At 44.7% G+C, this 62,122-nt stretch overlaps 1 protein-coding gene across 1 annotated transcript; it reads left to right on the forward strand.

Annotated features, from left to right (window-relative positions):
- Positions 1-27,407: 27,407 nt before the first annotated feature.
- Positions 27,408-53,376, forward strand: LOC138358467 (unconventional myosin-VI-like). The gene is made up of 2 exons (XM_069316461.1): positions 27,408-27,658; positions 52,830-53,376. The coding sequence occupies exons 1-2, from the start codon at positions 27,408-27,410 to the stop codon at positions 53,374-53,376; spliced, it is 798 nt and encodes a 265-aa protein (XP_069172562.1).
- The last annotated feature ends 8,746 nt before the right edge of the window (positions 53,377-62,122 follow it).

Below are 62,122 nucleotides of genomic sequence, written 5' to 3' on the forward strand. Positions count from 1 at the left end.
CTAGTCTCCTCTACACTAACTCCTAGTTTCCTCTCCTCTCACTTATAGTCTCCTCTACACTCACTCCTAGTCTACTCTGCATACACTCCTAATCTCTTCTACACTCACACATAGTCTCCTCCACACTCACCCCTAGTCTCCTTCACACTCACTCCTAGTCTCTTCGACAATTACTATTTATCTCTTCTACACTCACACCTAGTCTCCTCCACACACCCTCCTAGTCTCCTCAACACTCACTCCAAGTCATCTCAACACTCACCCCTAGTCTCCTCTACACTCACTCCTAGTCTCCTCTACACTCACTCCTAGTCTCCTCCACACTCACTCCTAGTCTCCTTCACACTCACTCCTAGTCTCCTCGACAATTACTCTTTATCTCTTCTACATTCACACCTAGTCTCCTCCACACACCCTCCTAGTCTCCTCAACACTCACTCCAAGTCATCTCAACACTCACCCCTAGTCTCCTCTACACTCACTCCTAGTCTCCTCTACACTCACTCCTAGTCTCCTCCACACTCACTCCTTGTCTCCTCCACACACTCACTCCTAGTCACTTCAACACTCACTCCTAGTCTCCTCTACACTCACTCCTAGTCTCCTCTACACTCACTCCTAGTCTCCTCCACACTCACTCCTTGTCTCCTCCATACACCCTCCTAGTCTCCTCAACACTCACTCCAAGTCATCTCAACACTCACCCCTAGTCTCCTCTACACTCACTCCTAGTCTCCTCTACACTCACTCCTAGTCTCCTCCACACTCACTCCTTGTCTCCTCCACACACTCACTCCTAGTCACTTCAACACTCACTCCTAGTCTCCTCTACACTCACTCCTAGTCTCCTCTACACTCACTCCTAGTCTCCTCCACACTCACTCCTTGTCTCCCCACACTCACTCCTAGTCTCCTCCATACACACACTTCTAGTCTCCTCTACACACACGTTTAGTCTCCTCCACACACACACTCCTAGTCTCGACCACACTCACTCCATGTCTCCTCCACACTCACTCCTAGTCTCCTCCACACTCACCCTTTGTCTCCTCCACACTCACTCCTAGTCTCCTGCACACTCACTCCTAGTCTCCACGACAATCACTCCTAATCTCTTCTACACTCTCACCTAGTGTCCTCCACTCTCTCTCCTAGTCTCCTCCACACTCTCTCTTAGTCACCTCAACACTCACTCCTAGTCTCCTCTACACTCACTCCTAGTCTCCTCTACACTCACTCCTAGTCACCTCAGCATTCACTCTTTGTCTCCCCACACTCACTCCTAGTCTCCTCCACACAAACTCGTACTCTAGACGACACTAACTCTTTGTCTCCTCCTCACACACTTCTAGTCTCCTCCACACACACTTTTAGTCTCCTCCACACACACAGTCCCAGTCTCGACCACACTCACTCCATGTCTCCTCCACACTCACTCCTTGTCTCCTCCATACACCCTCCTAGTCTCCTCAACACTCACTCCAAGTCATCTCAACACTCACCCCTAGTCTCCTCTACACTCACTCCTAGTCTCCTCTACACTCACTCCTAGTCTCCTCCACACTCACTCCTTGTCTCCTCCACACACTCACTCCTAGTCACTTCAACACTCACTCCTAGTCTCCTCTACACTCACTCCTAGTCTCCTCTACACTCACTCCTAGTCTCCTCCACACTCACTCCTTGTCTCCCCACACTCACTCCTAGTCTCCTCCACACACACACTTCTAGTCTCCTCTACACACACGTTTAGTCTCCTCCACACACACACTCCTAGTCTCGACCACACTCACTCCATGTCTCCTCCACACTCACTCCTAGTCTCCTGCACACTCACCCTTTGTCTCCTCCACACTCACTCCTAGTCTCCTGCACACTCACTCCTAGTCTCCACTACAATCACTCCTAATCTCTTCTACACTCTCACCTAGTGTCCTCCACTCTCTCTCCTAGTCTCCTCCACACTCTCTCTTAGTCACCTCAACACTTACTCCTAGTCTCCTCTACACTCACTCCTAGTCTCCTCTACACTCACTCCTAGTCACCTCAGCACTCACTCTTTGTCTCCCCACACTCACTCCTAGTCTCCTCCACACAAACTCGTACTCTAGACGACACTAACTCCTTGTCTCCTCCTCACACACTTCTAGTCTCCTCCACACACACTTTTAGTCTCCTCCACACACACAGTCCCAGTCTCGACCACACTCACTCCATGTCTCCTCCACACTCACTCCGTGTCTCCTCCACACTCACTCCTAGTCTCCTCTACACTCACTCCTCGTCTTCTCCAAATTCACTCCTGGTCTCCTCCACACTCACTCCTAATCTCCTATAAACCAACTCCTAGTCTCCTTCACACTCACTCTTTGCCTCCTCTACACTCACTCCTAGTCTCCTAAACACTCACTCCAAGTCACCTCAACACTCACCCCTAGTCTCCTCTACACTCACTCCTAGTCTCCTCCACACTCACTCCTAGTCTCCTCCACACTCACTCCTTATCTCCTCCACACACTCACTCCTAGTCACTTCAACACTCACTCCTAGTCTCCTCTACACTCACTCCTAGTCTCCTCTACACTCACTCCTAGTCTCCTCTACACACACTTTTAGTCTCCTCCACACACACACTCCTAGTCTCGACCACACTCACTCCATGTCTCCTCCACACTCACTCCTACTCTCCTCCACACTCACCCTTTGTCTCCTCCACACTCACTCCTAGTCTCCTGCACACTCACTCCTAGTCTCTGCGACAATCACTCCTAATCTCTTCTACACTCACACCTAGTGTCCTCCACTCTCTCTCCTAGTCTCCTCCACACTCTCTCTTAGTCACCTCAACACTCACTCCTAGTCTCCTCTACACTCACTCCTAGTCTCCTCTACACTCACTGCTACTCTCCTCCACACTCAGTCCTTGTCTCCTCCACACTCACTCCTAGTCACCTCAACCCTCACTCCTAGTCTCCTCTACACTCACTCCTTGTCTCCTCCACACTCATTCCTAGTCTCCTCCACACTCTCTCTTAGTCACCTCAACACTCACTCCTAGTCTCCTCTACACTCACTCCTAGTCTCCTCTACACTCACTGCTACTCTCCTCCACACTCAGTCCTTGTCTCCTCCACACTCACTCCTAGTCACCTCAACCCTCACTCCTAGTCTCCTCTACACTCACTCCTTGTCTCCTCCACACTCACTCCTTGTCTCCCTACACTCACTCCTAGTCTCCTCCACACAAACTCGTACTCTAGACGACACTCACTCTTTGTCTCCTCCACACACACTTTTAGTCTCCTACACACTCACTCCTATTCTCCTCGACAATCACTCCTAATCTCTTCTACACTCACACCTAGTCTCCTTCACTCTCACTCCTAGTCTCCTCCACACTCATTCCTAGTCACCTCAACACTCACTCCTAGTCTCCTCTACACTCACTCCTAGTCTCCTCTACACTCACTCATAGTCTCCTCCACACTCACTCCTAGTCTCCTCTACACTCACTCCTAGTCACCTCAACACTCACTTCTAGTCTCCTCTACACTCACTCCTAGTCTCCTCTACACACACTCCTTGTCTCCTCCACACACACTCCTTGTCGCCCCACATTCACTCCTAGTCTCCTCCACACAAACTCGTACTCTAGATGACACTCACTCTTTGTCTCCTCCACACACACTTCTAGTCTCTTCCACCCCTCACTTTTAGTCTCCTCCACACACGCACTCTTAGTCTCGACCACACTCACTCCATGTCTCCTCCACACTCACTCCTAGTCTCCTCCACACTCACTCTTTGTTTCCTCCACACTCACTCCTAGTCTCTTCCACACTCACTCCTAGTCTAATCTACACTCACTCCAACTCACCTCAACACTCACTCCTAGTCTCCTATACACCTACTCCTAGTCTCCTCCACACTCACTCCCATCCTCGTCTAAACTCACTCCTAGTCTCCTCCATTCTCACTCCTAGTCTCCTTTACATCCACTCCTAATCTTGACCACAGTCACTACTAGACTCCTCTACACTCAGTCCTTGTTTCCTCCGCACTCACACCTAGTCTCCTCCACACCTACTCCTAGTCTCCTCCACACTCACTCCTAGTCTTCTCTACACTCAATCCGAGTCTCCTCTACACTCTCTCCTAGTCTCCTCCACACTCACTCCTAGCCTCCTCTACATTCACTCCTAGTCTCAACCACACTCACTCCTAGTCTCCTCTACAATCACTCCTAATCTCCTCTACTTTCACTCTTAGTCACCTCAGCACTCACTCCTAGTCTCCTCTACACTCACTCCTAGTCTCCTCTACACTCACTCCTTGTCTCTCCACACTCACTCCTAGTCTCCTCCACACAAACTCGTACTCTAGACGACACTCACTCTTTGTCTCCTCCTCACAAACTTCTAGTCTCCTCCACACACACTTTTAGTCTCCTCCACACACACAGTCCTTGTCTCGACCACACTCACTCCATGTCTCCTCCACACTCACTCTTTGCCTCCTCTACACTCACTCCTAGTCTCCTCCACACTCACTCCTAGTCTCCTCTACATCCACTCTTAGTCTCGACCACACTCACTACTAGTCTCCTCTACACTCAGTCCTAGTCTCCTCCGCACTCACACCTAGTCTCCTCCAAACCTACTCCTATTCTCCTCTACACTCACTCCTGGTCATCTATACATTCAATCCTAGTCTCAACCACACTCACTCCTAGTCTCTTCTAGAATCACTCCTAGTCTCCTCTACTTTCACTCCTAGTCTCCTCCACTCCTACTCCTAGTCTTCTCCACACTCACTCCTAGTCTCCTCCACACACACTCCTAGTCTCCTCCACACCTACTCCTAGTCTTCTCCAAACCCACTCCTAATCTCCTCCACACACACTCGTAGTCTCCTCTACACTCACTACTAGTCTCCTCCTCATTTACTTCATTTTCCTCTTCACTCACTCCTGGTCTCCTCTTCAGCAAACTCGTAGTCACCTCCACACTCGCTCCAATATCCTCTACTATCACTCGTAGTCTCCTCTACACACACTCCTTATCTCCTCCACACACCTAGTCTCTTCCACACTCACTCTTAGTCTCCTCCTCTCTCACTCTTTGTCTCCTCCTCACTCACTTCTTGTCTCCTCAACACTCACTCCTAGTATCCTACACACTCACTCCTAGTTTCCTCGACAATCACTCCTACTCTCTTCTACACTCCCACCTAGTCTCCACCACTCTCACTCCTAGTCTCCTCCACACTCACTCCTAGTCACCTCAACACTCACTCGTAGTCTCCTCTGCACTCACTCCTATTCTCCTCTACACTCACTCCTAGTCTCCACCACACTCACTCCAAGTCTCCACCACACTCACTCCTTGTCTCCTCCACACTCACTCCTAGTTATCTCAACACTCACTCCTAATCTCCTCTACACTCACTCCTAGTCTCCTCCACAATCATTCCTTGTCTCCCCACCCTCACTCCTTGTCTCCTCCACACTCACTCTAAGTCTCCTCTTCACTCACTCCGAGTCTTCTCTACACTCACTCCTAGTCTCCTCTACACTCTCTCCTAGTCTCACCCAAACTCACTCCTAGTCTCCTCCACACCCCACTCCTCTTCTCCTCCACACTCACTCCTAGCCTCCTCCTCCCCCACTCCTAGTCTCCTCCACACCCACTCCTCTTCTCCTCTACACTCACTGCTAGTCTCTTCAAAACTCACACCTAGTAGCCTCTACACTCACTCCTAGTCACCTCTGCAATCGGTCCTAGTCTCCTCTTCACTCACTACTAGTGTCCTCTACACTCACTCCTATTCTTCTCTACACCCACATCTAGCCACCTCCAGACTCGCGCTTTGTCTCCTCTACACTCACTCACAATCTTATCCAAACCCACTCCAAGTCTCCTCTACATTCCTATTTTCCCCTTCACTAACTATTAGTCTCCTCTACACTCACACCTAATCTCCTCTACACTCACTCCTAGTCTACTCTACACACACTCCTAGTCTTTTCCACACTAACTCCTAGTCTCCTCCACACTAACTCCTTGTCTCCTCAATACTCACACCTAGTCTCCTCTACACTCACTCTTAGTCTCCTCTACACTCACTCCTATTCTCCTCCACACTCACTCCTTGTCTCCTCAATACTCACTCCTAGTCTCCTCCATAGTCACTCCTAGTCTCCTTTACACTCACTCCTAGTCTCCTTTACACACACTCCTAGTCTCTTCCACACTAACTTCTAGTCTCCTCCACTTATACTCTTTGTCTCCTCCTCACTCACTCCTAGTCTCTTCCACACTCATTTCTTGTCTCCTCTACACTCACTCCTAGTCTCCTCCACACTCACTCCTTGTCTCCTCCACACTCACTCCTAGTCTCTTCCACACTCACTCCTAGTCTCCTCCACACTCACTCCTTGTCTTCTACACACTCACTCCTAGTCTCCTCCACACCCACTTCTAGTCTCCTCCACACTCACTCCTAGTATCCTCTAATATCACTCATAGTCTCCTCTACACTCACTCCTAGTCTTCTCTACACTAACTCCTAGTCTCCTCTACACTCACTCCTAGTCTCCTCTACACTCATTCCTTGTCTACTCAACACACACTCCTAGTCTCTTCCACACTCACTCGTAGTCTCCTCGACACCCACTCCTATTCTCTTCCACACACACTTCTAGTCTCTTACACACTCACTTCTAGTCTCCTCCACACCGACTCCTAGTCTCCTTGAAACTCACTCCTAGTAGCCTCTACACTCACTCCTAGTCTCCTCTACACTCACTCCTTGTCTCCTCTGCACTTACCCCTAGTCTCCCATCCATCCACTCCTATTCTCCTCTACAGCCACTCCATGTCTCCTCCGCACTCTCTCCTAGTCTCCTGCACACTCACTCCTTGTCTCCTCCACACTCACTCCTAGTCTACTCCACACTCACTCCATGTCTCCTCCACACTCACTCCTAGTCTCCTCCACACTCACTCCTCTTCTCCTTTACACCTACTCCTATTCTCCTCCACACCCACTCCTAGTTTCCTCCACACTCACACCTAATCTCTTCTTCAGCCACTCTTAGTCTCCTCCACACTCACTCCTAGTATACTCTACACTCACTCGTAGTCTCCTCTACACACACTCCTAGTCTCTTCCACACACACTCCTAGTCTCCTCCTTACCGACTCCTAGTCTCCTCCAAACTCACTGCTAGTAGCCTCTACACTCACTGCTAGTCTCCTCGACACTCACTCCTTTTCTCCTCTACTGCCACTCCTTGTCTACTCCACACCAACTTCTAGTCACCTCCACACTCACTCCTAGTGTCCTCTACACTCTCTCCTAGTCTCCTCCTTACTCATTGTCTCCTCCACACTCTCTCCTAGTCTCCTTTACACTGACTCCTAGTCTCCTCTACACTCACTCTTAGTCTCCTCTACACTCACTCCTAGTCTCCTCTACACTCACTCCTAGTCTCCTCTACACTCACTCCATGTCTCCTCCACACTCTCTCCTAGTCTCCTCCACACTCACTCCTTGTCTTCTCCACACTCATTCCTAGTCCCCTCCACACTCACTCCATGTCTCCTCCACACTCACTCCTAGTCTCCTCCACACTCACTCCTCTTCTCCTTTACACCTACTCCTATTCTCCTCCACACCCACTCCTAGTCTCCTCCACACTCACACCTAATCTCTTCTTCAGCCACTCTTAGTCTCCTCCACACTCACTCCTAGTATCCTCTACACTCACTCCTGGTCTTCTCTAAACTCACTCCTACTCTCCTCTACACACACTCCTAGTCTCTTCCACACACACTCCTAGTCTCCTCCTTACCGACTCCTAGTCTCATCCAAACTCACTGCTAGTAACCTCTACACTCACTGCTAGTCTCCTCGACACTCACTCCTATTCTCCTCTACAGCCACTCCTTGTCTACTCTACACCAACTTCTAGTCACCTCCACACTCACTCCTAGTCTCCTCTACACTCTCTCCTAGTCTCCTCCTTACTCATTGTCTCCTCTACACTCTCTCCCAGTCTCCTCTACACTCACTTTTAGTCTCCTCTACAATCACTTCTAGTCTCCTCTACACTCACTCCTAGTCTCCTCCATACTCACTCCTTGTCTCCTTAACACTTACTCCATGTGTTATGATCTCAACCTGCAGGAGAAACGAGTCTTCCCCTTGAGAGTTATTCAACAAGCTTGACCTGACTAGAAGGTCAAGGAAATATAGAGGTGAAGATACAGATGTAAAATAGTTGGTTGGATATGATTAACAATTTGAGATTATGGGCAGTGAATAAGAGAATAGATGAATGACTGGTTAGGAGATGTGGATGATTTGCTGGAGGCGTGAGGCTCGCTTCTGGCGGGCTTTGATCTCACTTGAGTGCCAGACATCGCAAGAGGAAGCCGTGCTCCGTTTGAGCTACCGTCAGAATGAAACCCCTTGTGATATATCTCCAAGAGAGGAGAAGTGTGCAGATGTTCCAGCTGTGGAATCGAGCTGGGAACGTTGTGGTCTCAAGTTCTGGACGGCGAGGAGTGTTTATTAAGCCGTCCAGAAACATTATCGTGGGCCATGGGAGAGCCCTGACCAGACTCCGTCAGAGGGAGGAGCGCCCTTGACCAGACAATCTGTGGGAAGCACGATCTTAAGCCAGTCTATCGCGATTACTTGTAGTTGGTCGTGTGCCCAGCGACAGTAGCAATATTTATAGATAAGTTAGACATGTTTTGATAAGGCAGAAGGCCTAAAATAAGAGAGAGGAGAGGGAGGAATGTCCTGGAGGACGGAGCGACATCCGTCCCCTCTGAGAGCTGGCAGGTGACTGAGGGAACCCAGCTCCTGGCAGCGGAGGACCCTCTCAGAGTGAGGACCGCCGGGCAAGGCAGAACATGGACCAGCCCAAAACGAGGGAGTCCACTCTCACTGTATGTAGAGAGCAGATAGATGTTGGAGGCAAACATGTTGTGTGGTTATTTTTGTTTGTGTTTAAGGGGGAAACATTTTTATTGGAGTGTCAATGGGTTGCAGGTATGTCTTTGGGGAAGAAGTTGCTGAGAACTTCGAAGCCAGCACAGAGGGAGTAGTGGATGAGACTCCAAGGTAGTGGAAAGTACTGAGCTCTGTGGGAGAGCAGCCATACAGTGAGGAGTAGAACCTCGAGCTGTGAGGAGAAGCAGTGAAGAGGAGTGTCACATGCTTCTGTAGAGGTGGTGAAGCACCATAGTTGTTCGAGGGAACTTCATGATGTAGCAGCCAGGAGAGCTGTGGAGGACCCTAGTAGAGGTAGTGAAGCACCATAGTTGCTCAAGGAAAACTTCATGGTGTAGCAGCCTGGAGGAGCTGAGAGGATCCTGGTAGTTAAGCCCAGAAGAACCTGAAGAGATCAGGGTAGTGAACTTCCAGATGTGGAAAGGAAGTCTAAATGATTACTTGTAGGTAGGTGATAGAGTGTTTGGTTGTCATTAGCGTTGCAAGACACAGTGAAAGGTGAGTGATTGTTTGCCATTCTTGTGCTGAGGAGTGTTTATACTGAAGTATAGAGTTATGGTCGTAGGCTGGATTACCTACAGATGTATGTGTTCTAGGACTGATAGGATGATCGATTGATCATTGTTGTGTATCAAGGAACATTTATAGTGATATATGCTATTGCAATCATACGCTGATTTTCCTTGTACATGTTTATAGATATTTATATTCTCTTGCTGATAGTGCAACATTGTATTATAAGACTTGACCTACTTGAGGAGGTTGGTAATATTAGGTGGTGAATCAGGAGATAGAACACCACTTGATAAGCTGATGATAGAGTTCTGATGGTGTTGGAGTGCAACCTGACTGAAATAGTATAGTGTAGGATTCATTATTATTATATGTGTGTATGTATTGTGTTTGTGCTTTGTCCAGTAAATGTATTCAAATTTGCTGGTGTTTGACCTTGTCCTAGTGAGGCTTCCCAGGAAGTAGTAAAGAAGGAGAGAGAGAGAGAAAGAACCAAGAACCAACACTGCGGACAGGGTAGGACGAAAAACTAATAAGTAAAAAGGGGATTGAGGAGATCATATCGCCTAAGGAGAGAGTGGGGAGTCACAGCGGCCCGAGTGGGTGTGTGCACGTGACAACGAGGCTAAGAATTGGAGCCGCATCCCCTAAACATGTGATGTTGAGCCCCTCTCCAAGAGCCAGAAGTACCCAGTGTGATCTCCTGGTGAAGTACAAGCACTCTACCGAGTTTTGGGTTGGGTAGTCCAGAAAGAAGGATCAGGAACGACAACAACTCCAAACCACAATATAATACTTGTCTCCTCTAAACCCACTCCTAGTCTCCTCCACACTCACTCCTAGTCTCCTCTACACTCACTCCTAGTCTCCTCCACACTCACTCCTAGTCTCCTCCACACTCCTTTTCTCCTTCTCACTCACTCTTAGTCTCCTCTTCACCCACTCCTAGTCTCCTCCAAACTCACTCCTAGTAGCCTCTACACTCACTGCTAGTCTCCTCTACACTCACTCCTAGTCTCCTCTACACTCACTCCTAGTCTTCTCCACACTAACTCCTCCACAATCACTCCTAGTCTCCTCCACACTCACTCCTAGTTTTCACTAAACCCACTTCTAGTCTCCTCTCTTTGCACTCCTATTCTCCTCTATAGCCACTCCTTGTCTCCTCTACACACTCTCCTTGTTTACTCTACACCCACATCCATTCACCTCCTCACTCGCGCCTAGTCTCCTCTACACTCACTCCTAGTCTCCTCCATACTCCCTCCTAGTCTCCTCTACACTCACTCCTAGTCACCTCCACACTCACTCATAGTCCCCTCCACACTCTCTCCTAGTCTCCTCTACACTCACTCTTAGTCTCCTCAACACTCACTCCTAGTCTCCTCCACACTCACTCATAGTCTCCTCTACTCTCACTCCTAGTCTCCTCTACACTCACTCCTAATCTCCTCTACACTCACTCCTAGTCTCCTCCACACTCACTCATAGTCCCCTCCACACTCTCTCCTGCGTCTCCTTTACACTCACTCCTAGTCTCCTCCACACTCACTCCTAGTATCTTCCACACTCACTCCTAGTCTCCTCAACACTTATCCTTGTCTCCTCTAAACCCATTCCTAGTCTTCTCCTCACACACACTCCTAGTCTCCTCCACACTCACTCCTAGTCTCCTCCACACTCCTAGTCTCCTCCACACTCCTAGTCTCCTCCACACTCCTAGTCTCCTCCACACTCCTAGTCTCCTCCACATTCACTCCTAGTCTCCTCCACACTCACTCCTAGTCTCGAACACACTCACTACATGTCTGCTCTACACTCACTCCTAGTCTCCTCCACACACACTCGTAGTCTCTTTCACACTGTCTCTGAAAGCACAAGGTATATAAGGAGTCAGCAAGCCGTTGAGTCGCTTCGCCAGTCTTTACGTGGGTGTGGGTATTTGGCTGATGATTGGCCGAAGTGGGTTTTCCATGCTTGTGGGTCTTGACATTTCCATATGCATACCCAGGTTTGTATTCCCTAATAATCTTTGGCAGGTGGAGTCCGGATTTCTTGGCGTTCACAGTTTCGATCATTTTGTTGACCTTTGTTTTCAATTCGGCTGTAGTGTCCTTCGTTATCCTTTGGAATTTAGTTTGGTCAGAGAGAATGAGGTTCATTTTCGCCAGATATTCGTCTTTTTTAAGAATGACGTATGTTGGCGACTTGTCACCTCTCCTGACGACTATCTCCTTGTTCTCACGAAGGCTCTTAGCGGCCGCTTTGAGCTCGGAGGACAGTATGGTGCTTTTGTAGTTGCCTCGAATCTTTCCTCCTTATGCAATAAGTTCTGCTTGCAAGGTGTCTTGGCGGTGACATTCTTTTGTGTCTCGAGGTCGAATATGTCGTCCAACAGGATCTCCAACTCCATTTTCCGGGACATCTCACTCGGTCTGAACATAACGTGACAGTTTATACCCAGATTTAGGAGAGTGACTTGGTCCTCAGTGAGGTTGATTCCACCAAGGTTCAGGAAGTCATCTCTTGGTCGTGGAGTCGACATAGGTCCTCCATATAATGTTGTTAGTTTCTTGATTATCCTGACCTCCAGAAGGATAGTTCGACACAAGTTACCGCATATAGAAAAGAAGTTACCGCTGTTACTTCTAGAATTTGCTTAAGTGTTAAGATAAAGAAGTGTAAAATGGGGAAGTGGTCTAAATACCAGGAAGCATTTTAGATGTCCTGGTTAAGGATCCTGTGTTTGGAAAGTGGTTGGCTGAAGTGAAAGAAGATGGAAATAAAGCATATTGTAAAGTTTGTAGAACTAAGATAAGAGCTCATAGAAGTGGTTTAAAGAAACACAGTAAAACATTAAAACACAGACAAAATATATCAGAGGTTAGTCATCAGCAGATGAACATCAAGTCTGTTCTATCAAAGAAGGAAGATAAACTTACTAAATTTGAATGTCGTCTGTCTGTATGTACTGTCGCTATCTAGAAATCTAACATTATGTTTGTAACTCATCTTGTATGTATGTACTTTTACCTGAATAAACATTTGATTTGATTCGATTTGACTAAACAAAAAATTGGGCTACTCCACTTGCAAATTCTCTATTTTTTGACCGTCAGCTCGCTACTTTTAGCAATTTGGATCTGGCAACCCTGCTAGAACCCAGAAGGGAGAAGATGCATCCTGATCCATGAGTGTGTGGTCTCGGTGAAGGAGTGCTTGAGGGAACGACGTGTGCAGTGACGACTGGACGAGTCGACGCACAGGAACTTCACTCAGGGAATGAGCACGGAGATGACGAGAATCCTCACGACGCATATGGAATGGTAACGTTTCTGGAACATTGAGGACCGATGCAAGGAACGGAGGACCCAGCGAACGGCGACTGGAGCCCACGCGTCTGAGGACAGGATATGTTAAGGTAGATCATTTTTCCCTCCCATATTTTCCTTGATTGTTAGGCGAGATAGGTCTATTGTTACGCTTAGGCATTTATTAGAGTGTATTTAAGTCATAGGAGTAGATTAGGCTGTGGGACAGCAAGTGTATGTCATTCTACTGCCTGGTGAAGACAGCGAGTGTCCTGCCTGTGGAGGATCGAGGAGCTACGCTGATGGAGACGCCCCAGTGAGGGGGCCAGGGATCCCTTTAACTTGATCAGCTGATGCGAGTTGCCATCGGCCACCAGAGTAACGCTGCTATTACCATTACTATTTCTTCCATAAATCCATATTTATGTCTTATGTGTTTGTAGTTTACTTTTGAGTAAACTTTTATTTTATCACTGTTTTTGGTGTAGCCTCCATCTCATTGAGCTTTGTGGATAAATAATATATGATTATATTGTACTGTTACTGGCATTACATAGAGAGAGACCCTGTGTTGGCAACACATTAGATTTGAACACTGGTACTGGCATTTCCTAAAGAGTGACCCTGAGTTGGCAACATGACTGTACATTTGAATTCTAGTACTGGCAGCATATAGAAAGGTCCTGGGCTGCTGTAAATATATCATATTCGAGCTAACGGCGTTGCTGGGACGCAGAGAGAATTACCCAGCTGGCGACCAGAAACAAGAGGTGGAATTGAGGCTACGACTGGGAGTCCCGCAAATTCTCTGCATGCATAGGTGGGCAGGCCCGGTGGGGGAGTCATACTGCAAGAACTGAGCTTAGCAGTGTGGGCTGGGCCTTCTCCTCTTCCCCTTGGGTCCAAGGTCAAATAGTGATGGCCGGTCTTGAGGCATGACTAGGAGAGCTCCCTGGGGGTGATATGTGATACCCTAGTGGAGGGAGCGAAGACCCACGGCGTGAGGTTATAAGATAGTAGCACGATCCCCCGCTGTTTATCTGTAACCTCACGTAACACAAGGCCAAGGTGAGCGGCACCTGACACTGGTTCCAAACCCAGTTGCTGCCTCCATACCCATTTGCTGACTCCACACCCAGTTGCTGGCAATTGCTTGGCCATGACCCAATGTGTTTGCCCACCTCTATAGAATAATGCACAGCTTAACTCTCCCGAGTTGAAATGGAAGGAGTCTGAGAGGTCGGGCAGGACTCCACAAGCCTTGAGGTGCCAACAACTGCTCCTAAAAGAGGTTTTTGCCGAGTATGCAACAAAAACACCGCCATAAACTCCAACGGTGGTGTTATCCGCTTTCACACCTTCAATGAAGCAAGATTCAGTGGTTCCCACCAGCCTCCAAAGGGAACCAATGACCAGCTGCAATTAATTGTTAGGGAAGACATTCCCATTAACCTAATCTCATCTGAAAACCTGACCCAAGCGATCATAGATACGTCTACTAGAACATTACCGCACATCCCAAAAGCAGCCCACCCAAATGCAGCAGCCAAACTCTGCAATCATCTGAAAAAGGTCAATTATGCTCTGGAAAGCATTCAAGCGTGACATAATGTCCTTTTGTTTGGCAATGTATGCCTCACCGTCCCTCCAAGGAGGGACAAATCACTTGCATCCTCGGTCCTGAGGGCGATAAATGAATACCTAAGGGGGGATAACCTAGCCCACCTGCCTCTTTGAGCAAAACACACCCACCGCAGAAATGGTAACAACAACATACCGGAAACGTACAAAATCAGAGCACAAATCACCAAGAAAATTGAAGAGGGAAATACCGCAAGTGCTATTAGAGTCCTCACCAGTGACGAGAAATTGCTCCTCGAAGCTCAGCCACAGTACGGGCCCTGCAAATCAAGCACCCACCCAGAGCCCCTCAAGGCGACAACATCCTTCCGCCACCAGCCGACACCATTTCAGACCTATTAACTTTTGGTGAATCTGAGGTCTACAAAGCAGCCCTTTCTTTTCCACCTGCATCAGCAGGCGGGTTTACAGGATTAAAACCTCAACACATCAAGCAAATGTTAAATCCTGTGGTTGGTGATGCTGCACAAGATCTTCTTATGGAACTCACAAGGTTCGTCAACGCATGCCTGGCTGGTGATATATCTGAGGTCATCAGGCCCCTCTTTTTTGGTGCCTCCCTCTGGGACGTCCAAAAAGAAGGACGAGGGAATCAGGCCAATCGCTGTTGGCAACACTCTCCGACGCCTGGTTGCCAAGGCTGCTACAAGGGCTGTCAGCCAGCAAGCGGCTGAATTGTTGAAACCAATTCAGCTTGGATTTGGAATCCCCCAAGGTTCTGAAGTCGCTGCCCATGCAGCACCAGCATACATCACCAACATTTCTGATGAAAAAGCCCTGCTCAAACTGGACTGTCTTCAACATGGTCAGAAGAGATGCAGTACTTTGTGCCGTACATCGCCATTTCCGGCCCCTCTACCCGTTCATACTATCGTGCTACAGTGGTGAGTCAAAACTGCTCTTTGGTGAGCACGAAATCAGATCATGTGAAGGTGTTCAGCAAGGTAACCAATGTAACGGTTCTATTGTTGCGTAAAATATGGTGACAATAAACACAAACACTAAGATAATATATATATTTGGTCGAATATACAGAAGTACACAGGTGATACTTTGGTGTGAGTTGAGCGCACTGAGCGTCGGTACAGTATCTCGCAAGTGTCTGTTCTAGACCACACTTGAAAGTAGACTCTTGTTGCCCTTCTTTTCTGCTTAGTCTTAAAAGAAATCACCGAAAGCTTGTCCAGCGAGTTCAACATCTGGTTTTTGAATGGTGGCACTATAGCTGGCACCATATACCACCTCTTGGAAGATATCAGGAAAATATGGGAGCAAGAAGTAAGCCTGGGTCTCTTTCTGAACCCTTCCAAGTGTGAAGTAGTCTCCTCCAACCCAGACATCGTAGCTAGAATAAAGTCTGCCTTGCCTGGAGCCCATGTCATTAGGACCGAGAACAGCACCCTCCTTGGAGGCCCCCTCGGATCTAACGCCATTAAAGGAGATCCTTGATAAGAAAATCACAGACCTCAGGAGGATGGAATACAGGATAGGTGACATCGACGCCCATGATGCTTTATATCTCCTAACTAAATGCCTATCCCTTCCGTGGCTAACCTACTTTCTAAGGTGCACACCATCTTACGACAGCAGAAAGCTTGAAGAGTATGACCTCTTACTGAAGACCATGCTAGAAAAAGTTGTTAACCTCTCCCTCATTGAATGCCAGTGGAAACAAGCCACTCCTCCTGTCAGGCTCGGTGGCTTGGGTGTCAGCACAGCCACCCAAATTGCTGTCCCAGCCATCCTGTCTTCCTCCTCAGCATCAGATGACCTGGTTAAGGAAATTCTACCTGACACCCGGAGTGATGTAGCAGGGATACAGGACCCACACTACACGGAATGCGACATAAAATGGGGTGCCATGGCAGACCCAGCACTCAGACCTGCCATGCCGAAGGCCTAGAAACAATCAAGCTTGGACAGCCCAATTGTAGAGAAAGAAAGAAGCCACAGCTTTGCTGGAGGCAGCAACAACCCCCAATGATCGTGCACGCCTCACAGCTGTGCAGGCTCCTCATGCAGGGGACTTCCTTTTGGCAGTCTCTATGTCTGCGACAAGCACACATCTTGATCCGCAGGAGCTCGGTACTGCAGTCGCTCTCTGCCTTGCTGCCCCTATCCACACTGTTCATAAGTATATTTGCGTTGAGGCAGATGCTGACGAATATGGATTGCATGGCCTGCCCTGTGGAAAATCTGGTGGTTGGCACACCAGACACGACGAAGTCAATGACATTATTAAAAGAAGCCTTGCCCCTGCCCAATGTCCAGCGGAGAGAGAGCCCCGCAACCTACTGAATCGTGACTCTGTTAGCTTTGCCGGCCGACCACACCAAATCACACTGCGCCCTTGGAAGGATGGCAGGCAGTTCACGTGGGACTATACTTGCGTATCCACACTGTCACCCATATACATCAATCTCTCTGCCGGCCAAGCAGGAGCCTCGATGACACACAGAGAAAGATACAAGTCAGCCAAGTACAGGGAATTAGATCATCGGTACAACTTCGTTCCAATAGGTCTTAGACCCTAAGCCCATGGGGAGAGAGTGCAAGAAGGTTTAATTTAAGGATTTTGGTTCCAAGCTCATTGATACTACAAGAGCCCATAGAGCGGCAAGTTTTCTCTTTCAGCGCCTCAGTGTCGCAATCGAGAGGGGGAACGACCGCTGTGTCCTCGGTTCCTGCCCGGCGTCGGAGTAGTTCGAGAAAATCTACAGCCTCTAGGAAGCGAACTTTTTCTTGTGTCCTTTCAATGTTCATTTTTGGTGTAAAATCAGATATGTAACTGAACATCCTTACATAATAAAGTGTACACCATAAAGAAAAGAGGGTGGTAGGAGAAGCGAACACTCATACGCATTCAGAGTTATATGGCAAGTTTTTCTCTGAATGCTCTGTGTTCCCTTCTTAGAGGCTGTGGGTCCCCATAAGTGTTCCAGACGTGGTACCCCGCTATATACATATATATATATATATATATATATATATATATATATATATATATATATATATATATATATATATATATATATATATATATAGGGTTCAATTCTTCTTCCGTGGTCTGATACTGATAAATATATATATATATATATATAAATATATATATATATACATATATATATATATATATATATATATATATATATATATATATATATATATATATATATATATATATATATTAGTATATTTTGGTAGCAGTCTTTCCTGTAGACATATATTATTAAATATGACCGAAAAAGTAAGATTAATAATTCTAACACGAATTTTCTCAATCTTTCGTACATTTCTTTTCACTGTTGGAGGTAATTCAAAAATCAATTCTCCAAAATTCATTTTTATTTCTAGTCTGACGCGACATGAGCGCGTTTCGTAAAACTTATTACATTTTCAAAGACTTTAGTTTACAAATACACAACGGAATAGAACTTAAACATCTCCGATTTTGTTTATATCTACATTTGAGTGAGGTGGATGGGGTGAGGTGGCATTAATAGGGTATTAATTTCATCAACACAAGACAGAACAAGAGGTGGCATTAATAGGGTATTAATTTCATCAACACAAGACAGAACACGAAACAATGGGTATTGAAATGGAAGTGATTGTAGAAAGCCTATTGGTCCATATTTCTTGATGCTTCTATATTGGAGCGGAGTCTTGAGGTAGGTAGAATATAGTTGTGCATTAATTGGCTGTTGATTGCTGGTATTGACTTCTTAATGTTTAGTGCCTCGCAAACGTCAAGCCGCCTGCTATCGCTGTATCTATTGATGATTTCTGTGTTGTTTACTAGGATTTCTCTGGCGATGGTTTGGTTGTGGGAAGAGATTATATGTTCCTTAATGGAGCCCTGTTGTTTATGCATCGTTAAACGCCTAGAAAGAGATGTTGTTGTCTTGCCTATATACTGGGTTTTTTGGAGCTTACAGTCCCCAATTGGGCATTTGAAGGCATAGACGACGTTGGTCTCTTTTAAAGCGTTCTGCTTTGTGTCTGGAGAGTTTCTCATGAGTAGGCTGGCCGTTTTTCTGGTTTTATAGTAAATCGTCAGTTGTATCCTCTGATTTTTGTCTGTAGGGATAACGTTTCTTATAACAATATCTTTCAGGACTCTTTCCTCTGTTTTATGAGCTGTAGAAAAGAAGTTCCTGTAAAATAGTCTAATAGGGGGTATAGGTGTTGTGTTAGTTGTCTCTTCAGAGGTTGCATGGCGTTTCACTTTCCTTCTTATGATGTCTTCGACGAAACCATTGGAGAAGCCGTTGTTGACTAGGACCTGCCTTACCCTACAGAGTTCTTCGTCGACTTGCTTCCATTCTGAGCTGTGGCTTAGAGCACGGTCGACAAATGCGTTAACAACACTCCTCTTGTACCTGTCTGGGCAGTTGCTGTTGGCATTTAGGCACATTCCTATGCTCGTTTCCGTAGTGTAGACTGCAGTGTGGAAACCTCCGCTCTTTTCCATGACTGTTACATCTAGAAAGGGCAGCTTCCCATCCTTTTCCTTCTCGTAAGTGAAACGCAGCACAGAACTCTGCTCAAATGCCTCCTTCAGCTCCTGCAGATGTCTGACATCAGGTACCTGTGTAAAAATGTCGTCAACATACCTGCAGTATATGGCCGGTTTCAAGTTCATGTCGACTAAGACTTTTTGCTCGATGGTACCCATGTAGAAGTTTGCAAACAGGACACCTAGGGGAGAACGCATGGCGACCCCATCTACTTGCTTATACATGTGCCCATCCGGGCTCAAGAAGGGTGCCTCTTTAGTACAAGCTTGGAGTAGTTTCCTTAGAATATTTTCGGGTATGTCAAGAGGAGTACAGGTTGGATCACGATACACTCTGTCGGCTATCATCCCGATTGTCTCATCCACAGGTACGTTGGTAAACAGCGATTCTACGTCCAACGAGGCTCTTATCCCTGTGGCCCGTGTGCCCCGCAGTAAGTCAACAAATTCCTTTGGAGACATCAGGCTGAAGGCGCAAGGAACATAAGGAGTCAACAGGCCGTTGAGTCGCTTCGCCAGTCTGTACGTGGGTGTGGGTATCTGGCTAATGATTGGCCGAAGTGGGTTTCCAGGCTTGTGGGTCTTGACATTTCCATACGCATATCCAGGTTTATATTCCCCAATGATCTTTGGCAGGTGGAGTCCGGATTTCTTGGCGTTCACAGTTTCGATCAGTTTGTTGACCTTTGCTTTCAATTCGGCTGTAGTGTCCTTCGTTACCCTTTGGAACTTAGTTTGGTCAGAGAGTATGAGGTTCATCTTCGCCAGATATTCGTCTTTTTTAAGAATGACATATATTGGCGACTTGTCACCTCTCCTGACAACTACCTCCATGTTCTCACGAAGGCTTTTAGCTGCCGTTTTGAGCTCGAGGGACAGTATGGTGCTTCTGTAATTGCCTCGATTCTTTCCTCCTTCTGCAATAAGTTCTGCTTGTAAGTTATCTTTGGTAGTGACTTTCTTTTGTGTCTCGAGGTCGAATATGTCGTCCAACAGGATTTCCAACACTACTTTCCGGGCCATCTCACTCGGTCTGGACATAACGTGACAGTTTATGCCCAGATTTAGGAGAGTGACTTGGTCCTCAGTGAGGTTAATTTCTGCAAGGTTCAGGAAGGCATCTCTTGCTCGTGGAATTGCCATAGGTCTTCCATATAATGTTGTAAGTTTCTTGATAATCCTTGTTTCAGTGCTGAGGTGATGTCGGTCTGTGAGGATGTCGAGAAGTTGTTCAATGAGGGTACGGATACTTTCGTCGATGTTGCTATTTCTCCACTCGTTTGTAGCATGAAGTAGTTGCGTTTTGTTGTCTTTGATTTCATTCTCTGCCTTGTATATCTGATCACGAATCAGATTCTTGCGATATTTTATCGTGAAGGCTTGATTCGTTGCTGCTGGGTCGTGCGCTTTAATATTAGTATATTTTGGTAACAGTCTTTCCTGTAGACATATATTATTAAATATGACCGAAAAAGTAAGATTAATAATTCTAACACGAATTTTCTCAATCTTTCGTACATTTCTTTTCACTGTTGGAGGTAATTCAAAAATCAATTCTCCAAAATTCATTTTTATTTCTAGTCTGACGCGACACTTGAGCGCGTTTCGTAAAACTTATTACATTTTCAAAGACTTTACACATACACAACTGAATAGAACTTACATATCTCCGATTTGTTTATATCTACATTTGAGTGAGGTGGATGGGGTGAGGTGGTATTTAATAGGGTATTAATTTCATCAACACAAGACAGAACACGAAACAATGGGTATTGAAATGGAAATGATTGTAGAAAGCCTATTGGTCCGTATTTCTTGATGCTTCTATATTGGAGCGGAGTCTTGAGGTGGGTAGAATATAGTTGTGCATTAATTGGCTGTTGATTGCTGGTGTTGACTTCTTAATGTGCAGTGCCTCGCAAACGTCAAGCCGCCTGCTATCGCTGTATCTATCGATGATTTCTGTGTTGTTTACTAGGATTTCTCTGGCGATGGTTTGGTTGTGGGAAGAGATTATATGTTCCTTAATGGAGCCCTGTTGCTTATGCATCGTTAAACGCCTAGAAAGAGATGTTGTTGTCTTGCCTATATACTGGGTTTTTTGGAGCTTACAGTCCCCAAGTGGGCATTTGAATGCATAGACGACGTTGGTCTCTTTTAAAGCGTTCTGCTTTGTGTCTGGAGAGTTTCTCATGAGTAGGCTGGCCGTTTTTCTGGTTTTATAGTAAATCGTCAGTTGTATCCTCTGATTTTTGTCTGTTGGGATAACGTTTCTATTAACAATATCTTTCAGGACCCTTTCCTCCGTTTTATGAGCTGTGGAAAAGAAATTCCTGTAAAATAGTCTAATAGGGGGTATAGGTGTTGTGTTAGTTGTCTCTTCAGAGGTTGCATGGCGTTTCACTTTCCTTCTTATGATGTCTTCGACGAAACCATTGGAGAAGCCGTTGTTGACTAGGACCTGCCTTACCCTACAGAGTTCTTCGTCGACTTGCTGCCATTCTGAGCTGTGGCTGAGAGCACGGTCGACATATGCGTTAACAACACTCCTCTTGTACCTGTCTGGGCAGTCGCTGTTGGCATTTAGGCACATTCCTATGTTCGTTTCCTTAGTGTAGACTGCAGTGTGGAAACCTCCGCTCTTTTCCATGACTGTTACATCTAGAAAGGGCAGCTTCCCATCCTTTTCCATCTCGTAAGTGAAACGCAGCACGGAAAATCTGCTCAAATGCCTCCTTCAGCTCCTGCAGATGTCTGACATCAGGTACCTGTGTAAAAATGTCGTCAACATACCTGCAGTATATGGCCGGTTTCAAGTTCATGTCGACTAAGACTTTTTGCTCGATGGTACCCATGTAGAAGTTTGCAAACAGGACACCTAGGGGAGAACCCATGGCGACCCCATCTACTTGCTTATACATGTGCCCATCCGGGCTCAAGAAGGGTGCCTCTTTAGTACAAGCTTGGAGTAGTTTCCTCAGAATATTTTCTGGTATGTCAAGAGGAGTACAGGCTGGATCACGATACACTCTGTCGGCTATCATCCCGATTGTCTCGTCCACAGGTACGTTGGTAAACAGCGATTCTACGTCCAACGAGGCTCTTATCCCTGTGGCCCGTGTGCCCCGCAGTAAGTCAACAAATTCCTTTGGAGACTTCAGGCTGAAGGCGCAAGGAACATAAGGAGTCAGCAGGCCGTTGAGTCGCTTCGCCAGTCTGTACGTGGGTTTGGGTATCTAGCTAATGATTGGCCGAAGTGGGTTTCCAGGCTTGTGTATCTTGACATTTCCATACGCATATCCAGGTTTATATTCCCCAATGATCTTTGGCAGGTGACATATATTGAATGACATATATTGGCGATTGGCGACAAGTCGCCAATATATGTCATTCTTAAAAAAAGACGAATATCTGGCGAAAATGAACCTCATACTCTCTGACCAAACTAAGTTTAAAAGGGTAACGAAGGACACTACAGCCGAATTGAAAGCAAAGGTCAACAAACTGATCGAAACTGTGAACGCCAAGAAATCCGGACTCGACCTGCCAAAGATCATTGGGGAATATAAACCTGGATATGCGTATGGAAATGTCAAGACACACAAGCCTGGAAACCCACTTCGGCCAATCATTAGCCAGATACCCACACCCACGTACAGACTGGCGAAGCGACTCAACGGCCTGCTGACTCCTTATGTTCCTTGAGCCTTCAGCCTAAAGTCTCCAAAGGAATTTGTTGACTTACTGCGGGGCACACGGGCCACAGGGATAAGAGCCTCGTTGGACGTAGAATAGCTGTTTACCAACGTACCTGTGGACGAGACAATCGGGATGATAGCCGACAGAGTGTATCGTGATGCAGCCTGTACTCCTCTTGACATACCAGAAAATATTCTGAGGAATCTACTCCAAGCTTGTACTAAAGAGGCACCCTTCTTGAGCCCGGATGGGCACATGTATAAGCAAGTAGATGGGGTCGCCATGCGTTCTCCCCTAGGTGTCCTGTTTGCAAATTTCTACATGGGTACCATCGAGCAAAAAGTCTTAGTCGACATGAACTTGAAACAGGCCATATACTGCAGGTATGTTGACGACATTTTTACACAGGTACCTGATGTCAGACATCTGCAGGAGCTGAAGGAGGCATTTGAGCAGTTCCGTGCTGCGTTTCACTTACGAGATGGAAAAGGATGGGAAGCTGCCGTTTCTAGATGTAACAGTCATGGAAAAGAGCGGAGGTTTCCACACTGCAGTCTACACTAAGGAAACGAACATAGGAATGTGCCTAAATGCCAACAGCGACTGCCCAGACAGGTACAAGAGGAGTGTTGTTAACGCATATGTCGACCGTGCTCTCAGCCACAGCTCAGAATGGAAGCAAGTCGACGAAGAACTCTGTAGGGTAAGGCAGGTCCTAGTCAACAACAGCTTCTCCAATGGTTTCGTCGAAGATATCATAAGAAGTAAAGTGAAACGCCATGCAACCTCTGAAGAGACAACTAACACAACACCTATACCCCCTATTAGACTATTTTACAGGAATTTCTTTTCCACAGCTCATAAAACGGAGGAAAGGGTCCTGAAAGATATTGTTAATAGAAACGTTATCCCTACAGACAAAAATCAGAGGATACAACTGACGATTTACTATAAAACCAGAAAAACGGCCAGCCTACTCATGAGGAACTCTCCAGACACAAAGCAGAACGCTATAAAAGAGACCAACGTCGTCTATGCCTTCAAATGCCCACTTGGGGACTGTAAGCTCCAAAAAACCCAGTATATAGGCAAGACAACAACATCTCTTTCTAGGCGTTTAACGATGCATAAGCAACAGGGCTCCATTAAGGAACATATAATCTCTTCCCACAACCAAACCATCGCCAGAGAAATCCTAGTAAACAACGCAGAAATCATCAATAGATACAGCAATAGCAGACGGCTTGACGTTTGCGAGGCACTGCACATTAAGAAGTCAACACCAGCAATCAACAGCCAATTAATGCACAACTATATTCTACCCACCTCAAGACTCCGCTCCAATATAGAAGCATCAAGAAATACGGACCAATAGGCTTTCTACAATCACTTCCATTTCAATACCCATTGTTTTGTGTTCTGTCTTGTGTTGATGAAATTAATACCCTATTAAATACCACCTCACCCCATCCATCTCACTCAAATGTAGATATACACAAATCGGAGATATGTAAGTTCTATTCAGTTGTGTATGTGTAAAGTCTTTGAAAATGTAATAAATTTTACGAAACGCGCTCAAGTATCGCGTCAGACTAGAAATAAAAATGAATTTTGGAGAATTGATTTTTGAATTCCCTCGAACAGAGAAAAGAATTGTACGAAAGATTGAGAAAATTCGTGATAGAATTATTAATCTTACTTTTTCGGTCATATTTAATAATATATATATATATATATATATATATATATATATATATATATATATATATATATATATATATATATATATATATATATATATTTATATATATATATATATTTATATATATATATATATATATATATATATATATATATATATATATATATATATATATATATTTATATATATATATATTGTGACGGTGTTCCCCCCCTTATATTTCTCCCACGCCTGCAGTAAGAGTCATGTCCACTTTACCCGAGCGTTCTCTACGTAGCAGGCATCAGTTTGGTATATGTGGGAGAGTGGAGTGTTCTCGGAGTGCCGAGAAATTTATAAAACAAGAGTATCTTGGCCTGTGGTTTAGGCCCTTTAGGAAGCCAAGATGGCGCTGGCTCTCCTGTTTCCCCGCCAAAACTGTGTGACGTCAGTGACACCGGATTGGTCACCGACAGCAATGTGGCACAGGGAGCCAATGAAAACCTCCCGGGGCGAATGTGACGTCATGAAGGAAGGGGGGGTCCGGTCAGCGCGCTGCGCTGGCGCCATCAGTCTAAGACAGCACGTCAAGGAGGTCGGACGTGCGCTGGGGGGACCTGTCAGTTGGACAGTTTACCCCGACTCCGGAGGATTTACGCATCACCCGTGGTCTGCCAACACCTGTGGGGTCTTCCTTCATTCATATGTTGAACCGAAGATGGAATTGACAGAATATTGAGCAACAAGTGCTCCAGGAACAGGTGTTGTGCAAGAGTGGAGTCTAGGCAGCGACGTATGCGACGGCTGATAGCTCCACAGTGATGACATAGTTGCTGAACCAATCCTCCGTGAGGGAATCAGTCTGACACGACACGTCAAGGAGGTTGGACGTGCGAAGATTGGTCCGGTCAGTTTGACAGTTGTTTCCCGCTCCCGTGGATTTTACGCGTCACCCGAAGTCTGCCAGTACTCTGTGAGGTCTTCCTTCGTTCGTGTGTTGAACCAGAGAGGGAATCGACGCGATATTGAGCAACAAGTGCTCCAGGACAGGTACTGTGCAAGAAGAAGTGAAGTCTGTGCAGTGACGTATGTGACATCTGAGGCAGTTCACCCGTTTGTGACGGCGTAGTGGCTGAACTGAGCCACTGGGAAGCAGAGGAAGAAAGAAACTACTCGGGAATCCGAACGACTGCAGCCGAGACGTAGGCGGGCAGCCGTAGCTGGGAGGAGAAGTCGACGGCCGGGAGACCGACTCCAACCCTACAAGAAGTCGAGGAGGAGCACGGACCTGCTGGGAAAAGGCACGGAGACGACGCACGTACGGTGGGACATTGATTGAGTTCCTGGAGGACACGACAGTGTGTGTGTGGGGGCGTTCCCGACACGAGGCAGGAGCCAGGAGCTACAACTCAACTCTCATCGGAGGATAGGTGGAAGTAGGTGATTCTAGTTTCCCTCCCAATTCCCCTTTAGTCAGCTATATTATTTAGCCTGAGGATTTTGTATGTCGTGAGCAAGGCTCACCTATGTCACAGTAAGGCACCAGTGTGCAGAGTGGTACTATAAAGTGTACTTACGATATAAATATATGATTATTATTGGTGTGTACAGGCACCCGGAGTAATTGATGAATTTACTGTGTTGAGAATGTCTTTCATGAGACTTTAAAGTAATCATATAGTCAGAGAATATATATAATATTATGCCAGTATTTGGAAGTTAGGCTATGTGCCCAGTAACTATGTTATTATCATTATTGATGTCTGATTCATCCATATATATATATACATGTCTATGCTCGTGTATTGAATAATCATTCATGTGTGCAGTGATTAATTGTGTTATCGCCCACGAAAGGAAATACTGAGAACTCCAGTGTTAAATACTTCATAAGTTATCATTAAATGAAGGGCAGTGTGTAATACCATGACAGTGAATTGTTGTCACGTTTAATATAGAAACGTTTGATTGAGCCCAAGATCAGTGTAGCGAAGTATTTACGTGCTATTGTCGCAAATATTGTGTGTTCGAACTTCAAGTGATCTTTGAGAACTTAAAGAAACAGAGCGCGTGAAGCCAGGGAAACAAGCAATAAACATTCGCGCGGGGGGAGTCGCCCAGCTGATTTTGACATTGACGAGAGGGGGAGTGTTGCCAGCTTAGTGAGTTCATATTATATGTGTGGGAACCAGCGACTCCCGCCTGAAACAGCTGATTGCTTATTGATATGACCTTGTGATGTCTTTGAATGAGTTTTAAGTAAAATACAAAATACATTTGTGTTTATATCATCCCCTCCATATTTCTTGTGGCTATGTAATACCTGAAAGCAGAGAGTGATAGAAGTAAATACCTGCCTGATATCAGATCTATTGAGTGTGTCCTTGCCACTGTTACCACAATTCAACAAATCCACTGATGTGTTACTGGACACCGAAAACACCAGTTGGCGACCTTGTGGTTAGTAGTAGAGCCCTATTGTTGGGGCGGGCATACAACAGTTAAGTGAACAAGTTGTGTTCCCACTCCTTCTCGTTCAGAGGCCGGTTGGGATTGACTGGAGTGAAGACCCGCAGGGCTACGGTGAGTGACCTTGAGTATAACTGTTGCTCACCCGAGTAGAGAACCCTGACATTGGCGACCTTGCCAGGATTACGATCAAGATAAAGGTTGCAGTTGTGGTACTTGTCAGTGGTATTAGGTATCAGGTACAGGTTATCACTCATAGCACAAGATGGAGGATGATAAAGTAACAAGGTTCATTGACACTAGAGATGAGCAGGTGCTGGAGGAGTGCACCAAGGCACAGTTACAGGCAATAGCAGACCATTTTGGGATAAAGCTGAGATCTTCCAGAGTGGGAGAGAGAAGACTAGAGATCATGGCACAGCTCAGGGCACGAGACGAAGCTTTGGGGGAGGAACGGCCACAAACACCTGCCAGTGTGGGAGAACACCTGAGCATTGGTGGGAGCAGCAGGGGATCCAGCGGCAGCAGGCACAGCGTTAAGCTGGAGATAATGAAGCTGCAGCTAGAAGCACAGCAGCGCAGAGAAGAGCGAGAAGCACAGCTGAGGACAGAAGAAGCACAGCTAAAGCGTGAAGAGCGAGAAGCACAGCTGAAGCGTGAAGAGCGAGAAGCACAGCTGAAGCGTGAGGAGCGAGAAGCACAGCTGAAGCGTGAGGAGCGAGAAGCACAGCTGAAACAGCACGAGATAGAATTTAGGCTGAGACAGCAGGAGATAGAAGCTAACAAGCAGATGGAGCTGAAGCGAGCTGAACTAGGACTAGGTGCACCTGCTCCGCCGCAACAGGAAGACCGCCGAGTGAGGGAGCGAGACCTGCCGGTCTTTGTACCAAACGAAGCTGAAGGTTTCTTCGACCACTTCGAGAAGATCGCTACCTTGAAGAAGTGGCCAAGGGCGGAGTGGGTGGAGCTGGTTCAGGGTAGGCTCACCGGTGAAGCTCGTGAAGCCTACAATATGCTTGACTTCCAAGAATGCGCCAACTACGATGCTGTAAAGAGAGCTGTGCTCCATTCTTTCAAGCTCACACCGGAATGTTACAGGAAGAGATTCAGGGAGTCTACCCGTTTGCCAGGAAAATCTTATGCGGAGACGGCGAGGGACATGGAGAGGAAGTTCCTTAAGTGGCTGGACTCTGAAGAAGCGAGGTCGGCTGAAGAGGTCAAGAGGCTAATGGTCATGGAGAAGTTTATGTCCGTGCTCTCTCCTGAGATCAGGGTCAGAGTAAAGGAGGCGGACATTAAGGACCTGAGAGCCGCAGCCGACAGAGCCGACATGCTGGAAGAAGCCCTCCGACCATACCGTGAAGGACGGCACCGACCGCAAATACGCTCTGGATATGGTAGAAGATATAGAAGGACGGACGGATGGTGGACAGGAGCGAGTTCTCCTGAGTCCCACCTCTCAAGTGGAGACAGGAGAGGCTCAAAGACTGCTGTGGAGCCGGTAGAGAAGTTCCAAGCTGAGAGCTCAAGAGTTGTTGCCGAAACCGAGGAGTCAATGAATGGCGTGAGGAAGATACACCGAAGAAGGGTCCGCTGCTACAACTGCGGAATATTCGGACATGTCGCGCGGGAATGCAGATACCCTGAGCAGCGGGGGAACGTTGCTTCTGTGAGGGTCGAGGGCCAGATGTCCGAGTGGGTGCGGGATGAACCCGTACTGAGTGGGGAGAAAAGAGTTCACCCATTCGTGTGTGAGGGAACCGTGAGGATGGGGGACGCAGACCCCATCCCGGTGAAGATATTAAGAGACACTGGGGCCGATTTTACCCTGGTGAGTGAAACCCTGTTCCCCGAGGGTTACGAGAGTACCAGTGTGGGGGTGGTAAGTGTGACTACTGTGGGAGGCCCAGTGAGGATGCCCCTACACCAGGTGACTCTGAATTCTGATTACGGCTGCCAGACCCTTGTGGTGGGGGTGTGTGCATCGATGCCCAAAATGGAGGCACAAGTCATCTTGGGAAATGACGCATGTGGAGGATATGTCCTCCCGAATCTCGCGAAAGGCGAGGAGTGCATAGAGCACTATGAGGAGACAGGTGGAGTGTTAGACGCCTGTGGGGACGAGAAAGGAATCGCCACGGCGGCGTTCCCGGTTTGTGCTGTGATGCCGAGGCAGTGCGAAGGACACGGAGGGTGTGGATCTGATAGGGCTGACGAGGAGACGTCCGACAGTCCGGAAATCGATCACCTCTTCATGGAACCCGGAGAACGAGCGGAGGGCGAAGGCAGCCCGAATGGTGAGTTGCAGGTGACCCTCACCAGTTCTCTAGAGGTGGACCGCACTCGTCTCGAAGAGCTGCAGCAGATAGAGTTCCCCGAATTGATTCATGAGTCCAATGGAGGACGTGTTGGTCCTGAGAGGGCCACTCATTGTTACGTACAGGACGGCATGCTGATGAGAGTGTTCTGCACAGAGCAGGGAACTGAGTGTGATGAAGCAGTATGTCCTGCGTTGTTTGCCATGCATAACACAGTGGTGGAATCGTTAGGTTTCTCATCTTTCCAGCTGGTGTATGGACAGGGGGTGCAAGGTCCTCTGTCCATGTTGAAGGAACAATGGACATCAGGAGTGACCGTGAGAACGGTCAACGGATACGTAAGGAGCGTTTCGCATTGGCGGCAGGAATACTGGTTGGAAATTAAACTCATCCGATGGGAAGACAACGTAGTAGCAGATGCCCTGTCCTGTATGCACTAACCAGACATGACTCTTATTTTAAGGGGAGGGGTATGTGACGGTGTTCCCCCCTTATATTTCTCCCACGCCTGCAGTAAGAGTCATGTCCACTTTACCCGAGCGTTCTCTACGTAGCAGACATCAGTTTGGTATATGTGGGAGAGTGGAGTGTTCTCGGAGTGCCGAGAAAATTATAAAACAAGAGTATCTTGGCCTGGGGTTTAGGCCCTTTAGGAAGCCAAGATGGCGCTGGCTCTCCTGTTTCCCCGCCAAAACTGTGTGACGTCAGTGACGCCGGATTGGTCACCGACAGCAATGTGGCACAGGGAGCCAATGAAAACCTCCCGTGGCGAATGTGACGTCACGAAGGAAAGGGGGTCCGGTCAGCGCACCGCGCTGGCACCATCAGTCTAAGACAGCACGTCAAGGAGGTCGGACGTGCGCTGGGGGGTCCTGTCAGTTGGACAGTTTACCCCGACTCCGGAGGATTTACGCATCACCCGTGGTCTGCCAACACCTGTGGGGTCTTCCTTCGTTCATGTGTTGAACCGAAGAAGGAATTGACAGAATATTGAGCAACAAGTGCTCCAGGAACAGGTGTTGTGCAAGAGTGGAGTCTAGGCAGCGACGTATGCAACGGCTGATAGCTCCACAGTGATGACGTAGTTGCTGAACCAATCCTCCGTGAGGGAATCAGTTTGACATGACACGTCAAGGAGGTTGGACGTGCGAAGATTGGTCCTGTCAGTTTGACAGTTGTTTCCCGCTCCCGTGGATTTTACGCGTCACCCGAAGTCTGCCAGTACTCTGTGAGGTCTTCCTTCGTTCGTGTGTTGAACCAGAGAGGGAATCGACGGGATATTGAGCAACAAGTGCTCCAGGACAGGTACTGTGCAAGAAGAAGTGAAGTCTGTGCAGTGACGTATGTGACGTCTGAGGCAGTTCACCAGTTTGTGACGGCGTAGTGGCTGAACCGAGCCACTGGGAAGCAGAGGAAGAAAGAAACTACTCGGGAATCCGAACGACTGCAGCCGAGACGTAGGCGGGCAGCCGTAGCTGGGAGGAGAAGTCGACGGCCGGAAGACCAACGCCAACCCTACAAGAAGTCGAGGAGGAGCACGGACCTGCTGGGAAAAGGCACGGAGACGACGCGCGTACGGTGGGACATTGATTGAGTTCCTGGAGGACACGACAGTGTGTGTGTGGGGGCGTTCCCGACACGAGGCAGGAGCCAGGACCAGGAGCTACAACTCAACTCTCATCAGAGGATAGGTGAAAGTAGGTGATTCTAGTTTCCCTCCCAATTCCCCTTTAGTCAGCTATATTATTTAGCCTGAGGATTTTGTATGTCATGAGTAAGGCTCACCTATGTCACCGTAAGGCACCAGTGTGCAGAGTGGTACTATAAAGGGTACTCACGATATAAATATATGATTATTATTGGTGTGTACAGGCACCCGGAGTAATTGATGAATTTACTGTGTTGAGAATGTCTTTCATGAGACTTCAAAGTAATCATATAGTGAGAGAATATATATAATATTATGCCAGTATTTGGAAGTTAGGCTATGTGCCCAGTAACTATGTTATAATCATTATTGATGTCTGATTCATCCATATATATATATATACATGTCTATGCTCGTGTATTGAATAATCATTCATGTGTGCAGTGATTAATTGTGTTATCGCCCACAAAAGGAAATACTGAGAACTCCAGTGTTAAATACTTCATAAGTTATCATTAAATGAAGGGCAGTGTGTAATACCATGACAGTGAATTGTTGTCACGTTTAATATAGAAACGTTTGATTGAGCCCAAGATCAGTGTAGCGAAGTATTTACGTGCTATTGTCGCAAATATTGTGTGTTCGAACTTCAAGTGATCTTTGAGAACTTAAAGAAACAGAGCGCGTGAAGCCAGGGAAACAAGCAATAAACATTCGCGTGGGGGGAGTTGCCCAGCTGATTTTGACATTGACGAGAGGGGGAGTGTTGCCAGCTTAGTGAGTTCAAATTATATGTGTGGGAACCAGCGACTCCCGCCTGAAACAGCTGATTGCTTATTGATATGACCTTGTGATGTCTTTGAATGAGTTTTAAGTAAAATACAAAATACATTTGTGTTTATATCATCCCCTCCATATTTCTTGTGGCTATGTAATACCTGAAAGCAGAGAGTGATAGAAGTAAATACCTGCCTGATATCAGATCTATTGAGTGTGTCCTTGCCACTGTTACCACAATTCAACAAATCCACTGATGTGTTACTGGCTACCGAAAACACCAGTTGGCGACCTTGTGGTTAGTAGTAGAGCCCTATTGTTGGGGCGGGCATACAACAGTTAAGTGAACAAGTTGTGTTCCCACTCCTTCTCGATCAGAGGCCGGTTGGGATTGACTGGGCTACCCTCCTGGCGTACAGTGGCGCCGCAAGGATAGAGTGAAGACCCGCAGGGCTACGGTGAGTGACCTTGAGTATAACTGTTGCTCACCCGAGTAGAGAACCCCGACAATATATATATATATATATATATATATATATATATATATATATATATATATATATATATATATATATAATAGTATGACTAGTATGCTTTAACCCACTACGCCATCAGACCTTACAAAAGAAGTAGATAGTTCGAGATATATATCTCAAACATCTCCACCTCCCGAAGGCACCAGATGAGTGAGGGGTCAGTCTGCATTTTTCGTCAAGCCACTGTCAATGTGAGAGAACTCGTGTCCAGCCTATAAGCCTATACTTGCATAAACCACAAGTGAAGATTAACAATCTTTGGACAACACCCACCAGTGGGACTCGAACCCAGAAAGCACAACTACCTTCCAGTAGCTGGCATAACTAGTATGCTTTAACCCACTACGCCATCAGACCTTACAAAAGAAGTAGATAGTTCGAGATATATATCTCAAACATCTCCACCTCCCGAAGGCACCAGATGAGTGAGGGGTCAGTCTGCATTTTTCGTCAAGCCACTGTCAATGTGAGAGAACTCGTGTCCAGCTTATAAGCCTATACTTGCATAAACCACAAGTGAAGATTAACAATCTTTGGACAACACCCACCAGTGGGACTCGAACCCAGAAAGCACAACTACCTTCCAGTAGCTGGCATAACTAGTATGCTTTAACCCACTACGCCATCAGACCTTACAAAAGAAGTAGATAGTTCGAGATATATATCTCAAACATCTCCACCTCCCGAAGGCACCAGATGAGTGAGGGGTCAGTCTGCATTTTTCGTCAAGCCACTGTCAATGTGAGAGAACTCGTGTCCAGCTTATAAGCCTATACTTGCATAAACCACAAGTGAAGATTAACAATCTTTGGACAACACCCACCAGTGGGACTCGAACCCAGAAAGCACAACTACCTTCCAGTAGCTGGCATAACTAGTATGCTTTAACCCACTACGCCATCAGACCTTACAAAAGAAGTAGATAGTTCGAGATATATATCTCAAACATCTCCACCTCCCGAAGGCACCAGATGAGTGAGGGGTCAGTCTGCATTTTTCGTCAAGCCACTGTCAATGTGAGAGAACTCGTGTCCAGCTTATAAGCCTATACTTGCATAAACCACAAGTGAAGATTAACAATCTTTGGACAACACCCACCAGTGGGACTCGAACCCAGAAAGCACAACTACCTTCCAGTAGCTGGCATAACTAGTATGCTTTAACCCACTACGCCATCAGACCTTACAAAAGAAGTAGATAGTTCGAGATATATATCTCAAACATCTCCACCTCCCGAAGGCACCAGATGAGTGAGGGGTCAGTCTGCATTTTTCGTCAAGCCACTGTCAATGTGAGAGAACTCGTGTCCAGCTTATAAGCCTATACTTGCATAAACCACAAGTGAAGATTAACAATCTTTGGACAACACCCACCAGTGGGACTCGAACCCAGAAAGCACAACTACCTTCCAGTAGCTGGCATAACTAGTATGCTTTAACCCACTACGCCATCAGACCTTACAAAAGAAGTAGATAGTTCGAGATATATATCTCAAACATCTCCACCTCCCGAAGGCACCAGATGAGTGAGGGGTCAGTCTGCATTTTTCGTCAAGCAACTGTCAATGTGAGAGAACTCGTGTCCAGCTTATAAGCCTATACTTGCATAAACCACAAGTGAAGATTAACAATCTTTGGACAACACCCACCAGTGGGACTCGAACCCAGAAAGCACAACTACCTTCCAGTAGCTGGCATAACTAGTATGCTTTAACCCACTACGCCATCAGACCTTACAAAAGAAGTAGATAGTTCGAGATATATATCTCAAACATCTCCACCTCCCGAAGGCACCAGATGAGTGAGGGGTCAGTCTGCATTTTTCGTCAAGCCACTGTCAATGTGAGAGAACTCGTGTCCAGCTTATAAGCCTATACTTGCATAAACCACAAGTGAAGATTAACAATCTTTGGACAACACCCACCAGTGGGACTCGAACCCAGAGAGCACAACTACCTTCCAGTAGCTGGCATAACTAGTATGCTTTAACCCACTACGCCATCAGACCTTACAAAAGAAGTAGATAGTTCGAGATATATATCTCAAACACCTCCACCTCCCGAAGGCACCAGATGAGTGAGGGGTCAGTCTGCATTTTTCGTCAAGCCACTGTCAATGTGAGAGAACTCGTGTCCAGCTTATAAGCCTATACTTGCATAAACCACAAGTGAAGATTAACAATCTTTGGACAACACCCACCAGTGGGACTCGAACCCAGAAAGCACAACTACCTTCCAGTAGCTGGCATAACTAGTATGCTTTAACCCACTACGCCATCAGACCTTACAAAAGAAGTAGATAGTTCGAGATATATATCTCAAATATCTCCACCTCCCGAAGGCACCAGATGAGTGAGGGGTCAGTCTGCATTTTTCGTCAAGCCACTGTCAATGTGAGAGAACTCGTGTCCAGCTTATAAGCCTATACTTGCATAAACCACAAGTGAAGATTAACAATCTTTGGACAACACCCACCAGTGGGACTCGAACCCAGAAAGCACAACTACCTTCCAGTAGCTGGCATAACTAGTATGCTTTAACCCACTACGCCATCAGACCTTACAAAAGAAGTAGATAGTTCGAGATATATATCTCAAACATCTCCACCTCCCGAAGGCACCAGATGAGTGAGGGGTCAGTCTGCATTTTTCGTCAAGCCACTGTCAATGTGAGAGAACTCGTGTCCAGCTTATAAGCCTATACTTGCATAAACCACAAGTGAAGATTAACAATCTTTGGACAACACCCACCAGTGGGACTCGAACCCAGAAAGCACAACTACCTTCCAGTAGCTGGCATAACTAGTATGCTTTAACCCACTACGCCATCAGACCTTACAAAAGAAGTAGATAGGTCGAGATATATATCTCAAACATCTCCACCTCCCGAAGGCACCAGATGAGTGAGGGGTCAGTCTGCATTTTTCGTCAAGCCACTGTCAATGTGAGAGAACTCGTGTCCAGCTTATAAGCCTATACTTGCATAAACCACAAGTGAAGATTAACAATCTTTGGACAACACCCACCAGTGGGACTCGAACCCAGAAAGCACAACTACCTTCCAGTAGCTGGCATAACTAGTATGCTTTAACCCACTACGCCATCAGACCTTACAAAAGAAGTAGATAGTTCGAGATATATATCTCAAACATCTCCACCTCCCGAAGGCACCAGATGAGTGAGGGGTCAGTCTGCATTTTTCGTCAAGCCACTGTCAATGTGAGAGAACTCGTGTCCAGCTTATAAGCCTATACTTGCATAAACCACAAGTGAAGATTAACAATCTTTGGACAACACCCACCAGTGGGACTCGAACCCAGAAAGCACAACTACCTTCCTGTAGCTGGCATAACTAGTATGCTTTAACCCACTACGCCATCAGACCTTACAAAAGAAGTAGATAGTTCGAGATATATATCTCAAACATCTCCACCTCCCGAAGGCACCAGATGAGTGAGGGGTCAGTCTGCATTTTTCGTCAAGCCACTGTCAATGTGAGAGAACTCGTGTCCAGCTTATAAGCCTTTACTTGCATAAACCACAAGTGAAGATTAACAATCTTTGGACAACACCCACCAGTGGGACTCGAACCCAGAAAGCACAACTACCTTCCAGTAGCTGGCATAACTAGTATGCTTTAACCCACTACGCCATCAGACCTTACAAAAGAAGTAGATAGTTCGAGATATATATCTCAAACATCTCCACCTCCCGAAGGCACCAGATGAGTGAGGGGTCAGTCTGCATTTTTCGTCAAGCCTCTGTCAATGTGAGAGAACTCGTGTCCAGCTTATAAGCCTATACTTGCATAAACCACAAGTGAAGATTAACAATCTTTGGACAACACCCACCAGTGGGACTCGAACCCAGAAAGCACAACTACCTTCCAGTAGCTGGCATAACTAGTATGCTTTAACCCACTACGCCATCAGACCTTACAAAAGAAGTAGATAGTTCGAGATATATATCTCAAACATCTCCACCTCCCGAAGGCACCAGATGAGTGAGGGGTCAGTCTGCATTTTTCGTCAAGCCACTGTCAATGTGAGAGAACTCGTGTCCAGCTTATAAGCCTATACTTGCATAAACCACAAGTGAAGATTAACAATCTTTGGACAACACCCACCAGTGGGACTCGAACCCAGAAAGCACAACTACCTTCCAGTAGCTGGCATAACTAGTACGCTTTAACCCACTACGCCATCAGACCTTACAAAAGAAGTAGATAGTTCGAGATATATATCTCAAACATCTCCACCTCCCGAAGGCACCAGATGAGTGAGGGGTCAGTCTGCATTTTTCCTCAAGCCACTGTCAATGTGAGAGAACTCGTGTCCAGCTTATAAGCCTATACTTGCATAAACCACAAGTGAAGATTAACAATCTTTGGACAACACCCACCAGTGGGACTCGAACCCAGAAAGCACAACTACCTTCCAGTAGCTGGCATAACTAGTATGCTTTAACCCACTACGCCATCAGACCTTACAAAAGAAGTAGATAGTTCGAGATATATATCTCAAACATCTCCACCTCCCGAAGGCACCAGATGAGTGAGGGGTCAGTCTGCATTTTTCGTCAAGCCACTGTCAATGTGAGAGAACTCGTGTCCAGCTTATAAGCCTATACTTGCATAAACCACAAGTGAAGATTAACAATCATTGGACAACACCCACCAGTGGGACTCGAACCCAGAAAGCACAACTACCTTCCAGTAGCTGGCATAACTAGTATGCTTTAACCCACTACGCCATCAGACCTTACAAAAGAAGTAGATAGTTCGAGATATATATCTCAAACATCTCCACCTCCCGAAGGCACCAGATGAGTGAGGGGTCAGTCTGCATTTTTCGTCAAGCCACTGTCAATGTGAGAGAACTCGTGTCCAGCTTATAAGCCTATACTTGCATAAACCACAAGTGAAGATTAACAATCTTTGGACAACACCCACCAGCGGGACTCGAACCCAGAAAGCACAACTACCTTCCAGTAGCTGGCATAACTAGTATGCTTTAACCCACTACGCCATCAGACCTTACAAAAGAAGTAGATAGTTCGAGATATATATCTCAAACATCTCCACCTCCCGAAGGCACCAGATGAGTGAGGGGTCAGTCTGCATTTTTCGTCAAGCCACTGTCAATGTGAGAGAACTCGTGTCCAGCTTATAAGCCTTTACTTGCATAAACCACAAGTGAAGATTAACAATCTTTGGACAACACCCACCAGTGGGACTCGAACCCAGAAAGCACAACTACCTTCCAGTAGCTGGCATAACTAGTATGCTTTAACCCACTACGCCATCAGACCTTACAAAAGAAGTAGATAGTTCGAGATATATATCTCAAACATCTCCACCTCCCGAAGGCACCAGATGAGTGAGGGGTCAGTCTGCATTTTTCGTCAAGCCACTGTCAATGTGAGAGAACTCGTGTCCAGCTTATAAGCCTATACTTGCATAAACCACAAGTGAAGATTAACAATCTTTGGACAACACCCACCAGTGGGACTCGAACCCAGAAAGCACAACTACCTTCCAGTAGCTGGCATAACTAGTATGCTTTAACCCACTACGCCATCAGACCTTACAAAAGAAGTAGATAGTTCGAGATATATATCTCAAACATCTCCACCTCCCGAAGGCACCAGATGAGTGAGGGGTCAGTCTGCATTTTTCGTCAAGCCACTGTCAATGTGAGAGAACTCGTGTCCAGCTTATAAGCCTATACTTGCATAAACCACAAGTGAAGATTAACAATCTTTGGACAACACCCACCAGTGGGACTCGAACCCAGAAAGCACAACTACCTTCCAGTAGCTGGCATAACTAGTACGCTTTAACCCACTACGCCATCAGACCTTACAAAAGAAGTAGATAGTTCGAGATATATATCTCAAACATCTCCACCTCCCGAAGGCACCAGATGAGTGAGGGGTCAGTCTGCATTTTTCCTCAAGCCACTGTCAATGTGAGAGAACTCGTGTCCAGCTTATAAGCCTATACTTGCATAAACCACAAGTGAAGATTAACAATCTTTGGACAACACCCACCAGTGGGACTCGAACCCAGAAAGCACAACTACCTTCCAGTAGCTGGCATAACTAGTATGCTTTAACCCACTACGCCATCAGACCTTACAAAAGAAGTAGATAGTTCGAGATATATATCTCAAACATCTCCACCTCCCGAAGGCACCAGATGAGTGAGGGGTCAGTCTGCATTTTTCGTCAAGCCACTGTCAATGTGAGAGAACTCGTGTCCAGCTTATAAGCCTATACTTGCATAAACCACAAGTGAAGATTAACAATCTTTGGACAACACCCACCAGTGGGACTCGAACCCAGAAAGCACAACTACCTTCCAGTAGCTGGCATAACTAGTATGCTTTAACCCACTACGCCATCAGACCTTACAAAAGAAGTAGATAGTTCGAGATATATATCTCAAACATCTCCACCTCCCGAAGGCACCAGATGAGTGAGGGGTCAGTCTGCATTTTTCGTCAAGCCACTGTCAATGTGAGAGAACTCGTGTCCAGCTTATAAGCCTATACTTGCATAAACCACAAGTGAAGATTAACAATCTTTGGACAACACCCACCAGTGGGACTCGAACCCAGAAAGCACAACTACCTTCCAGTAGCTGGCATAACTAGTATGCTTTAACCCACTACGCCATCAGACCTTACAAAAGAAGTAGATAGTTCGAGATATATATCTCAAACATCTCCACCTCCCGAAGGCACCAGATGAGTGAGGGGTCAGTCTGCATTTTTCGTCAAGCCACTGTCAATGTGAGAGAACTCGTGTCCAGCTTATAAGCCTATACTTGCATAAACCACAAGTGAAGATTAACAATCTTTGGACAACACCCACCAGTGGGACTCGAACCCAGAAAGCACAACTACCTTCCAGTAGCTGGCATAACTAGTATGCTTTAACCCACTACGCCATCAGACCTTACAAAAGAAGTAGATAGTTCGAGATATATATCTCAAACATCTCCACCTCCCGAAGGCACCAGATGAGTGAGGGGTCAGTCTGCATTTTTCGTCAAGCCACTGTCAATGTGAGAGAACTCGTGTCCAGCTTATAAGCCTATACTTGCATAAACCACAAGTGAAGATTAACAATCTTTGGACAACACCCACCAGTGGGACTCGAACCCAGAAAGCACAACTACCTTCCAGTAGCTGGCATAACTAGTATGCTTTAACCCACTACGCCATCAGACCTTACAAAAGAAGTAGATAGTTCGAGATATATATCTCAAACATCTCCACCTCCCGAAGGCACCAGATGAGTGAGGAGTCAGTCTGCATTTTTCGTCAAGCCACTGTCAATGTGAGAGAACTCGTGTCCAGCTTATAAGCCTTTACTTGCATAAACCACAAGTGAAGATTAACAATCTTTGGACAACACCCACCAGTGGGACTCGAACCCAGAAAGCACAACTACCTTCCAGTAGCTGGCATAACTAGTATGCTTTAACCCACTACGCCATCAGACCTTACAAAAGAAGTAGATAGTTCGAGATATATATCTCAAACATCTCCACCTCCCGAAGGCACCAGATGAGTGAGGGGTCAGTCTGCATTTTTCGTCAAGCCACTGTCAATGTGAGAGAACTCGTGTCCAGCTTATAAGCCTTTACTTGCATAAACCACAAGTGAAGATTAACAATCTTTGGACAACACCCACCAGTGGGACTCGAACCCAGAAAGCACAACTACCTTCCAGTAGCTGGCATAACTAGTATGCTTTAACCCACTACGCCATCAGACCTTACAAAAGAAGTAGATAGTTCGAGATATATATCTCAAACATCTCCACCTCCCGAAGGCACCAGATGAGTGAGGGGTCAGTCTGCATTTTTCGTCAAGCCACTGTCAATGTGAGAGAACTCGTGTCCAGCTTATAAGCCTATGCTTGCATAAACCACAAGTGAAGATTAACAATCTTTGGACAACACCCACCAGTGGGACTCGAACCCAGAAAGCACAACTACCTTCCAGTAGCTGGCATAACTAGTATGCTTTAACCCACTACGCCATCAGACCTTACAAAAGAAGTAGATAGTTCGAGATATATATCTCAAACATCTCCACCTCCCGAAGCTTATAAGCTGGACACGAGTTCTCTCACATTGACAGTGGCTTGACGAAAATTGCAGACTGACCCCTCACTCATCTGGTGCCTTCGGGAGGTAGAGATGTTTGAGATATATATATCTCGAACTATCTACTTCTTTTGTAAGGTCTGATGGCGTAGTGGGTTAAAGCATACTAGTTATGCCAGCTACTGGAAGGTAGTTGTGCTTTCTGGGTTCGAGTCCCACTGGTGGGTGTTGTCCAAAGATTGTTTATCTTCACTTGTGGTTTATGCAAGTATAGGCTTATAAGCTGGACACGAGTTCTCTCACATTGACAGTGGCTTGACGAAAATTGCAGACTGACCCCTCACTCATCTGGTGCCTTCGGGAGGTAGAGATGTTTGAGATATATATATCTCGAACTATCTACTTCTTTTGTAAGGTCTGATGGCGTAGTGGGTTAAAGCATACTAGTTATGCCAGCTACTGGAAGGTAGTTGTGCTTTCTGGGTTCGAGTCCCACTGGTGGGTGTTGTCCAAAGATTGTTTATCTTCACTTGTGGTTTATGCAAGTATAGGCTTATAAGCTGGACACGAGTTCTCTCACATTGACAGTGGCTTGACGAAAATTGCAGACTGACCCCTCACTCATCTGGTGCCTTCGGGAGGTAGAGATGTTTGAGATATATATATCTCGAACTATCTACTTCTTTTGTAAGGTCTGATGGCGTAGTGGGTTAAAGCATACTAGTTATGCCAGCTACTGGAAGGTAGTTGTGCTTTCTGGGTTCGAGTCCCACTGGTGGGTGTTGTCCAAAGATTGTTTATCTTCACTTGTGGTTTATGCAAGTATAGGCTTATAAGCTGGACACGAGTTCTCTCACATTGACAGTGGCTTGACGAAAATTGCAGACTGACCCCTCACTCATCTGGTGCCTTCGGGAGGTAGAGATGTTTGAGATATATATATCTCGAACTATCTACTTCTTTTGTAAGGTCTGATGGCGTAGTGGGTTAAAGCATACTAGTTATGCCAGCTACTGGAAGGTAGTTGTGCTTTCTGGGTTCGAGTCCCACTGGTGGGTGTTGTCCAAAGATTGTTTATCTTCACTTGTGGTTTATGCAAGTATAGGCTTATAAGCTGGACACGAGTTCTCTCACATTGACAGTGGCTTGACGAAAATTGCAGACTGACCCCTCACTCATCTGGTGCCTTCGGGAGGTAGAGATGTTTGAGATATATATATCTCGAACTATCTACTTCTTTTGTAAGGTCTGATGGCGTAGTGGGTTAAAGCATACTAGTTATGCCAGCTACTGGAAGGTAGTTGTGCTTTCTGGGTTCGAGTCCCACTGGTGGGTGTTGTCCAAAGATTGTTTATCTTCACTTGTGGTTTATGCAAGTATAGGCTTATAAGCTGGACACGAGTTCTCTCACATTGACAGTGGCTTGACGAAAATTACAGACTGACCCCTCACTCATCTGGTGCCTTCGGGAGGTAGAGATGTTTGAGATATATATATCTCGAACTATCTACTTCTTTTGTAAGGTCTGATGGCGTAGTGGGTTAAAGCATACTAGTTATGCCAGCTACTGGAAGGTAGTTGTGCTTTCTGGGTTCGAGTCCCACTGGTGGGTGTTGTCCAAAGATTGTTTATCTTCACTTGTGGTTTATGCAAGTATAGGCTTATAAGCTGGACACGAGTTCTCTCACATTGACAGTGGCTTGACGAAAATTGCAGACTGACCCCTCACTCATCTGGTGCCTTCGGGAGGTAGAGATGTTTGAGATATATATATCTCGAACTATCTACTTCTTTTGTAAGGTCTGATGGCGTAGTGGGTTAAAGCATACTAGTTATGCCAGCTACTGGAAGGTAGTTGTGCTTTCTGGGTTCGAGTCCCACTGGTGGGTGTTGTCCAAAGATTGTTTATCTTCACTTGTGGTTTATGCAAGTATAGGCTTATAAGCTGGACACGAGTTCTCTCACATTGACAGTGGCTTGACGAACATTGCAGACTGACCCCTCACTCATCTGGTGCCTTCGGGAGGTAGAGATGTTTGAGATATATATATCTCGAACTATCTACTTCTTTTGTAAGGTCTGATGGCGTAGTGGGTTAAAGCATACTAGTTATGCCAGCTACTGGAAGGTAGTTGTGCTTTCTGGGTTCGAGTCCCACTGGTGGGTGTTGTCCAAAGATTGTTTATCTTCACTTGTGGTTTATGCAAGTATAGGCTTATAAGCTGGACACGAGTTCTCTCACATTGACAGTGGCTTGACGAAAATTGCAGACTGACCCCTCACTCATCTGGTGCCTTCGGGAGGTAGAGATGTTTGAGATATATATATCTCGAACTATCTACTTCTTTTGTAAGGTCTGATGGCGTAGTGGGTTAAAGCATACTAGTTATGCCAGCTACTGGAAGGTAGTTGTGCTTTCTGGGTTCGAGTCCCACTGGTGGGTGTTGTCCAAAGATTGTTTATCTTCACTTGTGGTTTATGCACGTATAGGCTTATAAGCTGGACACGAGTTCTCTCACATTGACAGTGGCTTGACGAAAATTGCAGACTGACCCCTCACTCATCTGGTGCCTTCGGGAGGTAGAGATGTTTGAGATATATATATCTCGAACTATCTACTTCTTTTGTAAGGTCTGATGGCGAAGTGGGTTAAAGCATACTAGTTATGCCAGCTACTGGAAGGTAGTTGTGCTTTCTGGGTTCGAGTCCCACTGGTGGGTGTTGTCCAAAGATTGTTTATCTTCACTTGTGGTTTATGCAAGTATAGGCTTATAAGCTGGACACGAGTTCTCTCACATTGACAGTGGCTTGACGAAAATTGCAGACTGACCCCTCACTCATCTGGTGCCTTCGGGAGGTAGAGATGTTTGAGATATATATATCTCGAACTATCTACTTCTTTTGTAAGGTCTGATGGCGTAGTGGGTTAAAGCATACTAGTTATGCCAGCTACTGGAAGGTAGTTGTGCTTTCTGGGTTCGAGTCCCACTGGTGGGTGTTGTCCAAAGATTGTTTATCTTCACTTGTGGTTTATGCAAGTATAGGCTTATAAGCTGGACACGAGTTCTCTCACATTGACAGTGGCTTGACGAAAATTGCAGACTGACCCCTCACTCATCTGGTGCCTTCGGGAGGTAGAGATGTTTGAGATATATATATCTCGAACTATCTACTTCTTTTGTAAGGTCTGATGGCGTAGTGGGTTAAAGCATACTAGTTATGCCAGCTACTGGAAGGTAGTTGTGCTTTCTGGGTTCGAGTCCCACTGGTGGGTGTTGTCCAAAGATTATATATATATATATATATATATATATATATATATATATATATATATATATATATATATATATATATATATATATATATATATATAAAATATGACCGAAAAAGTAAGATTAATAATTCTAACACGAATTTTTTCAACATTTCTAATGTTTCTTTTCACTGTTGATGGTAATTGATAAATCAATTCTCCAAAATTCATTTTTATTTCTAGTCTGACGCGACACTTGAACGCGTTTTGTAATAACTTATTACATTTTCAAAGACTTTAGTTTACACACACACAACTATAACCTGCAAACACTAAACAGAGTTCTTCCATGCTATTATTTAAACAACTTTCATCTTATATACCCGCATTTGGGTGAGGTGATATGTTACAACAGTTTTGGATGAGGTGAACAAAACATTCAACACAAGACAGAACACGAAACAATGGATATAAATTGGGTAAATTAAAGGAATCTAAATAACTGTAGAGGGCCTGTTGGTCCATATTTCTAGATGCTTCTATATTGGTGCGGAGTCTTGAAGTGGGTACAATATAGTTGTGCATTAATTGGCTGTTGAGTGGTGGTGTTGACTTCTTGATGTGTAGTGCCTCGAAGATGTCAAGCCGCCTGCTATCGCTGTATATATCGATGATTTCTGTGTGGTTTGTTAAGATGTTAAGAAATCTTAACAAACAACACATGACAAGACAAGATAATATATATATATATATATATATATATATATATATATATATATATGTGTGTGTGTGTGTGTGTGTGTGTGTGTGTGTGTGTGTGTGTGTTGTGTGTGTGTGTGTGTGTGTGTGTGTGTGTGTGTGTGTGTGTGTACTCACCTAGTTGTACTCACCTAGTTGTGTTTGCGGGGGTTGAGCTCTGGCTCTTTGGTCCCGCCTCTCAACCGTCAATCAACAGGTGTACAGATTCCTGAGCCTATCAGGCTCTGTCATATCTACACTTGAAACTGTGTATGGAGTCAGCCTCCACCACATCACCCCCTAATGCATTCCATTTGTCAACCACTCTGACACTAAAAAAGTTCTTTCTAATATCTCTGTGGCTCATTTGGGCACTCAGTTTCCACCTGTGTCCCCTTGTGCGTGTTTCCCTTGTGTTAACTAGACTGTCTTTATCTACCCTATCAATCCCCTTCAGAATCTTGAATGTGATGATCATGTCCCCCTAATTCTTCTGTCTTCCAGCGAAGTGAGGTTTAATTCCCGTCGTCTCTCCTCGTAGCTCATACCTCTCAGCTCGGGTACTAGTCTGGTGGCAAACCTTTGAACCTTTTCCAGTTTAGTCTTATCCTTGACTAGATATGGACTCCATGCTGGGGCTGCATACTCCAGGATTGGCCTGACATATGTGGTATACAAAGTTCTGAATGATTCTTATATATATATATATATATATATATATATATATATATATATATATATATATATATATATATATATATATATATATATATATATATATAGTATATATATATATATATATATATATATATATATATATATAACGAGCGAGACTGGCCGAGTCTCGCTAATATAATAAGGAAAGAAACTCATGTCATTTGTGTGTGTGTGTGTGTGTACTCACCTATATGTACTCACCTATATGTGCTTGCAGGATCGAGCATTGACTCTTGGATCCCGCCTTTCCAGCTATCGGTTGTTTACAGCAATGACTCCTGTCCCATTTCCCTATCATACCTAGTTTTAAAAGTATGAATAGTATTTGCTTCCACAACCTGTTCCCCAAGTGCATTCCATTTTTCTACTACTCTCACGCTAAAAGAACACTTCCTAACATCTCTGTGACTCATCTGAGTTTCCAGTTTCCACCCATGTCCCCTCGTTCTGTTATTATTACGTGTGAACATTTGATCTATTTCCACTTTGTCAATTCCCTGAGTATTTTATATGTCCCTATCATATCTCCTCTCTCCCTTCTTTTCTCTAGTGTCGTAAGGTTCAGTTCCTTCAGCCGCTCTTCATATCCCATCCCTCGTAGCTCTGGGACAAGCCTCGTCGCAAACCTCTGAACCTTCTCCAGTTTCTTTATGTGTTTCTTCAGGTGGGGGCTCCATGATGCGCGCGGCATACTCTAAGACGGGTCTCACGTAGGCAGTGTAAAGCGCCCTAAAAGCTTCCTCATTTAGGTTTCTGAATGAAGTTCTAATTTTCGCCAGTGTAGAGTACGCTGCTGTCGTTATCCTATTTATATGTGCCTCAGGAGTTAGATTAGGTGTCACATCCACTCCAGGTCTCTTTCTCGAATCGTTACAGGTAGGCTGTTCCCCTTCATTGTGTACTGTCCCTTTGGTCTCCTGTCACCTGATCCATTTCCATAACTTTACATTTACTGGTGTTAAACTCCAGTAGCCATTTCTCTGACCATCTCTGCAGCCTGTTTAAGTCCTCTTGGAGGATCCTTCAATCCTCGTCTGTCACAACTCTTCTCATTAATTTTGCGTCATCTGCAAACATCGACATGTATGATTCCACTCCTGTAAACATATCATTTACGTAAATTAGAAAGAGGATTGGTCCCAGCACCGATCCTTGAGGTACTCCACTTGTTACTGTTCGCCGTCCGACTTTTCGCCCCTTACCATTACCCTCTGGCTCCTTCCTGTTAGGTAGTTCTTCACCCATACTAGGGCCTTTCCGCTTACTCCCTGCCTGCCTCTCAAGTTTGTATAGCAGTCTCATGTGCGGTACCGTATCAAAGGCCTTTTGGCAGTCAAGAAATATGCAGTCTGCCAGCCTTCTCTGTCCTGCCTTATCCTTGTTACTTTATCATAGAATTCTAAAAGGTTTGTTAGGCATGATTTCCCTGTCCAGAACCCATGTTGGTGCTTGTTTACAAACCCAATGCTCTCCAGGTGCTCAACAAGTCTTAGCCTAATTATTCTTTCAAGTATTTTGCAGGGGATGCTTGTCAGTGATACGGGTCTGTAGTTAAGTGCCTCCTCCCTATCCCCCTTTTTGAAAATCGGTACGACATTTGCCTCCTTCCAGCAACTGGGCAATTCTCCCGACATAAGTGACTCATTGAAGATCATTGCCAGAGGCACGCTGAGAGCCTGTGCTGCCTCTTTAAGTATCCACGGTGATACTTTGTCTGGTCCAACAGCTTAATTTGCATCCAGTGTTGTCAACTGTTTCATTACATCCTCTGCTGTCACCTCTATATCTGATAGTCTTTCATCTTGGGTAATCTCTTCTAACAATGGGAGCTGCTCAGGCTCGGTAGTGAACACTCCATGGAATTTTGCATTCAGTACCTCGCAGATTTCCTTGTCGCTTTCTGTATATGCCCCTTCTGTTTTCCTGTCTTGTCACTTGGTCATTTACCGACATCTTCCTTCTTAATGGCTATGTAGTAATTTTGGTTGCTTTTTCGCTTTGACTGCAATATCGTTCTCATAATTTCTTTCCGACACTCGTCTTATGTTAATGTAATCATTCCTAGCTCTGTTACATCTAATCCTGTTGTCCTCTGTCCTTTGCCTTCTGTACTTCCTCCACTCCCTCCTGCTTCTCACCTTTGCTTCCTGACACTGTCTATTAAACCATGGGTTATTATATTCCCTCCTGCTTTTTTCCTTTATTGTTGGAATAAATCTATCTTCAGCCTCCTTGCATTTCAATATGACTTGGTTCATCATACCTTGCACTGTTTTTCCTCTAAGTTCTTCCTCCCACTGCACTTCTCCCAGGTAGTCCCTCATCCTTCTGTAGTCCCCTTTTCTGTAATCAAGTCTCCTTTCCCGGACCTCTTGTCCTTTGGTCACAATTTTAAGCTCCATCATGTAGTCAAAGGCTAGGACACAATGGTCACTAGCTCCTAGTGGTATTTCATGTTCCAACTGCTCGATGTCTTCTACATTCTGAGTGATAATGAGATCTAATAGGCTGGGCGTATCCCCTCCTCTTTCCCTAGTATCTTCTTTCACATGCTGTGTTAGGAAATTCCTGTCAATAACGTCTACCAGCTTCGCTCCCCAGGTCTCCTCCCCGCCATGGGGATTCCTCGTTTCCCAATCTATCTCTCCGTGATTTAGGTCCCCCATGACCAGCAGCTTCGCTCTCATTCTATGCGCTAAAGTTGCTGCCCTCTGCAGTTCATCCATACATGTCTTGTTGCTGTCCTCGTACTCCTGCCTGGGCCTTCTACTGTTTGGTGGGGGATTGTAGAGTATCAAGATTACAATCTTCTTCCCATCCACTGTCAGAGTTCCATGTATGAAGCTTGTGCCTTCATTGGTACCCGGATTTTCCAGCTCATCAAACTTCCATTTCCGCTTTATTAGTAGTGCCACTCCTCCTCCCTGTCTCTGTGTCCTTTCTTTTCTTATCACCTGGTACCCCTCTGGAAAGATTGCATCCGAGATCATGCCATTTATTTTAGTTTCCACTATTGCCACTATGTCTGGGTCTGCCTCACTAACTCTTTCTTTTATCTCTTCTGCTTTATTGGCTACCCCATCAGCATTGGTGTACCAAACCTTGAGACTCTTCTTGGAAACTCGGGTGTCAGAGTTCCCCCTTTCACCAGGGGTCTGGGGGGAACTGGGGGGTGTCTGGGGGGCAAGTGGGGGCTGTGGGGGTGAGTGGGGGGGCGCTAGGGGGGTGCCTGGGAGTGCCTGGTAGGCGAATGGGGTCTGGGCATCTAGGGGGGTAGGAAGGGCATAATGGGTCTGAAAGTTAGGGGTCTGAATAGCATAGGGGGGTTGAGAAATAGAGTGAGACTGAGAGTCAGATAGAGGTTGAGAGGTTGGGGGGAAGAGGGCTACTGAGGGCGGAGAGTTGAGATGAGAATGGAGCATGGGTGCTGGGAGTGGAAGAGAGGGTATATTAGTTAGGGGGGAATCGGGGGTAGGTGGGGGTTTTGGGGTAGAAGAGGGGAAGAGGGAGATGGGGGAAGGTGTTAGGGGGTCACAAGGTGAGGGGGTTAAATGTGGGCTGGAGGTGCATAGGAGGGGTGAGGGTTGGGTGGGGTTTGGGGGTGAGTGGAAGAGGGGTGCAGTGGAAGCTGGGATGGAGTAGATGGAATTGAAGTCAATGGGGTAGAAGGGGCAGGGGAGTGGGAAGGGGTATTTGGGGAGGGGGGATGGGAAGGTGGTTTGGGGAGGGCATTGCTTGACCCACTGGGGTCGCTGACAAGTGTGATGTAGCAGGGGCAGGGGAATCGTTGTGGAGGTGCAAATGTGGAAGGGACAGGGGGGTTTTGGGAGGCTGAGGCAGGGGGGATGTATAGGAGGGCTGAGTTGGGGAGGATGCGACCTGGGAGATGACCTGGGAGGTGACCTGGGAGGTGACCTGGGATGTGACCTGGGAGGTGAGACTACCTGAGAAGCTAGTACGTTGTCGTTGTTGCCATCTATTTTTGTGGGCTGTTTGCTCATCTTTCGTCATAAACCTCTCTATAAACACATTGTAATGGGTTTCACTTCCTCTGAGTAAATGCTTGCTCCTCATTATGTACTCCACTGCCTCCTCATTGGAGAATTGCACCAGAACAGGTCTATTCTTGGTACAATTGTAGGGTCCAACCCGTCGATTGATATCCACCTCGCGTTCTGCCATCTCTGCTCCAATACACCTCAATATCTCGTGCAATTCGAATTTTTCTGTTTCTATTCTCTCTTGTCTAGTTGGTGCCCTAGATTCGAATAATCCATGTATTATAATAGACCGTCTCCTCAGTAATTCATTGTCATGCTGGTAGCCTGTCCCCTGGGGATTCCCCATCCCAACCGCAGTCACTAACCCATCTCCCACTAATCCTCTATCCTTAGCCATGCTGCTAAACCTTCCTAATTCGTTTGTGATACGAGCACATTCCCTCTCCCAGTCCTCTCTTCCCTTCCTAATCTCTTCCTGAACATAGAGCATAAGTGTGTGTGTGTGTGTGTGTGTGTGTGTGTGTGTGTGTGTGTGTGTGTGTGTGTGTGTGTGTGTAAACTATCTAACGCCGGAAAACACAAAATATGTATAAACTGAACAAAGTTAAATGTTACAGAACAATCTCTGATGAACGAATTAGGTAAATGATCAATGTTGAGTCTCGCTAATATAATAAGGAAAGAAACTCATGTCATTTGGAATTCATTGCGGGAAACAGCACTGGCCAAGACTGGCCGAGCGGACTGCACGCAAGACATGTGATCCTGTGGTCCCGGGTTCGATCCCGGGCGCCGGCGAAAAAGATGGTCATTTTCTTTCATCCTATACCCCTGTTACCTAGCAGTAAATAGGTACCTGGGAGTTAGTCACGGGCAGCTTCCAGGGGTGCAGGCGTGGTCGAGGACCGGGCCGCGGGGACACTAAAGCCCCGAAATCAACTCAAGATATCCCACAGCAGAACACCTCAGCACAAGCCGGTATACAACGAAACGTTAAGACAAATATTAGACAAGACACAGAGATATTAGAAATAACTTTTTTAGTATCAGATTGGTTAACAAATGGAATGCATTAGGCAGTAATGTGGTGGAGGCTGACTCCATACACAGTTTCAAGTGTAGATATGATAGAGCCCAGTAGGCTCAGAAACCTGTACACTAGTTGATTGACAGTTGAGAGGCGGGACCAAAGAGCCAGAGCTCAACCCCCGCAAGAACAAATAGGTGAGTAGAAAGGCATCAACACAACAAGACGCCACAGTAGTGCCACGATCAAAGCATAATGTCTCACTATCTACTTAGCCTACCGCAGAAGTCACCACACTCTCCAGAAGAGCTAAAGGGAGGGTTATGTTGTAAGCCTCCCTCTACAGATATGTTGTCGAACACTTGTCTGTCAGTCTGGAATACAGGGAACACCAAGGCTTATTATTATGTATTGTACCAACAAAATAATATACGAACCGGAATAGTAAACAAAACTAAGATAAAAGTTGTGAAAGAGTTTGATATTAGGTAAACTAGCACACCACACACTAACCAACACTGTCAGTAGGTAAACTAGCGCACCACACACTAACCAACACTGTCAGTAGCTAAACTAGCACACCACATACTAACCAACACTGTTAATAGGTAAACTAGCACACCACACACTAACCAACACTGTCAATAGGTAAACTAGCACACCACACACTAACCAACACTGTCAGTAGGTAAACTAGCACACCACACACTAACCAACACTGTCAGTAGGTAAACTAGCACACCAAACACTAACCAACACTGTCAATAGCTAAACTAGCACACCACACATTAACCAACACTGTCAGTAGGTAAACTAGCACACCACACACTAACCAACACTGTCAATAGGTAAACTAGCACACCACACATTAACACTGTCATAGGTAAACTAGCACAACACATACTAACCAACACTGTCAATAGGTAAACTAGCACACCACACACTAACCAACACTGTCAGGAGGTAAACTACCACACCACACACTAACCGACACTGTCAGGAGTTAAACTAGCACACCACACACTAACCAACACTGTCAGTAGGTAAACTACCACACCACACACTAACCAACACTGTCAGAGTAAACTACCACACCACACACTAACCAACACTGTCAGTAGCTAAACTAGCACCACACACTAACCGACACTGTCAGGAGGTAAACTAGCACACCACACACTAACCGACACTGTCAGGAGGTAAACTAACACACCACACACTAACCAACACTGTCAGGAGGTAAACTACCACACCACACACCACATGAGTTATCTGCATCATTCCTCCTGTTACTTATAATAGATACTAATGAGAAATTAGTATCTTTTAGAGCATAGGCTTAATATTAAAAGGTAATTTGGTAACTTTATATGTTTGTTTATGGTTCTACGAATTACAGAAATATTAAATAAGCATGTGTTAATTAGCGTCTGTGTCCCTAAAGCAATTCCAACTAAATTGCAATCTCCATGACCGTACTAACATGCAAATCCTTGCTTACTGTACAAATTAGCACTTACACATTTCGCAAAAATTAATGAATTTGATCACATGATTCTAGGTAATCTATTTAAATAAAAATGTAAACGTTCGTTTGTAAAAAGTTTCTAATCTCCGAAAGTTCTTAACCTATTGCTTTGAAATTTTAACACATCGTTCCTTTCACATACAAGCGTGTTCTTATATATCTGCTATATAAATGTCACGTCTGTGACAATAAAACACATGATTTTTTTAAACTGTTTTTCATGGTAGTTTTCATGTGAGGAAAATCTCAAAAACCTCTCTACCAATTGCTTTGAAATTTTGATACAACATTACATTCGAATACGTGCATATTTTTATATACCTACTATATACATGCCACACCTGTGACAGGTAAAAACATGCTTTTTTGAAACACATCGCCATCTGTTGCACGTAAAAGCAAAACATGCTCTACTGAAGATGCTATGATTCCATTTCAAGGTTTCAGATTGCATTGATAAATTTAATTTTCATGGATTTCAATTTATTTTCATTTTGATTTAATTGTTTTGTGTGACATTGCGTTGGAATTGAGCTGTGTTGTTTACTATACCGGTCATTTCGTGAGAATAGTTAATTTTTATATTTTTCATTGTTTTCACCTCGGGTTTTAACTGTTCTTCTTATTTTTCAGTGATGGGAACATCAGATCATTTGGGAATGCATCGGATGAGGGAGTGAAGAATAGTGGGGAGGACGAGGGGATGAGGGAGGTGATAATGGTAGGGAGGATGAGGGGACGGGGAGTGGGGGGAGGTGGGAACAACGAGGGGACAGTAGAATAGAGAATGGTGGAGAAGACAAGGGGATAGGGAAGTGGAGGATGGTGGCTAGGACGAGGGAAAGGCGGGGAATGGTGGGGAAGACGAGGGGACGAGGGAGGGGAGGATGAGAGGGTGGGGGAATGGGGGAAGGGGAGAATGGAATGTTGAAAGGACGAGGGGAGAATGGTGGGAAGGATGAGGGGACAATAAAGAGTTGCTATGGCTCAGCAACGCGCATGCGTTGCTGAGCCACAGCAACGCATAACCTGGTACAGCTAGTAGCTCAATAAAACTTAATTTAGACATTTTGGTATTTTCCTAAATCAAGAGAAAACAGTAAACATCAGAGGCTTCAATCTCCTGCCAAAATTTATGAGAAATTATGCTGGAACATCAGTGCAAACTTTCAAGAGAAAACTGGAGAAGTTTCTCCTGGAGTTCACAGATCAGCCTGCATGTGAAGCTTTGTGTCAGATCAGCCTGCATGTGAAGCTTTGCGTCAGATCAGCCTGCATGTGAAGCTTTGTGTCAAGTCAGCCTGCTTGTGAAGCTTTGTGTCAGATCAGCCTGCATGTGAAGCTTTGTGTCAAGTCAGCCTGCATGTAAAGCTGGGTCAGGTCATCCTAGATGTGAAGCTGTGTCAGACCATCCTAGATGTGAAGCTGTGTCAGGTCATCCTAGATATGAAGCTGTGCCAGACCATCCTAGATGTGAAGCTGTGTCAGACCATCCTAGATGTGAAGCTGTGTCAGACCATCCTAGATGTGAATCTGTGTCAGATCAGCCTGCATGTGAAGCTGTGTCAGATCATCCTAGATGTGAAGCTGTGTCAGATCAGCCTGCATGTGAAGCTGTGTCAGACCATCCTAGATGTGAAGCTGGGTCAGATCATCCTGGATGTGAAGCTGTGTCAGATCAACCTGGATGTGAACCTGTGTCAGATCATCCTGGATGTGAAGCTGTGTCGGATCATCCTGGATGTGAAGCTGTGTCAGATCATCCTGGATGTGAAGCTGTGTGGACCTCCGTACCAGGAAGACCAACAGCTTCACACACAAGGCATCACGAGGGAAGGGCGCCACAGGCCACAGCTTTGAGAGAATTACACTCGAAATCGAGTTGAAAACTTTAACTTTTGTTAGAGAACATTTTTGGAACTAGAAATAATCATATCAATAGACTGAAATATTATAGATCTCTAAGGTTTACATTGTGTTCTCTAATTGTGCTTATGGTACCCTGATACTAGACTTGATAATATTGTGTGTCCACATTTACAGTACAAACATATAACTATCAACGATCACTTGTGGAAATAAAAATTAAACCGAGTCATGTAAAACGTGCGGACAAACCTTGTGAATATTTCGGAGAGGAAATCACAGTTAGAAAAGCAAAAGAAAGACCAAACACAACAACGTTCTCAAATGCGTCAACAACCATTGTTATTTTACAGTCAATCCTCCAGTTTTATAACTTTTTGAATACAACTGTTACTGGGCCATTAATGTTCCGCCCTGGAATATTATCAAGTAGACTGTGATAATGACTTGCTAATGGTCCAGGACGGACAGAAACGTCGTCGTCTCCTCATCATCTGGTGTGTAGTTTGGTCATCATATTTCCAGTCACGTTATTGTCACTCATCGTCTAATCACAGTATCTAAATGCATAACTATACTTAACTATTATTATTACTCCTCTGTCCCCTACATGGATCACATAACTTAGTGAAAATTATTCTCCAACCTTTTTTTGACTAACCTATATTAAATGGACGTTTAATCGAGTATGAGTAGGTAGGTTGGGTTAGAAGTATGGAAAACCCGTGTTATTCTCCACGGATACGAGAAACTCCGTATCATTCTACAACATTTGAATGTTGTAGAAGGTTCGGGCAGCCAAGATTCTACTCTGACGTCAAGCAATGTCATCGGCAGCCAGTAGTATCGATCTAGTGGGCAACACGCCCCCGGGTCTCCCTCAGTCATTGGTCAAGGACTGTCGGAAATTCCCGACGCATATAAAAATTATAATGTAACAAACATTAAATGCTGTTGCTGTACATTAACAAACTAACCATTAATTTACATTAGTTAATCATATAAAGAAATTTCCGTGTTGTAAGATCTCTTAGCAAATGCATATCCACCACGTCACCTGAGTTTTATTTATCTATAATACTTACATTAAATAATTCTTAAACCACCAGTCTGGGGACTAGAATAAATAAAACAAATTCTCATGACTGAACATAATTAAATAGCCAATATAATCAGCTCCTCCCCTCCCCCTCCCTTTGTCGATAAATGGTCAAGAATTGAACTGCGCCGGGGAGGGGGGGGGAGACGCGTTGCTTGTAAGGGAGTGTAGGGGAGGCGCCATTAATTGATAACAACACACCTTGCCTACGAGCACGCTCGAACAAGTTCCTTCAATATTTCCCGCAAATCATAGTGTTGAGGACTCCAGAATCTCCTATTATCAACACGACTTCATTAGCTATAAGGGAAGTGTTCGGTACCCAATTGATCTGTTATATTTTATCATTTGTGGTCATTAATGTAGATTAGAGTTGACCGGTCATGGGCATGGCAAGCCACCAAGAACGGGTCAGCACAGATCAATTAGTAAAACATGTGTATGGGGCAAGTAACAAAGTCAGTAGACTAACAGATGTTGTCACAGCTCGTATAAGACTTGGCTACAAGTATCTCTGGCAGTTCGGCTTGTATAGGGATCTAGATGAAGTAAAGTGTAAAGTGTGTGGACATAGGCAGGGACACACACTCGAACACTATATCATGGATTGTTGTAAAATTGAGCCTTTTACAGATAAATCTAAGCTCACTCTGTATGATATGGCAACCTATCTTATTACCAGATAAATTACCTGAAATCCTTGCACTGTACCCACATTTTGCTTCCAGTAGATGAACGACATATGAGATTCAGAAACAAGTAGTGTATTGTGAGGACTAATAATAAACAGAAGCTCCCCTATGACTCTGTAATATCCCCATTGGCCAAACTATTATGTATTAACGACAAGACCTACCATTAATGTATGATGACTTACTGTAAATATGTAGCTCTTGTAATAGCACTGTCTCTGTAACTAGCTGACATTGTATCTATAAGGTGTGAAGGATTGAAGTAATTGTTTATGTAATAATCTAAGATGAGGTCTGATAAAGACCTTTTGTGTCCTCTGTAATGCTTTTGCGCTACCGCTCACAGGATGAGTATGGGGTGCACAATAAACTAGCCGCCTTCGGCGGCAACAAAGATCAATTAGAGATAATATCTTGCCCCTGATACAGCCGTCATATATTGGTTGCGATTTATTACGCTGTGACTATTTGACAGGTGAAATTAAAGTAAAAGGAGACATTAGCAGCAGATTTCCTGGTGCAACACGAGGCAGGCTACGACGCCATTATAGACTGATCCACCAGGAGACTCAGCTCACGCGACGTGGATGCGTCTAGTGCTCATTAACCAGGCTACATGCTATAACAGCTAAGCTGGAATATTTATGTTACTAACCCAATGTGGCCTAGTAGACTAACCATTAGTAGTATCAATCGATTAAATTTGATTTGGTATAATATAATTAAACCCCCAACCTGTGAAGAAAAGCTACTTGTGGTAAAATAGGAATCATACAGTCCATTATTATAAGAAATACATTAATAACCAATTAAAATATAAATCATTTATTGTATAAATTAATAATAATAATAATTAAATAATAATATCCCGAGAGTCAGTTTTCTCCCCAAGGACCTTACCTTCGCTTTCCAACTCATCAAGGGAGATCGTTTGCTCAGGTCGTTCTACCGCACAATGAACTTGTCTGTTGATGGTAAGGCCGCCGGCCTCAACTCGTCCTCGACTCAAGTCCATTACATCCAGCGGTCGACCTCACACACGCATTCATAAATTTGTACATGCTGTTCATTCAAAACGGTAATTTTTCAAATATAAATTAATATTATAATATATTCGCATATTATGCATATATAGGTTAGGTTAGGTGTTTAGGTTCTGTTGGCGATTATTTGTATTTGTAGTACGTGGGTGAAGCATTTACAGTGTTCTGGTTCGAACAAAATTCGTCAGTGAAGCACTTGTTCCAGAAGTGTTCGAACGAAATTAGTTGTGAGTCGTGTGTAAGCCGTTTTTCATTCATAAACAGAGGGTTTGGCAGATGCATGGAATCACTTTTGGGTCTTTGTTTGGAGGACGGGCTGGCCGGCCTACATTAACAAAGGTCAAATGCTCGTTAATCCAGTCACAAAACTCCTTGTTTATGAAAAACAGTTTACACACGACTCACAACTGATAACGTTCGTACATTTCTCGAACAATGCTTTGTTGACGTCCACATCGCTATAAAGGCTTCACCCATGTTGCTCATATACAAATAGTCGCGAAGAGAACCTACATGAGTAATCTATCGTATGCCTAACTATACAAAGAAATTTAAATATAATAATATTAATTTGTCACACAAACAATTTTTAAATCACCTTATGTTAAGATTTATGTTTGCGTGTGAAATGAACGCCGCTCATGTAACTAGCCTGGCCTGAGGACGGGTTGGGTATGGCGCCCCGTCTAGAGCAGTGTGACACCAATGGTGGCAGGAAGTGATCAGCCTCTCTACTGGTGCTCCGTGTAAGGCGAGTAAGGAAATGAGCTTTCGACTGATAGCAGGACTGGAGTTTCATGGGCCACACAGAGAAGGTTTCCGTCCCAGGACAGTTTATGGATACGTGTCTGACAGTAAGGACCTGCCAAGTGACGTCAAGTGTAGTCAGGGTGTGAGGCACGACAACAGTATTGCAAGTGACATTAGCCTAAAGTCATAGTGGACCAAACAGTGCTTATCCAACTGTGTCGAGGGCTTCAAGAGACCAGGTGTGTGTTTCCGGAGTCTGTTACTGCCTACCTTGAGGTGCTTCCGGGGCTTAGTGTCCCCGCGGCCCGGTCGTCGACCAGGCCTGCCGGTGTCTGCTTGATCCTCAAGTTAGCCTCAGGCTTAGCCCGTGGATCTAGCACTCAAGGGAGTTAATTAACTGTTTAAGCGACACACATGAACCAAGAGAAACTTGCTGATCAAGGCCAGGTCAAGAGACATTCAGTAACCAGTGATATGTAAGTGTGTACTCACTTAGTTGTTGTACTCACCTAGTTGTGCTTGCGGGGGATGAGCTTCGGCTCTTTTGGGCCCGCCTCTCAACTGTTAATCAAATGATGTACCGATTCCCGAGCTATTGGGCTCTATCATATCTACACTTGAACTGTGTATGGAGTCTTCCCCACATCACTTCCTAATGCATTCCATTTATTAACTACTCTAGCACTGACCAAACTTTTTGTAATGCCTCTATGGCTCATTTGGCTACTCAATTTCCACCAGTGTCCCTAGTGTGTATGCCTCTTGTGTAAAATAAACAGTCTTTGTCTACCCAATCAGTTCCCTTGAAAATGTTGTATGTGGTGATCATGTCCCCCCTTAATCATCTGTCTTCCAACGACTTGAGATTTAATTCCCGTAGTCTCTCATCGTAGCTTATGTCCCTCTGTTCAGGCATTAGTTTGGTGGCAAACTTCTGAACCTTCTCCAATTCTGTCATATACTTAACGAGATATGGACTCCATGCTGGAGCTGCCTCAGGTGCTTAGCTTCTGTTGGCGCGCCAACAGAACCTAAGTTCATAATTGGTCTGACATACGTGGTATAGAGCGTTCATTATGATTCCTTACACAAGTTTTAATAGGCCGTTCGTATGTTGGCCAACCTGACATATGCCGCTGATGTTATCCTCTTGATATGGGCATCAGGGGGGAAAAATCTTTTGTACTCACCTAGTTGTACTTACCTAGCTTTGCTTGCGGGGGTTGAGTTTTGGCTCTTTGGTCTCGCCTTTCAACCATCAATGAACTTATGTACAGATTCCTGAGCCAAATGGGTTCCACCATGTCTAAATTTGAAACTGTGTATGGAGTCAGTCTCCACAACATCACTGCCTAATACTTCCATTTACTAACTACTTTGACACTGAAAAAGTTCTTTCTAATGTCTCTTTCTCATTTGAATACTCAGCTTCCATCTGTGTCCCCTTGTGCGTGTACAACCGTGTTAAATAGTCCATCCTTGTCTGTCAATTCCCTGAAAATTTGTATGTATTGATCATGTCTCCCCGAGCTCTTCTGTCTTCCAGTGACGTGAGGTTAAGTCCACGCAGCCTTTCCTCATAACTCATGCCTCTTAGTTCTGGGATTAGCCTAGTGGTATACCTCTGAAATTTTTCCAGCTTTCTCTTGTGCTTGACAAGGTACGAGCTCTATGCTGGGGCTGCATACTCAAGGATTGGTCTTATATATGTGGTATACAAGATTCTGAAGGATTCCTTACACAGATTTTTTAAAGCAGTTCTGATGTTAGCCAACGTCGCATAGGCCACTGATGTTTATGTATGCTTGTATATATATATATGTATATATATATATATATATATATATATATATATATATATATATATATATATATATATATATATATATATATATATATATATATATATATATTTCGCAACACAGACGAATTTGTAGCCAAACTTAATGATCAAGTCACCTCTATAAAATTTACTATGGAGACTGAAATTTATAAATATTTGCCATTCCTAGATGTACTTATTCATAGGGAAGATTTTTCACTAAGTTTATTGTCTACAGACAACCTACGAATAATTTATCTTATGTTCAATATTTATCAGGGCATAGATACAATGTGATAAAATAATTTTTTCCTCAATGTATCAAAGAGCTCTTTGAGTTGTGAGTCCAGAATTCTAAGATGAAGAGTTTAAGAATATTGATTCGTTTGGTCTCAAACTTTGTTACCCACCGAGTTTTTTAGAAATTTGTCGTAGCAAAGCACGTCGTACATATTATAATAATATATGCAGTGAAAAAATTCGCCCAAAGAATGTGTTATGTTTACCATATTTCTCTGGGTTTGAGACTATTTTCTGGGCCTATAAACTTTTTGATATACATGTATTGTTTAGCTACGAAAATACTGTTGGTAAGCTATTAGTTAGAAACAGCCCTCGTAGTGATAATTGTGTCATTTATAAAATACCTTGTAAAGACTGTAAAAAGTTCTATGTTGGGCAAACATCTAAACATTTGAAAAGCAGAATTTTCGCAACATAAATACTCTGTACGACATGGCCAATTGTCTAATGCTTTGTTTATTCATCTGTCAGAAAATTCTCACCAAATTGATTGGCTTCTTCAATAACGAATTGTAAAAGCACTTGTAACAGGAACATAATTGAATCTGCTTTGATACAGATTACAAAAAAAGTAATATGAACATTAGCAGTGGTTTATATAACTTTGATCCATTTTTGGATCGGTAGGCTATATACACAAAATATCATCAACATATCTAAACCATGGAATGATTTCAGGGGTAATTTTTTAAATAAATTTAATTTCGAAGAATTCCATGTACAAGTTTGAAAGCAATGGCGATATAGGATTCCCCATTGCCATTCCAAATGTCTGTAAATAATACTCATTATTAAAGGTAAATTTACATCCTTTAATGCACAACTTAACAAGATTGACATTAATATCAGCAGAAAGAGGTAAAACATGATTCATTAGTTCACGAGCAAGATAATCAAGAATATCATCAACGGTACCTTTGTAAACAAGGAACAAATGTCAAAACTGACTACCTTTACATCAGGAGTGACACGAACACTATTAAATTTGTTAACTAATTCAAGAGAATTGGTCAAATGAGAAGAGGAAATAGTTCCTAACAATGGGGACAAGATTTTGGTAAGCCATTTAGAAGTTTTCTAAATTGCTTACCAAAAGTATTAATATAGACTCCGAATCACTATAGAAGCATCAGGAGGAAGTATGGGCCAATAGACCCTTTGCAGTTACTTCCATTCTTCCCTCTCATTTATCCAATTAATACCCAATGTTCCGTGTTCTGTCTTGTGTTGGTCAAAAGTTTGTTCACCTCATCCAAAACTGTTGCAACATATCACCTCACCCAAATGCGAGTATATGAGACAAGCTGTTTAAGTGTTTAGCAAAAGTAAAACTCTGTTTAGCGTTTTCAGGATACAGTTGTGTGTGTGTGTAAACTAAAGTCTTTGAAAATGTAATAAGTTATTACGAAACGCGTTCAAGCGTCGCGTCAGACTAGATATAAAAATGAATTTTGGAGAATTGATTTTTCAATTACTATCGACAGTAAAAAGAAACATAAGAAATATTGAGAAAATTCGTGTAAGAATTATTAATCTTACTTTTTCGGTCATATTTAACAACATATGTTTACAAGAAAGACTGCTACCAAAATATGTTAATATATATATATATATATATATATATATATATATATATATATATATATATATATATATATATATATATATATATATATATATATATATATATATATATATATATATATATATATATATATATGACCGAAAAAGTAAGATTAATAATTCTAACACGAATTTTCTCAATCTTTCTTACGTTTCTTTTCACTGTTGATGGTAATTCAAAGATCAATTCTCCAAAATTCATTTTTATTTCTAGTCTGACACGACACTTGAGCGCGTTTCGTAAAACTTATTACATTTTCAAAGACTTTAGTTTACAAACACACAACTGAAACTGAATAGAGCTTGCACATCTTCGAGTTTATATCTACATTTGGGTGAGGTGGATGAGGTGAAAACAAACTTTCAACAATGGGTATTTAATGGGTATTAAATTCAAACTCAAGACAGAACACGAAACAATGGATATTGAATGGGTATAAAATTCAAACACAAGACAGAACACGAAACAATGGGTATTGAATGGAAGTAATTGTAGAAAGCCTATTGGTCCATATTTCTTGATGCTTCTATATTGGAGCGGAGTCTTGAAGTGGGTTGAATATAGTTGTGCATTAATTGGCTGTTGATTGCTGGTTTTGACTTCTTGATGTGTAGTGCCTCGCAGACATCAAGCCGCCTGCTATCGCTGTATCTATCGATGATTTCTGTGTTGTTTGCTAAGATTTCTCTGGTGATGGTTTTGTTTGTGGGAAGAGATTATATGTACCTTAATGGAGCCCTGTTGCTTATGCATCGTTAAACACCTGGAAAGAGATGTTGTTGTCCTGCCTATATACTGGGTTTTTTGAGGCTTACAGTCCTCAAGAGGGCATTTGAAGGCATAGACGACGTTGGTCTTTTTTAAAGCGTTCTGCTTTGTGTCTGGAGAGTTTCTCATGAGTAGGCTGGCCGTTTTTCTGGTTTTATAGTAAATCGTCAGTTGTACCTTCTGATTTTTGTCTGTATGGATAACGTTTCTACTGACAATATCTTTCAGGACCCTTTCCTCAGTTTTATGGGCTGTGGAAAAGAAGTTCCTGTAAAATAGTCTAATAGGGGGTATAGGTGTTGTGTTAGTTGTCTCTTCAGAGGTTGCATGGCGTTTCACTTTCCTTCTTATGATGTCTTCCACGAAACCATTGGAGAAGCCGTTGTTGACTAGGACCTGCCTTACCCTACAGAGTTTTTCGTCGACTTGCTTCCATTCTGAGCTGTGGCTGAGGGCACGGTCGACATAAGCGTTAACAACACTCCTCTTGTACCTGTCCGGGCAGTCACTGTTGGCTTTCAGGCACATTCCTATGTTTGTTTCCTTAGTGTAGACTGCAGTGTGGAAAACTCCGCTCCTTTCCATGACTGTTACATCTAGAAAGGGCAGCTTCCCATCCTTCTCCATCTCGTAAGTGAA

This window comes from Procambarus clarkii, chromosome 83 (assembly GCF_040958095.1).
Source record: "Procambarus clarkii isolate CNS0578487 chromosome 83, FALCON_Pclarkii_2.0, whole genome shotgun sequence".
Lineage (NCBI taxonomy): Eukaryota > Metazoa > Arthropoda > Malacostraca > Decapoda > Cambaridae > Procambarus > Procambarus clarkii.

Excerpts from the sequence above, each read along its gene's own strand:
- LOC138358467 (XM_069316461.1), top strand. The coding sequence starts at position 27,408 with ATGAAGCTGCAGCTAGAAGCACAGCAGCGCAGAGAAGAGCGAGAAGCA. Across the intron at positions 27,659-52,829 it reads AACAAGCAGATGGAGCTGAA|CTTTGTGTCAGATCAGCCTG; the intron begins GCGAGCTGAACT and ends CTGCTTGTGAAG.